The following is a 72089-nucleotide window of genomic DNA, read 5'->3' as shown; positions in this document are numbered from 1 at the left end:
CATGTATCCAAGATACAACCGGGCATCCGGCCCCCCTCATTCTGGGCATCTCGCATCCCAACTAGCATCACGAGGAACCTCCGGGCATGTATCCAAGATACAACCGGACATCCGGCATTTACACTCCTTGGCCGGGCATCTCGCACCCAAATCCTGGCATCGCGAGGCATTCCCTTCGGGCAAAGACCTCCGACAGGGCTTCCGGAATTATGTACCGACATACCACCAGGCCTCCCCTGGAATTACGTACCGTATACCACCGGGCATCCCGACACTCCCTGGGCATTATCATCCGCCACAACAATCTCCTCATTTAACATTATTCATGTTCACCAATTTCGGTCTCAATTTAGCATGGCATATGATGCAATGGCAACCAACAATCATGTTCAACATTGAATTCACAAATGCATCTCAATGCATACATCAAGACCTCATTACACATACTACATGGTGCAATTATTTATAAAATAAAATTCATGGAATTTATGCCAATTAAAATAATCCATTTATCATGCCCTTTTTCATTTATTTAAATTCCAGCTTTTGTTATTTTAAAAAAAAAATATTAAATTTAATATCTATAAATTCCCAAAGATTATAAAAATTAAGGCAAGTGACAAACAAGCCAATAGAATAATAATTACATGCAAAATACATGGCCAAATAGAATTTCACACAATTTCGCAATTTCCACAAAATGGCATGTCATTTTCGGATGAAACCAGAATGCACAGTTTTTGAAGAAATTCGATTAAAATATCCATACGACCTCCAAAATTTACGAAATTTTACCGAGTCATATTCAAGACATTTTCGTACATCTTTCATGGAGACTTCCAAGCCAGATTCTTTTTAGATTATTTTCTACAGTCTCACGAAGCTTCTGGATCCAACACCGAATCGTCCAGAACATGCTTCTCCGAAATACTGAGTTTTTACCTACCTATTCTTTTTCGTTTCCTCTGAAATTTTATTATGGTCTTCATCAAGATGTCCTCTACAAGTTTCATGAAGAGATCTAAGTCAGCTAACCAGATTATAGTCGTCTTTTAAGTCCATGAAGTCTCGGGTGTCCTGTAATACATCTCCAGAATTTCCGTCTTCAAGATCTAGTCGATTTACTAGGCTATACTTGTTCATTTCACTTCAAATTTGAGTATATTGTATTTTAAGATGTCCCCTACAACTTTCATGAAGAGATCGAAGAAAGATTATTAGCACAAATCAACATGCAACCACAAATCCATCAAGATGTCAGTGAAATCGTTCCAGATCTGAGGTCTCCGTAAGACGAGAGTTTAACCTCTTAAATCTCTATCATTTTCCACAAAATTTTAGCATGTTGTAGTTTAAGATGTAAGCTACAACTTTAATGAATATATCGAAGCCAAAATCTAACTCCAAACATACATGCAAGCTCACACAACATTCTGACTCAAACCGTTCGAGCGAAAACAGTCACACCACTTCAAGAACAAGTCATCCATACTTCGGTTTACCTCACCTAATCACCCAAAATCGACACTATATCCACCATACATACAAAAAACGCACATGAAAGAGCAGCTAGAGGACTCCAACTTGCCTCTAGACCACACGAACAGCGGCACACGGCAGCGATCACGGCGGCATGCGGCGGCGACGGGCGAGCTCCTTCTCTCGGCTCCCCATCTCTCTCGCCACTCCCTCTCTCTCACAACCTCCTCTCTCTCCCTTTGGCCGAATCCTCCACCAGCCACTCTCTCTCTCTCCCTCTCTCTCTCTCTCTCTCTCTCTTTCTCTCTCTCTCTTCCTTTTTGGTGGCTTTTATATTGCATGTATCCCCTCTTTGCATGGGGAACAAGTGTAATTGTGGAGGAAGACAAGTGTCCACCATGCTTCACCTCCTTCATGCCACTTGTCCGGTTACATGCAAGGCTGATGGGCCTTCTTCTTGGGCCAATCTTGGGCCAGCAAATGGGCTGGTCGACAGCCCCTCCTTGGCTCCAATGGGCCGACCATTTGGCCCTCCAAAATCCATACTCTTGGGCCTAAGGCCCAACCTAATTAAACCCACAATTTCCCTTTCAATTATTCATCTTTAATTCTTTCTTTTAAGAATTTAATTACTAAATTCCACATGGCCAAAATATTGAAATCATAATTCCATAAATTCCAATTTATAAAACACATGGCCAATGATAGGATTTTCTTTCCTATCGAATAATTATCCATTAAAAGCTTGGCCATAAATCTTATTGCAAATTATGGATTAAATGGTCATAACTTGATGGTACTTCCATAACCTATTCATAGACCTAAATGTGACTAGAGGTTGCCATGAATTTTGGGATGCCACAATTCTCCCCTCCTTAGAGAATTTCATCCTCGAAATTAGACATTTCCTATGTCTCTTGAAATAAGTGAGAGTACCTTTCTCTCATCTCATTTACACTCTCCCATGTGGCTTCTTCCACATCATGATATCGCCATAATATGTTAACCAAAGGAATTCTCTTGGTCCTGGGAATTTGTTCCTTTCGATCCAGCACTTGCACAGGCTCTTCAATGTACCTCACTTTCTCAGCTATTTTGATGGCTTCATGATCGAGTATGCAACTAGGGTCGGGTTGATACTTCTTCTAAAGTTAAGGATGCAAGCTCTTGACATATCTTAATTTATCTCAACATCATAAACAATTTTTAAAACAATAACCACATCTGAAATTTCTTTTGAACGCTTGAAAATCTTCCTTCATGAAATCAAAGAATACAAACTGAGGTTTTCAAAAGCATTCAACAACAATAGCAAGCTTTGAAATCATATGTCATTTCCATGTCAAAACATTTTCAAATCATCAATGTGGAAAATCCTTTGAGTTCTTAAAAATTCCACTTCATGATATCAAATAATGCAAAACAGGGATTTCAAAGACATAGCGGTATAACAATAATAGTCTTTGAAAATAGGTAAATCTCATATCGTTGAAACCAATTCACAAATTCAAAGCATGACACCAATTCCATAAAATCCATGATCACGTTTAAATTACAAATGTTTTTCGAAATCCACGTGTAAAGCCTTGAGTCGCACTTGCATCACGGCGCGAAATAAAATACTTTATCAAAACCCTTAGTAAAATTTAAATCGATACGTTGGCAAAATTCCAATCTCAATCCCAACTCCAATGGGTTGGAAATGTTTTCTATAAAAAGTTCAGAATTCTTTGAAATAGAAAACATTTCTTAAAACATTTGGGCACGGTGTCACAGTACTCATAAATTTTGATGAAATTCAAGAGATTTTCTAAAATAGTTCGCAATCAAAATCTGCTTTTCGATTGAAGTTCAAAACTTGGGATGTACAGGTGGTAATTTTATCCAAAAACCATAAGCATTTCTTGAAGTATTGAAAATCATAGTTCAGCAAGTCGATAATATTGGTCCTGTCGTAAAGATTTTTGAAACTAAAAACTTTGAAATACCAAAATCCTAAGCCTTTCTTGAAATACCGAAATCAACGCATCGGCGAGTCATCAAACTCAGTCCCGACCTTAAGATTTTCAAAGTAATTTACATGCAAAATCTTAGAACTTTGAAAACATCCAAACTCAAGTGTTTCCAATCTAATTGCACTACATCAGACAACAATGGCGATGCATTATATAGGTTAGTAGACTTTCACTTGCTGGCATGTTAAACGCTAGGAAACGTGTTTAGCTAAGTCCGCCTTCATGCTATTCCACCAAAACTGTTGGTGTAATCTCTATACCTTTGTCACCACCAATTCAAACCTAGAACCATCAAAATCAACACCACCAATAACTCATTTGGTTCAGTCCAACAAAGACATTCACTATGCATTCACTGCAACATAAATTCAAGCCTAAAATATAATACCATTCATTTGGTTCAAATATCGATAGTCCACCAAGACTCATTCAATTCAAAAATCGACAATCCACCAAGATAAGAACTTGTCTAGTTTCCACCGAATATATCTCAGATCTCATCCTAAATGATCATCACTTAGACTAATCACTCACCAAATCCACAATTTGAACTTCCACCATTCCACCTTGGAAAGACTATAACCACAATTGATCATCCACTAATTCCACCAAATCCTTTCAAACTGAGATCACCACCTAAAATTAAAAGTCGACCACCATCGATTAAACCTATTATTCCGACATATAAACCTCAACTAATTCCATGTCTCATATGACCACTCAAACTCATGGCTTCCAAGATCAATCTATACATACTAAATGTCTCCATGTAATGCATCAAGACTTCCAATAAGATCCTCTAATAAGAAGTCACTACTTAGCTCAAATGATCATAACTTAATCCTCAAATTCATAACTCACTCTCTATAATTCACTTCTTAAACCTCGCTTGCAGCACTACGCTTAGATGCTACGCACGTCTTCAGGTCCTCATCAGGATATCATCAAATGAAGACAATCACAATTTATCCAAATAAGGCTTAATTATCTTATTCATTAAACCCTTGAATGTAGCTAAGGCATTCGTCAATCCAAATAGCATAACTAGGAACTCATAGTGTCCATAGCGAGCCCTAGATGCGGTCTTAGGAATGTCTTCTTTCTTTATCCTTAACTGGTATCCTGATCTCAAGTCAATTAAAGACCAAACTTCCTTGCAGTTGGTCGAATACGTCATCAATTCTAGATGAGGGATACTTATTCTTAACTGTCACCTGATTCAATTGTCTATAATAAATGCATCGACTTGTCCTTCTTTCTTACGAACAAGAGTTCTACAAGCTTAACCATGCTTCCGCTGCGCCACTCTAATAGACTTATCCCATTCTTAGCCTCACGGTTTTATCCTTAGCGCATGAGTAAGTACTATCTCAGGAGATCATTCATCCTAGTCCATTGCTTACGGAGCTAGTTCATTCCTATGATGACATCAAAGTAATACATAACTATCACTATCAAGTCCATTTCCAGATCTCATTCCACTAGGGTTATGTCACACATCTCACATACTAACGTAGATAACAACATATCTTTCAGCGATGCAGAAATACGAAGAGGCATATCTAGAGATTTGTTCCTACTCCTCACAATCATCTATATTTTTCGGACACAAATGAATGCGTGTCACTCACATCAAATAACGCATATACCTTCTTATCCCTCTATCGAAATCATACCTGAGATAACACTTTAGGAAGCTCCTGCTTCCTCTTGAGTGACTGCATACACCCTTCCTTATGGTGGTGGCCTCTGTGGGTTCCTTAGTAAATTTGGTCCACCAGTACTTTGTTGTACTTGTCGCACCGAGCTGACATTCGGCTGCGACCTTCCTTGTGGACAATCTTTCTTAAAGTGACCTCTCTGCCCACAGCCAAAACATTTCAATCGATCATTACAGGGTCCTGGTCCATGTTGTCCACCACATCTCTGACAAATATTACCCTGGTAGGGTACTCTTCCTAGAATCGGGCCACTTCTGACCTTTCTAGAATTCCCAAAATTACTCCTCTTCTTAGATCCCCAGGGCCGACTTTGACCAGGATAAGGTCTCTTACCCTTTTGAATACCACTAAAGGCTATCTGTCTCTTAGATTCCGATTGCTCTCTCACTAACTCTTGCTCCACCAACCGTGCCCTTTCATATATTTCATTATAATCTCTTATATTCAGAGGCACACGTTGTTTCCTGATATCAGTCCTTAGCCCTTTTAGAAATCTCTTTGCCTTTTCCTCTCGATCCTCACCTAATCTAGGAGCATACCTAGACAATTCAGAAAATTTTGCCTCATACTGGTCTACTGTCAGCTCCTTCTGTTCCAACTGAACAAATTCAGTGATCTTCCTATCCTTGGCACAATCAGAAAAATGCTTCCTATTGAAAGCTCTAACAAACTCATCCCAATTCAAATCAGTACCTGGTGGAAAGATTGTATCCTTCGAAGCTCTCCACCAAAACTTTGCATTTCCCTCCAACTGGTACTCTGCTAAAACTATTTTCTCAGCATCACTACAGTCCAACAACCGGAAAATCCGTTCCATTCCATCAATCCAATGTTCCGCCTCCTCAGGACTTCCCATTCCACTAAACTTAAGTGGTTTCAACTTCAGAAATTGTTCCACCAGTCCCTGAGGGCGACGTTCCACTCCAGGTTGTTGCTGCGCTTGCCTTTCCATCAGATTTCCAATATTAGCCAATGCCTGCAGGATGTCTTCCATTCGGGGTTCAACCCTCGATGGATGAGCACTTCCAGCTCATACCATGACTTTCCTGCAATTTCCAAGCATTTGCCTCAAGAATAATTTGCAACTCGATGTCACTAGTCAGATCACTAATTAAGGTTATTTACTAAAGTCACATAAGTAACATAGAATGTTACTGACACACAAAAGCAACATCACACTAGTTACCAGGGATATACGAGTGAATACCCATCACCCGTTGTTCAAAGTTAGTCAACTACTCTTAGTTAGTATCCTATGGTGTGCATCTTTCTATCCTCATTTCCATTTGAGGCTCCTTATCACTCCAAATAGACCATCGCTCTGATACCAATACAGGGATGTGGCACCCCTCGACGGCCCCCGATTCGATTAGGGTCACCACAGATCGCTTACCATTCACTTTTCCTAATAACATGTCACTCTAATACCATTTCAATTGCAGCGGGTCCATACAACCTGGGGGTTTACATATTTTAAATCGGTCCCTTGCGCAATTCATATAACGGAAGCATAACCAACAACTCCATTCCCTACATTCAGAAAACGATGCACACTAACTAAACATTTTATATAAGTCAAAGCCGTACACTTTTATTTACATAACTTGATGGACATCATTAGTCGATACATCAAAATGCCATAGTCTTTCTATACTTGGCTATATTTCAAAAGATGACCGACGTCTCTTCTAACAGTCGTATACTTTAGAGTCCATCGATTAGTGTCGGCGTCCAAAAGTTCCCTCCTTTGCTATCCTCCTTCTTACGGTCATATCCAACCGCTCAATCCATCTACTAATCTAAAATGTTGGTCCCCAAAATGGGTGAGTACAACCACTCAGCAGGTAAAGGAATCCAATAACCACTCATTGCATCATACAAGTCATACATGCATTGCAGGCATTACTTACCTTGAAGCCATGCATATACTATCATGCATCATCACCACAGTCATAGCACATACATGTGTATCATCATGTCATACTCATATCATCGTCATCATGACATTTTTATATTACACATGTCATCATCATCATATACATTACACCATCATACCATACACATGTCATCCCATCATCATGGCATCATCATATCACACATGTCATCATCATCATGACATCATCATATCGCACATGTCATCATCATCATGACATCATCATCATCATATCATGCATATCACCATGCCATATCATATATCATCATTGTATCATGCATATCATCATGCCATATCATCATCATCATATCATGCATATCATCATGCATATTTCAATTTCAATTTCTCAATCTCATCTTTTCATATTGGACCGCCACATTTCTCTTTCCCGGGACCAATGTTTGCATCCCACATTCATCACTCACGCCCAATCCTGGCATCGCGAGAACCATCCGAACATGTATCCAAGATACAACCGGGCATCCGGCCCCCCTCATTCTGGGCATCTCGCATCCCAACTAGCATCACGAGGAACCTCCGGGCATGTATCCAAGATACAACCGGACATCCGGCATTTACACTCCTTGGCCGGGCATCTCGCACCCAAATCCTGGCATCGCGAGGCATTCCCTTCGGGCAAAGACCTCCGACAGGGCTTCCGGAATTATGTACCGACATACCACCAGGCCTCCCCTGGAATTACGTACCGTATACCACCGGGCATCCCGACACTCCCTGGGCATTATCATCCGCCACAACAATCTCCTCATTTAACATTATTCATGTTCACCAATTTCGGTCTCAATTTAGCATGGCATATGATGCAATGGCAACCAACAATCATGTTCAACATTGAATTCACAAATGCATCTCAATGCATACATCAAGACCTCATTACACATACTACATGGTGCAATTATTTATAAAATAAAATTCATGGAATTTATGCCAATTAAAATAATCCATTTATCATGCCCTTTTTCATTTATTTAAATTCCAGCTTTTGTTATTTTAAAAAAAAAATATTAAATTTAATATCTATAAATTCCCAAAGATTATAAAAATTAAGGCAAGTGACAAACAAGCCAATAGAATAATAATTACATGCAAAATACATGGCCAAATAGAATTTCACACAATTTCGCAATTTCCACAAAATGGCATGTCATTTTCGGATGAAACCAGAATGCACAGTTTTTGAAGAAATTCGATTAAAATATCCATACGACCTCCAAAATTTACGAAATTTTACCGAGTCATATTCAAGACATTTTCGTACATCTTTCATGGAGACTTCCAAGCCAGATTCTTTTTAGATTATTTTCTACAGTCTCACGAAGCTTCTGGATCCAACACCGAATCGTCCAGAACATGCTTCTCCGAAATACTGAGTTTTTACCTACCTATTCTTTTTCGTTTCCTCTGAAATTTTATTATGGTCTTCATCAAGATGTCCTCTACAAGTTTCATGAAGAGATCTAAGTCAGCTAACCAGATTATAGTCGTCTTTTAAGTCCATGAAGTCTCGGGTGTCCTGTAATACATCTCCAGAATTTCCGTCTTCAAGATCTAGTCGATTTACTAGGCTATACTTGTTCATTTCACTTCAAATTTGAGTATATTGTATTTTAAGATGTCCCCTACAACTTTCATGAAGAGATCGAAGAAAGATTATTAGCACAAATCAACATGCAACCACAAATCCATCAAGATGTCAGTGAAATCGTTCCAGATCTGAGGTCTCCGTAAGACGAGAGTTTAACCTCTTAAATCTCTATCATTTTCCACAAAATTTTAGCATGTTGTAGTTTAAGATGTAAGCTACAACTTTAATGAATATATCGAAGCCAAAATCTAACTCCAAACATACATGCAAGCTCACACAACATTCTGACTCAAACCGTTCGAGCGAAAACAGTCACACCACTTCAAGAACAAGTCATCCATACTTCGGTTTACCTCACCTAATCACCCAAAATCGACACTATATCCACCATACATACAAAAAACGCACATGAAAGAGCAGCTAGAGGACTCCAACTTGCCTCTAGACCACACGAACAGCGGCACACGGCAGCGATCACGGCGGCATGCGGCGGCGACGGGCGAGCTCCTTCTCTCGGCTCCCCATCTCTCTCGCCACTCCCTCTCTCTCACAACCTCCTCTCTCTCCCTTTGGCCGAATCCTCCACCAGCCACTCTCTCTCTCTCCCTCTCTCTCTCTCTCTCTCTCTCTTTCTCTCTCTCTCTTCCTTTTTGGTGGCTTTTATATTGCATGTATCCCCTCTTTGCATGGGGAACAAGTGTAATTGTGGAGGAAGACAAGTGTCCACCATGCTTCACCTCCTTCATGCCACTTGTCCGGTTACATGCAAGGCTGATGGGCCTTCTTCTTGGGCCAATCTTGGGCCAGCAAATGGGCTGGTCGACAGCCCCTCCTTGGCTCCAATGGGCCGACCATTTGGCCCTCCAAAATCCATACTCTTGGGCCTAAGGCCCAACCTAATTAAACCCACAATTTCCCTTTCAATTATTCATCTTTAATTCTTTCTTTTAAGAATTTAATTACTAAATTCCACATGGCCAAAATATTGAAATCATAATTCCATAAATTCCAATTTATAAAACACATGGCCAATGATAGGATTTTCTTTCCTATCGAATAATTATCCATTAAAAGCTTGGCCATAAATCTTATTGCAAATTATGGATTAAATGGTCATAACTTGATGGTACTTCCATAACCTATTCATAGACCTAAATGTGACTAGAGGTTGCCATGAATTTTGGGATGCCACAATTCTCCCCTCCTTAGAGAATTTCATCCTCGAAATTAGACATTTCCTATGTCTCTTGAAATAAGTGAGAGTACCTTTCTCTCATCTCATTTACACTCTCCCATGTGGCTTCTTCCACATCATGATATCGCCATAATATGTTAACCAAAGGAATTCTCTTGGTCCTGGGAATTTGTTCCTTTCGATCCAGCACTTGCACAGGCTCTTCAATGTACCTCACTTTCTCAGCTATTTTGATGGCTTCATGATCGAGTATGCAACTAGGGTCGGGTTGATACTTCTTCTAAAGTTAAGGATGCAAGCTCTTGACATATCTTAATTTATCTCAACATCATAAACAATTTTTAAAACAATAACCACATCTGAAATTTCTTTTGAACGCTTGAAAATCTTCCTTCATGAAATCAAAGAATACAAACTGAGGTTTTCAAAAGCATTCAACAACAATAGCAAGCTTTGAAATCATATGTCATTTCCATGTCAAAACATTTTCAAATCATCAATGTGGAAAATCCTTTGAGTTCTTAAAAATTCCACTTCATGATATCAAATAATGCAAAACAGGGATTTCAAAGACATAGCGGTATAACAATAATAGTCTTTGAAAATAGGTAAATCTCATATCGTTGAAACCAATTCACAAATTCAAAGCATGACACCAATTCCATAAAATCCATGATCACGTTTAAATTACAAATGTTTTTCGAAATCCACGTGTAAAGCCTTGAGTCGCACTTGCATCACGGCGCGAAATAAAATACTTTATCAAAACCCTTAGTAAAATTTAAATCGATACGTTGGCAAAATTCCAATCTCAATCCCAACTCCAATGGGTTGGAAATGTTTTCTATAAAAAGTTCAGAATTCTTTGAAATAGAAAACATTTCTTAAAACATTTGGGCACGGTGTCACAGTACTCATAAATTTTGATGAAATTCAAGAGATTTTCTAAAATAGTTCGCAATCAAAATCTGCTTTTCGATTGAAGTTCAAAACTTGGGATGTACAGGTGATAATTTTATCCAAAAACCATAAGCATTTCTTGAAGTATTGAAAATCATAGTTCAGCAAGTCGATAATATTGGTCCTGTCGTAAAGATTTTTGAAACTAAAAACTTTGAAATACCAAAATCCTAAGCCTTTCTTGAAATACCGAAATCAACGCATCGGCGAGTCATCAAACTCAGTCCCGACCTTAAGATTTTCAAAGTAATTTACATGCAAAATCTTAGAACTTTGAAAACATCCAAACTCAAGTGTTTCCAATCTAATTGCACTACATCAGACAACAATGGCGATGCATTATATAGGTTAGTAGACTTTCACTTGCTGGCATGTTAAACGCTAGGAAACGTGTTTAGCTAAGTCCGCCTTCATGCTATTCCACCAAAACTGTTGGTGTAATCTCTATACCTTTGTCACCACCAATTCAAACCTAGAACCATCAAAATCAACACCACCAATAACTCATTTGGTTCAGTCCAACAAAGACATTCACTATGCATTCACTGCAACATAAATTCAAGCCTAAAATATAATACCATTCATTTGGTTCAAATATCGATAGTCCACCAAGACTCATTCAATTCAAAAATCGACAATCCACCAAGATAAGAACTTGTCTAGTTTCCACCGAATATATCTCAGATCTCATCCTAAATGATCATCACTTAGACTAATCACTCACCAAATCCACAATTTGAACTTCCACCATTCCACCTTGGAAAGACTATAACCACAATTGATCATCCACTAATTCCACCAAATCCTTTCAAACTGAGATCACCACCTAAAATTAAAAGTCGACCACCATCGATTAAACCTATTATTCCGACATATAAACCTCAACTAATTCCATGTCTCATATGACCACTCAAACTCATGGCTTCCAAGATCAATCTATACATACTAAATGTCTCCATGTAATGCATCAAGACTTCCAATAAGATCCTCTAATAAGAAGTCACTACTTAGCTCAAATGATCATAACTTAATCCTCAAATTCATAACTCACTCTCTATAATTCACTTCTTAAACCTCGCTTGCAGCACTACGCTTAGATGCTACGCACGTCTTCAGGTCCTCATCAGGATATCATCAAATGAAGACAATCACAATTTATCCAAATAAGGCTTAATTATCTTATTCATTAAACCCTTGAATGTAGCTAAGGCATTCGTCAATCCAAATAGCATAACTAGGAACTCATAGTGTCCATAGCGAGCCCTAGATGCGGTCTTAGGAATGTCTTCTTTCTTTATCCTTAACTGGTATCCTGATCTCAAGTCAATTAAAGACCAAACTTCCTTGCAGTTGGTCGAATACGTCATCAATTCTAGATGAGGGATACTTATTCTTAACTGTCACCTGATTCAATTGTCTATAATAAATGCATCGACTTGTCCTTCTTTCTTACGAACAAGAGTTCTACAAGCTTAACCATGCTTCCGCTGCGCCACTCTAATAGACTTATCCCATTCTTAGCCTCACGGTTTTATCCTTAGCGCATGAGTAAGTACTATCTCAGGAGATCATTCATCCTAGTCCATTGCTTACGGAGCTAGTTCATTCCTATGATGACATCAAAGTAATACATAACTATCACTATCAAGTCCATTTCCAGATCTCATTCCACTAGGGTTATGTCACACATCTCACATACTAACGTAGATAACAACATATCTTTCAGCGATGCAGAAATACGAAGAGGCATATCTAGAGATTTGTTCCTACTCCTCACAATCATCTATATTTTTCGGACACAAATGAATGCGTGTCACTCACATCAAATAACGCATATACCTTCTTATCCCTCTATCGAAATCATACCTGAGATAACACTTTAGGAAGCTCCTGCTTCCTCTTGAGTGACTGCATACACCCTTCCTTATGGTGGTGGCCTCTGTGGGTTCCTTAGTAAATTTGGTCCACCAGTACTTTGTTGTACTTGTCGCACCGAGCTGACATTCGGCTGCGACCTTCCTTGTGGACAATCTTTCTTAAAGTGACCTCTCTGCCCACAGCCAAAACATTTCAATCGATCATTACAGGGTCCTGGTCCATGTTGTCCACCACATCTCTGACAAATATTACCCTGGTAGGGTACTCTTCCTAGAATCGGGCCACTTCTGACCTTTCTAGAATTCCCAAAATTACTCCTCTTCTTAGATCCCCAGGGCCGACTTTGACCAGGATAAGGTCTCTTACCCTTTTGAATACCACTAAAGGCTATCTGTCTCTTAGATTCCGATTGCTCTCTCACTAACTCTTGCTCCACCAACCGTGCCCTTTCATATATTTCATTATAATCTCTTATATTCAGAGGCACACGTTGTTTCCTGATATCAGTCCTTAGCCCTTTTAGAAATCTCTTTGCCTTTTCCTCTCGATCCTCACCTAATCTAGGAGCATACCTAGACAATTCAGAAAATTTTGCCTCATACTGGTCTACTGTCAGCTCCTTCTGTTCCAACTGAACAAATTCAGTGATCTTCCTATCCTTGGCACAATCAGAAAAATGCTTCCTATTGAAAGCTCTAACAAACTCATCCCAATTCAAATCAGTACCTGGTGGAAAGATTGTATCCTTCGAAGCTCTCCACCAAAACTTTGCATTTCCCTCCAACTGGTACTCTGCTAAAACTATTTTCTCAGCATCACTACAGTCCAACAACCGGAAAATCCGTTCCATTCCATCAATCCAATGTTCCGCCTCCTCAGGACTTCCCATTCCACTAAACTTAAGTGGTTTCAACTTCAGAAATTGTTCCACCAGTCCCTGAGGGCGACGTTCCACTCCAGGTTGTTGCTGCGCTTGCCTTTCCATCAGATTTCCAATATTAGCCAATGCCTGCAGGATGTCTTCCATTCGGGGTTCAACCCTCGATGGATGAGCACTTCCAGCTCATACCATGACTTTCCTGCAATTTCCAAGCATTTGCCTCAAGAATAATTTGCAACTCGATGTCACTAGTCAGATCACTAATTAAGGTTATTTACTAAAGTCACATAAGTAACATAGAATGTTACTGACACACAAAAGCAACATCACACTAGTTACCAGGGATATACGAGTGAATACCCATCACCCGTTGTTCAAAGTTAGTCAACTACTCTTAGTTAGTATCCTATGGTGTGCATCTTTCTATCCTCATTTCCATTTGAGGCTCCTTATCACTCCAAATAGACCATCGCTCTGATACCAATACAGGGATGTGGCACCCCTCGACGGCCCCCGATTCGATTAGGGTCACCACAGATCGCTTACCATTCACTTTTCCTAATAACATGTCACTCTAATACCATTTCAATTGCAGCGGGTCCATACAACCTGGGGGTTTACATATTTTAAATCGGTCCCTTGCGCAATTCATATAACGGAAGCATAACCAACAACTCCATTCCCTACATTCAGAAAACGATGCACACTAACTAAACATTTTATATAAGTCAAAGCCGTACACTTTTATTTACATAACTTGATGGACATCATTAGTCGATACATCAAAATGCCATAGTCTTTCTATACTTGGCTATATTTCAAAAGATGACCGACGTCTCTTCTAACAGTCGTATACTTTAGAGTCCATCGATTAGTGTCGGCGTCCAAAAGTTCCCTCCTTTGCTATCCTCCTTCTTACGGTCATATCCAACCGCTCAATCCATCTACTAATCTAAAATGTTGGTCCCCAAAATGGGTGAGTACAACCACTCAGCAGGTAAAGGAATCCAATAACCACTCATTGCATCATACAAGTCATACATGCATTGCAGGCATTACTTACCTTGAAGCCATGCATATACTATCATGCATCATCACCACAGTCATAGCACATACATGTGTATCATCATGTCATACTCATATCATCGTCATCATGACATTTTTATATTACACATGTCATCATCATCATATACATTACACCATCATACCATACACATGTCATCATCATCATGGCATCATCATATCACACATGTCATCATCATCATGACATCATCATATCGCACATGTCATCATCATCATGACATCATCATCATCATATCATGCATATCACCATGCCATATCATATATCATCATTGTATCATGCATATCATCATGCCATATCATCATCATCATATCATGCATATCATCATGCATATTTCAATTTCAATTTCTCAATCTCATCTTTTCATATTGGACCGCCACATTTCTCTTTCCCGGGACCAATGTTTGCATCCCACATTCATCACTCACGCCCAATCCTGGCATCGCGAGAACCATCCGAACATGTATCCAAGATACAACCGGGCATCCGGCCCCCCTCATTCTGGGCATCTCGCATCCCAACTAGCATCACGAGGAACCTCCGGGCATGTATCCAAGATACAACCGGACATCCGGCATTTACACTCCTTGGCCGGGCATCTCGCACCCAAATCCTGGCATCGCGAGGCATTCCCTTCGGGCAAAGACCTCCGACAGGGCTTCCGGAATTATGTACCGACATACCACCAGGCCTCCCCTGGAATTACGTACCGTATACCACCGGGCATCCCGACACTCCCTGGGCATTATCATCCGCCACAACAATCTCCTCATTTAACATTATTCATGTTCACCAATTTCGGTCTCAATTTAGCATGGCATATGATGCAATGGCAACCAACAATCATGTTCAACATTGAATTCACAAATGCATCTCAATGCATACATCAAGACCTCATTACACATACTACATGGTGCAATTATTTATAAAATAAAATTCATGGAATTTATGCCAATTAAAATAATCCATTTATCATGCCCTTTTTCATTTATTTAAATTCCAGCTTTTGTTATTTTAAAAAAAAAAATATTAAATTTAATATCTATAAATTCCCAAAGATTATAAAAATTAAGGCAAGTGACAAACAAGCCAATAGAATAATAATTACATGCAAAATACATGGCCAAATAGAATTTCACACAATTTCGCAATTTCCACAAAATGGCATGTCATTTTCGGATGAAACCAGAATGCACAGTTTTTGAAGAAATTCGATTAAAATATCCATACGACCTCCAAAATTTACGAAATTTTACCGAGTCATATTCAAGACATTTTCGTACATCTTTCATGGAGACTTCCAAGCCAGATTCTTTTTAGATTATTTTCTACAGTCTCACGAAGCTTCTGGATCCAACACCGAATCGTCCAGAACATGCTTCTCCGAAATACTGAGTTTTTACCTACCTATTCTTTTTCGTTTCCTCTGAAATTTTATTATGGTCTTCATCAAGATGTCCTCTACAAGTTTCATGAAGAGATCTAAGTCAGCTAACCAGATTATAGTCGTCTTTTAAGTCCATGAAGTCTCGGGTGTCCTGTAATACATCTCCAGAATTTCCGTCTTCAAGATCTAGTCGATTTACTAGGCTATACTTGTTCATTTCACTTCAAATTTGAGTATATTGTATTTTAAGATGTCCCCTACAACTTTCATGAAGAGATCGAAGAAAGATTATTAGCACAAATCAACATGCAACCACAAATCCATCAAGATGTCAGTGAAATCGTTCCAGATCTGAGGTCTCCGTAAGACGAGAGTTTAACCTCTTAAATCTCTATCATTTTCCACAAAATTTTAGCATGTTGTAGTTTAAGATGTAAGCTACAACTTTAATGAATATATCGAAGCCAAAATCTAACTCCAAACATACATGCAAGCTCACACAACATTCTGACTCAAACCGTTCGAGCGAAAACAGTCACACCACTTCAAGAACAAGTCATCCATACTTCGGTTTACCTCACCTAATCACCCAAAATCGACACTATATCCACCATACATACAAAAAACGCACATGAAAGAGCAGCTAGAGGACTCCAACTTGCCTCTAGACCACACGAACAGCGGCACACGGCAGCGATCACGGCGGCATGCGGCGGCGACGGGCGAGCTCCTTCTCTCGGCTCCCCTTCTCTCTCGCCACTCCCTCTCTCTCACAACCTCCTCTCTCTCCCTTTGGCCGAATCCTCCACCAGCCACTCTCTCTCTCTCCCTCTCTCTCTCTCTCTCTCTCTTTCTCTCTCTCTCTTCCTTTTTGGTGGCTTTTATATTGCATGTATCCCCTCTTTGCATGGGGAACAAGTGTAATTGTGGAGGAAGACAAGTGTCCACCATGCTTCACCTCCTTCATGCCACTTGTCCGGTTACATGCAAGGCTGATGGGCCTTCTTCTTGGGCCAATCTTGGGCCAGCAAATGGGCTGGTCGACAGCCCCTCCTTGGCTCCAATGGGCCGACCATTTGGCCCTCCAAAATCCATACTCTTGGGCCTAAGGCCCAACCTAATTAAACCCACAATTTCCCTTTCAATTATTCATCTTTAATTCTTTCGTTTAAGAATTTAATTACTAAATTCCACATGGCCAAAATCTTGAAATCATAATTCCATAAATTCCAATTTATAAAACACATGGCCAATGATAGGATTTTCTTTCCTATCAAATAATTATCCATTAAAAGCTTGGCCATAAATCTTATTGCAAATTATGGATTAAATGGTCATAACTTGATGGTACTTCCATCACCTATTCATAGACCTAAATGTGACTAGAGGTTGCCATGAATTTTGGGATGCCACAAATTTGCCTTCTTTGTCTATCTGTGGCTATAGTGTGCTGTGGTTTTGCTGGTTGTTCATTATCACTAACTTCAGGAACTACAACCTCATCTGCAGTCTCGATTTATGTTACCTTTGAGGTCTTTGAATTCTCAACGTGAAGCTCCACCTCACTAATGACATCATGATATGTCTGCTCTGCTGGTTGTGTCTTAGAACTCATCTGTTGAAGCATTACAGTCTCATCGAAGATCACATCAGCACCAGGTGACCTGGGGTCGGTGCATCATAGTAGGTAGCCTTTCACCCCATGTGCATAACCCAGAAATATGCATTTCTTTGCCATCGGCTCAAGCTTACCATTACTCGCATGAGTATACGCAGGACATTCAAATATATGTAATTCGGAGTAATCAATAGGTTTCTCGGACCATACTTCCTCAGGAGTCTTCCACTCGATAGCAGATGGTGGAGATTGATTAACCAGGTAACATGCCATGTTCACTGCTTCGGTCCAAAATTCCTCACCAAGTCTTGCATGCGAAAGTTTGCATCGTGCTCGCTTAAGCAAAGTTTTGTTCTTCCGTTCTACCACGTCATTCTGTTGTGGTGTCCTGAGTACTGTGCGGTATCTCACAATACCTTATTTCTCACAGAACTCGGTAAAATTTTTACCACAAAACTCCATGCCATTATCAGTTCTTAGGCACTTGATTTGTTTATCTGACTGCTTCTTAATTAATGTCTTAAATTTCTTGAATCGATCAAACACATCATATTTGTGTTTTAGAAAATATACCCATACATTTCTCGAATAATCGTCGATAAATGTTAGCATATATCAGGCATCTCCTTTTGTAGGAATCGAAGATGGGCCCCAAACGTCTAAATGAATATATTCAACTGGTCGTTTGGTCGAATGATTAGCTGTAATAAACTTAACTCAGTGCTACTTCCTAAAAATGCGGTGCTCACATAAGTCCAACTTTCCTATCTTTTGATCCTTCAACAACCCTCTTTCACTCAACATCGTCATACCTGCCCCGTTCATGTGCCCTAATCGCATATGCCATAACTGAGTCAAGTTAAAGTTCGACTCACCTAATGAAACTGCAGTGGTTTTGGTCATGGTCAGTTGATAGAGAGCATTCACTTTCTTCCATTTCATGATTGTCATGGCACCTCAAGAGATCTTTAGTACTCCACCTTCAGCAGTGTACCTACACCCGATGTCATCGAGTGTCTCCAGAGAAATAAGGTTCTTTTTTAGCTCTAGTACATGTCTCACATCTGCTAATGTGTGCATCACTCCATCGTGCATCCGAATATGAATTGTCCCTATCCTCACAGTCTTACAGACTGCGTTATTCTTCAAAAGAACTCCACCACCATTTGCAGTCTGGTAAGTAGTAAACCAGTTCTTATGAGGTGTCATATGATAAGAGCATTTCGAATCTAGCACCCATTCGTCTCCTGATGAAGTAGTAGTCACACATAAAACAGCTTCTGCATCACTATTGCTCCCCTCGGCGACGTTCACCACACTGCTTGTAGCATTCTGTCTATCACCTTTATTCTTCCGCTTTGGATAATTTCTCATGATGTGCCATTTCTCATGACACTCAAAGAACTTCACATGTCCCTTGGACTTTCATAGCGTGATTTCGATATGTTTTCACCTCTGCTGCTACTAGGCCCTCGATATTATTTTATGCCCCGAATCGTCAGTGCTTGCACTACTCCTTGTGCCAGACCACTATCTTGCAACTTTCTCTGCCACTCCTTAGAGAATAAGGCGGACTTTATTTCTTCTGAGGTAATTGTAGTACGCACTTGCAACAGTGAATTAGTAAAGTGCTCCCATAACTCTGGTAGAGAGGCTAACAATTTCATGCTATGTTTTTCATCATCAAATATCTTACCGACGTTCTTCAGATCCATCATGAGTTTATTAAATTCATCTAGATGAGTTCTGATAGACGTACATTCAGTATATCTAAATTGAAACATCCTCTCAACATGTACAAGTGATTGTTCAAACCTTTCTTCACATAGAGTGCCTGAAATTTTGCCCATAATGCTACGACATCCTTCTCCTCAGCAACCTCTATTAAAACTTCATCCGACAAATTTAACAGAATTGTGCTCTTTACTCTTTCCATTAACTCTACCCTCTCAGAGGCTTTCATTATGATCAATAACTCATCTTCACCATCCAGTGCCTTGACCAAACCTTGGGTTGGCAATAATGTCTACATCTTAATGCTCTAAAACCCAAAGTTGTTATTCCCGTTAAACTTCTCAATTTCAGATTTTCTCTCAGACATAATTACAATAACAGAATTTCCAGATAATAATTCGACAAGCAAAAGCTCAAAATCATAATCAAGAAATTCAATCCCAAGTTCTGATACCAATTGTTGGAATATAATATGTGGAAATGACAACATCTTGCAATTTACATCAACGCAAAATTACCAGAAAAATAAACGAGAAATAATAAGGATATTAGAGATTTACGTGGTTCAGTCTGAGTATCGGTATCTACGTTCACGAGGAGAGCCAATAGCAAATAATCTATTATAATTGGAGAATCAGAGTTTACAATCGTTCACACGCTCGAGTGTTTCTCATACCTAGATTTAATCTTAAACCCAAAGGCTACGTTTGGTCATCCGGATTTTTAATTAGGATATGACTAGATATGATAGGGTATGAAATCCTGGGATTTTTTCATATCCGGTCCATCGTTTGGTGAATCATAGTATTAAAGTCGGATATATTCACATCATATCATGTACATTTTTTTGATATAAATGGCATATCATTATAAATGAACCTAAATGTTCATAAACGGAGATGGTAAAAATCTCTCGTAACATTATTCCTTAATTTATTTTTATTTTTATTTATTTTTTATATTATTTTCTTTATTATTTATTTTTTCCCCATTCATCATTCTTTAATAAAATTTTATCAAATAGTAAACTGTACTAACATACCTAAAATACAAAAATACCTAAAATATATAATAAATATAAATATTTAATTTATAGATTGAATGTTTATTATAAGATAGAATTAAAGTTGAATATATAAATTAAAATAAGATTAATTTAAAATAGATTTCTATTTTTTTCATTTTTAATTTCTTAAATTAGAATTCAAATATTATTTATATTGAAATATAATTTCAATTTTGTTAATTTAATAAGTTTGTTATTCGAGAAAAATAACTTTCCTATTATGGACATTAGAAATCCTATCAATCTTTATCCCATCTCCCTCATGGAATTATTTTATCCTGCTTATATCCCCTTATATCGGACTTTATTCTGTCCTGAGCGAGTACCAAACGTATGATAGAATAAATCATATCATATACTGAATTTTATCCTGACTGCCAAACGCAGCCAAAGTGTTTATAAATAAACAACTCACTTGGACATAAATTCACTGCGCAAATCACCACGCGTCCAAGCTCAAAATAGAAACACTCTACGTACGCCAAAATCAGGAAATCCGGCGTTTGTCTTTGGTCCACATATGTAAGTCTTCACGTTCCTTTTCAACGCTTCACATGGCTTCAAAAACTTGTGTCTCCTCTCTCAAGCGGATCGTGGACGTGTAGAGGGCTTCACGTTCCTTTTTGCTTTTATATTGTGTGCCCAAAGTCAAGACTTTAACTTTGGGCCCAACGTAGATAACCTTATTCTGCAGATAAAGAAGAAACTTTGCTCCTTTTTTCATTCTAGTTTATTTCCTCTTTTGTAGACCTTCATGGAGTCCAACGATTTTCCTTCCGTTAACTGAAGACATCCAAGACCCAAAAAGAATTTTGAATTTCTTCTCTTGTGCATAATCTTGAATATTATCTTTATCAGAAAAATATCTTCACAATCATATAATAAAATTTTTATCCAAACGGATCGCATTTTGCAAAAACTCAAACTCGAGACATAATTTAACAGGGCCAACATGGAGGAGAGGGTGTGTGTTGGAGAAATCTTTCCAGAAGATTTTGAAGCTGACAAAACATTTCTATCAGTCTAGTCTTGATATCATTGGCTTAAAGTCTCAAGACTTTGTAATCTCAAGACTCAAGACTCAAGACTCAAGACTCAAGACTCAAGACTCAAGATTATTCTCACTGACAGTCTTTCTAATCCAGTGGTGTAGGATATCCGAAGCCGAAGTATATGGTTGGGGATTTGATCCAATCCTCTGGAATAGATCCCTTGGTTGGATAATCATTTCGGATTCTTTGATTCTTATCTAAGATCAATTGAAGATCTGATGGTCGACGAAACATTCTTGGAATGTTCTATTCTTGGAAACCAAAATCCTGATTGTATGGGCGAACAGGATTGATGGGCTATCATCAGATTCCTTAAATAGCTCGGATGATCTTCTTAATTGATTCCGTCCAACGGGTAGATTGGAGGAATTCCTTTGGTAAGTGCCAACGGCTATGATGGCATAAAGGAGTATAAAAGGAAGACGTTCTAGTTGTTTTAAGTGTGTGATCGATAGATAAATTCCAGAGTCTGAAGAACCTTGATTGTTAGTCGAGACAGTTCGAGCGAAATTGTATACACAGAGAGTGTTTGTACTTGGTGATACCTTGAGCGAGTGTAGTAGATCATCTACATCGAGAAATCAAGGAAGATCAACACTGTAACATCTCTTTGTTCATAGTGGAATCCAGCCAATCGGCTGTCAGTGCAGAAGAGTGGACGTAGGCTTGAATCAAGCCGAACCACTATAAACCTTGTGTTTAATTTTCTCTTCCCTTTACTCAGTCTTACGATTGATTTTTTAATCCTTCATCTGTCTAAGTATTGCGCAAACTGCAAGAAAATTTTCATAAACCTATTCACCCCCCTCTAGGTACTCGTACTAGTATTTTCAATTGGTATCAGAGCCTGTGTTCTTACTTTATTTGAAGTGTTTTACTTTAGAGTAAAAGATCCATGGCTAGTATGCTAGCACCAGGGCTGGTGGAAGGGCAAAGCAATACAAGACCACCCTACTTTGATGGAAAGGATTACAACATCTGGAAAAACAAGATGAAAGCTTTTCTACGATCAAAGGATCCTCTGGAATGGGATGTGGTGGAAAGAGGAATTACTCCTACTGCTGCATCAGCATCCGAAAGAGGGAGAGAAACTGTTGAACCCAGCGGAATGTCTCAAGAAGAGATAAACAAGAGACAAGCACTCGATGCAAAAGCAATTTACTCTTTATATTGTGCTTTATCACCAACTGAATATAACAGAATATCTTCTTGTGATACAGCAAAAGAAGTCTGGGACAGATTACATATCACTTATGAAGGGACAGACCGAGTGAAGGAGACCAGAATCAACATTCTCCTTGGTCAATATGAAGCCTTCAAAATGAAACAAGGAGAATCTATAACTGACATGTTTAGCCGTTTTACAGATATTGTCAATGGCCTTGAGAATCAAGGACAGAAAATTTCTGATCCTATGAAGGTGAACAAGCTACTGCGTGGACTCTCCAAGGATTGGAATCATATAAAGACTTCAATAAGAGAGACGCAAAGAATTATGCCATTATCTGTAGACGAGCTGATTGGAACTCTTCAGTCTTATGAAGTGGAACGAATCAATGAAGACGAAGATCCAAGAGGTAAGAAATCCATTGCATTAAAATCTAACGATGATTCTGATGATACAGACTCTGAAGAAGATCTGGATGATGAGGAGCTTGCTCTTATGATTAGAAGGTTCAGAAAGTTGAATAGAAAAGGAAGAAGGTTCAACTCAAGGAAACAAAGTCTTCAGAAACAGCAAACCAAGTTTGTTGATAATGAGGAACCAAACAAAGATGTAGTTTGCTTCGAATGTAAGAAAAATGGACACATCAGACCAAATTGTCCTCTCCTGAAGAAGAAAAGAGGAAAAGCTGAAAAATCTCGAAAAGCCCTCAAAGCCGAAACTTGGAGCGATACAGAGTGTGAAGAAAGTGATGAGGAATATGCCAACCTATGTCTGATGGCACAATCAGACTTAGACTCTGGATCAGACTCAGACAGTGAATGTGAGGTAAGTGATTATAAAATTCCTGTCAAAGTCTCTAAATACATTGATGAACTATGTTTTAGTCTTAAGACTTCTCTAAAAAGGATTTCCGAACTGAAAAAGGAAAACTTAGTTTTAAAACAAAAGGAAAATATTTTAGAAGAAAAAGTGAAAAGTTTAGACTTGAATTTTTCAACTCTTAAGGAGAATGAAGATAAACTTTCAAAAGAAAATGCTTTCTTAAAAACTGACTTATCAAATATTTCAAAGAAATTTTCAATAGGGTCTGAAAAACTTGAAAAAGTTCTTTCAGTCCAAAGACCTTACTTTAACAAGTCTGGTTTGGGTATGACAGCAGAAACAATTCCTTTAATTGATTTTCCAAAAGTAAAAGAAAGAATTAAGAAAAGACCAACAAAGGAGACTTACAAAAATCATTTCAAGAAAGTCTTTGTAAAGTCTGTAGGTCGAAGTGCTCTAAGGTGTTCAAAGTGTAACAGTCATGATCATTTTGAAAAAGAATGTCCTATGGTTTGGAAGCCTGTTAAGAAAGTATGGCCTAGTAATGCTTATTCTACTAACGCCAGAGGACCCAAGAAAATTTGGGTACCAAAGAAAGCGTGAGACTCTTCTTTGAATGCATGTCTCTGTCAAAAAGAAAGTGAAGTGGTATCTTGACAGCGGATGTTCAAGACACATGACAGGAGACTCAAATTGCTTCATAAAGATTGTTCAAGTGAATGGTGGAAAAGTTTCATTTGGTGGAAACAGCAAAGGAAGCATTGTGGGTTTTGGAACTGTGAAAATTGGAAATCTCACAATAAGCAATGTCTCTCTAGTGGAAGGACTCAACTACAATCTTCTAAGCATTAGCCAATTGTGTGATACTGGTTTCAAGATCTCCTTTCAAGAAGGCACGTGTTCTGGAATTAGCAAAGACTCAACTCAGTCTTTCATGGGTCGAAGACATGGAAATATCTACCTTCTTGATGTAAAACCAAATGAAGCACAATGCCTAATCTCAATTCAAGATGAAGCAGTCTTATGGCACAGAAAGCTTGGCCATGTCAATATGAAACAATTAGCCAAAATCTCATCAAAGAAGCTTGTTCGAGGTCTACCTAAATTGCCATACCAAAAGTCTGATTCATGCACTCCATGCATTCTGGGAAAGCAGGTAAGAAATTCATTTAAGCAAATAAACCATGTTTCTACTAATCATGTACTACAGTTACTTCATATGGATCTCTTCGGACCAACCAGAACCCAAAGCATTGGAGGTAAGAAATATTGCCTAGTAATTGTGGATGATTACTCCCGTTTTACTTGGGTATATTTTCTTTCAAGTAAGTCAGAAACCTTTTCGTATTTTGAAAAATTTGCCAAAAAGGTTCAAAATGAAAAAGGATGTGCAATTTCAAGCATAAGAACAGATCATGGAAGTGAATTTGAAAATAAAGATTTTACGAAATTTTGTGATAAATCTGGTTTTAATCATATGTTTTCCTCTCCATATACTCCATAGCAAAACGGAGTTGTGGAAAGAAAGAATAGATCTCTTCAAGAAATGGCTAGAACACTTTTAATTGAAAGCAAAATTTCTTCACGATTTTGGGCTGAAGCTGTTTCAACAGCATGCTATGTTATAAATAGAGTCTTTTTAAGACCTATTTTGGAGAAAACCCCCTATGAATTGTTCAAAGGTAAAGAGCCTATTGTTTCATACTTTCATGTGTTTGGTTGCAAATGCTTTATTTTGAAAAATGCAAATGATAGAGTTGGTAAGTTTGAAGAAAGATCAGATGAAGGCATCTTCCTTGGATATTCTACATCAAGCAAAGCCTACAGAGTCTACAACAAGAAAAGCCAGTTAGTGGAGGAATCAACGAATGTTAAATTCCAAGACTCAATGCAAGATGAATCCAGCCAGACTCAGTATGAAGAGTCTGAACCTACTCCAGACCTTCCAATGCTTACAACTCAAGAAGCATCTCAGTCTCTGGAAGTCCAACATCAAGAAGCACATGAAGATTCAAACAAAGAAAGAGATCATCAACTAGAAAGAACAACCAGTAACTGGAAGCATAAATCCAATCATCCTAAAGATCTCATTATTGGCGAAATCAATGAAGGAATCCGCACCAGATCAAAAAGGCATGAAGAATCTAGTGCTGTGGCTCTCATTTTTGAAATCGAACCAAAAAGCATAGAAGAAGCTTTATCTGATGAAAGTTGGATCGAAGCTATGCAAGAAGAACTCAGACAATTCAACATCAATGATGTCTGGGAATTGACATCTAAACCAAAAGGTAAAACTGTTATTGGAACCAAATGGGTATTCAGGAACAAGATGAATGAAGAAGGAAAAGTCTACGAAACAAAGCAAGACTCGTGGCCAAAGGATATACGCAAGAAGAAGGAATAGACTATGATGAGACTTACGCTCCAGTAGCAAGGTTAGAAGCTATTCGTCTATTACTTGCGTTTGCTTGTTATAAAAATTTCAGGTTATTCCAAATGGACGTCAAAAGTGCATTCCTAAATGGATTCATCCATGAGGAAGTCTATGTGGAACAACCACCTGGGTTTGAAGACCCAAAGAAGCTAGACTCAGTCTTTAGACTGAAAAAGGCCTTGTATGGTTTAAAGCAAGCACCTCGAGCATGATACGACAGACTAAGTAAATTCTTATTACATAATGGTTTTGTCAAAGGTAAAGTAGATACTACTTTGTTTATCAAAAAGGAAAGCAAAAGCTTTTTACTTGTTCAAATATATGTGGACGATATTATTTTTGGATCATCTAATGAAAGTCTATGCAAGAAATTTTCTAAGACTATGCAGGATGAGTTTGAAATGAGTATGATGGGAGAATTAACATTCTTTCTTGGACTCCAAGTTAAACAAATGAAGGAAGGAACTTTTATTCATCAAGAAAAATATGCGAATGACCTTGTCAAAAGGTTTGGATTGGAAAAGTGCAAAAAGACCGACATACCAATGTCATGTTCTCAGAAGATAGACAAGGATGAAGAAGGGAAGAAAGTAGATCAAAAGCTGTACAGGAGCATGATCGGCTCACTTCTTTATCTTACTGCTTCTAGACCTGATATTTTGTTGAGTGTTTGCATTTGTGCTAGGTTTCAATCAGATCCCAGAGAATCCCATCTTAGTGCGGTAAAACGTGTTATCAAATACGTTGCCACATCTTCAAGCATCGGTCTCTGGTATCCCAAGAAGGGAGACTTTAATCTTCTAGGATACTCAGATGCAGATCTGGCCGGTTGCAGAGTCGATAGAAAAAGCACCTCTGGAACTTGTCAAATACTTGGAAACAGGACAGTGTCTTGGTTTTCAAGGAAGCAAAGCACTGTATCTCTCTCAACGACAGAAGCAGAGTATGTAGCTCTTGGAAGCTGCTGTTCGCAAATTCTCTCGATAAAACAACAGCTACAAGACTTTGGGATTGAAGACTCATGCACAGAAATCAGATGTGATAACACCAGTGCGATCAATCTCACCAAAAATCCAATCCTTCATTCAAGAGCAAAGCATATTGAGATTCGACATCACTTCATTAGAGATCATATTCAAAATGGAGAAATCTCGATTCAATTTGTTGATTCAAAGAGTCAACTAGCGGATATATTCACAAAGCCTTTGGAGAAAAATCAATTCAACCTTATCCGTTCAAGACTCAACATTTTGAAGCCTGAAGAAGTTAAAGTCTAGAGACTCTCCAACTCTAAGACTCTAATCTTTCAGACTTTAAATCCTCAGACTCAGACACTCGTGGCTATAGACTGTAAGTTGTATTTCATCTAAGAGGTACAAATTTTCGTTTAACTCGAAAAGGTACGATCTTTCGTTCAGTTATTCTATAATCCGCATGAAATTTGAAGTCTTATCTGCTTAAAGGAATAATTTTGGCAGTTATTAATTTTGAAAATAATTGATCGTTTACTTTCCTTGCACCGATTGAACTTCCCTTTTCAAAACTGAGTTATATATATATATATATATATATATATATATATATATATATATATACAGTTTTTCTTTTCTCCAATCTTCAAAACCCTAAAAGGCACTCTCCTCCCGATACTGTTTCTACTGCTTGTTCGTCTTCGAGAAAGTGGTCATTTTTCTTGGGAAAGCAAGTGAAGGAATCTTCCAGCGACAAAGAAAGATGTCTTCTTCGAGGAAATCATCAAGAATCGCAAGCAGGGGACCACAAAGAATGGAGAAGGGACCGACTCACTTCGATCTCACTGAGGAAGAAGACTTAACAAGTCAGCGACAAAGTCCGATTCGCTCTCATCCACGTCATTCAACGCCTCCTGCCCCACAAGGTGCAAGTCATCCTCAGGAAGAAGAGATAATCGAGGATGCTGACCCAGTAAGAGTCCAAAAGCCCTCCTTTATGTATAAACTTTATCGTGCGTTGAAAAGCACAGGTACTTCATTGAAATATATAGATGACTTCCTAAAGGACAAAAATTATGGGAATGAGTATCGTTTTCTGAAGAAAATGGAGGAATTGGGAATTGCCCCGAAAGGAACAGCAGAGGAAGCACTTGCGAACATTCCAAGTGATCCTCTTATGCCAGGACAAAATTTAATTGAAGGGAACGATGATGACAGAATGTTCCTTGAATTTCAACCGAAAATGGGCGTGGCAGCAAATGTGAAAGGAAATCAGATGGATTTGTTCAAATCCAAGGATCAAGAAAAAGTGTATTCCAGGCTGATGAAAAGAGGGGTGATAAACCCTAGAAGTGTCGATTTTGACTTCCTGGACGCCATCAACATAAACTTAAGAGAAAAGTTGAATTTGTTTCAACTTGAGAATTTTTGCTCTGACTCAACAGACGGGTATGCTCATCTGACCGCTTATTTCTATTCAAATCTTAGCTTTCTGGATGCAAATAGAATATCATTTAGTGTACTAGACAAAGTCTACGTGGTAGATGTGAATATGTTGGCTGATATAGTTGGAGTTGAACGAGGACGTTATCTACCAATCAAAGTCTCACCTGCTCGTATTACTCTGGAACTTGTCAAAGATAGGGACGCAGAGAAAAAAGTTACCTATTCCAGAATGAATGCCATCAACATTGTGCTTCATAAGATTGTAATCAATTGTCTTAGACCAAAGTCTACGTCAAAGACTATTGTGTCTCATTCTGAAGCAAAGTTGATGTACGCAATCAACTCAGGACGGAAGTTCTCTCTCCCGCACACTATTCTCTTCCATATGTACAGAGCAATGTCGAAAGACAAAGGACAATTGCCTTATCCTGGTCTGGTGACCAAGATCTTCAGACACATGAATATTGAACCGCCTCAAACACTTTGTGTTCAACCGTGTGATAAGATGGTGATAGGTTTGAAGATGTTATCGAAGATGCGTCTGAAAGATCTTTCCAAGGCAATGGAGAAATTCAGAGTGAAATCTCCTGTTCAGTCTGCTTCAAAGAGAAAAGGAAAGGAGGCCATTGGAGCCCCATCGAAAAAGAAGAAAAGATCTCTCATATTGGAGGATGAAGATGAAGAGGCTGAAGATCCTACTATTCCTGCTCTGACAAGAACAAGACGTTCTGTGTCTCAGCCTACAGAATTTCAGAAGAAACAGAGAGAAGAAGAAGAGCAAACCAAGAGCAGAGAAGAAGAAGAGCAGAGAGAGAAAGAGAAAGAAGATGAAGAAGAGAAAGAAAAGTCTGCTGCTGAATCTGGAGAGAAGGGAAATCTAGAGCATGATCATCACTCTTCCCCTTTGGATGTACTAGAGACAGGGGGAGTTGGCGAGCATAAAAAGTCTACACCTCATGCTGCAGATAGTGAAGGTCCAAGACAATCTCCAGAAGACCCAGAAGAATTTCAGGTTTCTCAATTGCCTGAAGAAGGTGATACATCAACACCAAATCTGCAAGACTATATAGAAGCGCCATCGTATACATTTACTCCATCTGAAAAAGCTGATGCAAATACTCAGACAGACAATACTGCAGATTTTCATCGTATCATGGATATTCTTCTGGAAATGCGTGGCCAAATATATGCTCTGGAATGTGAAATTCAAGTCATGAAGAATGCTGGACAAGCATCTTCAGTAAACCTGGAGGACAAGATGAAAGACCTTGCTCTGCAAATTCAAGCCAATGCCAAAGGAGAGGAGGTAGCTCATCTAAGGGAGGACTTGAAGAGGCTAGAAGGCGTAGTCCAGTCAATGGGAGAATTCCAGATCGTGCGCATTCCCAAGCAGACATGACTCCTTTCTCACCCTCTTTTTAAATGATGACAAAAAGGGGGAGAACCAATTTGAACAAACATTATTTTAAAACCTTGACTATTTTGATTTTTGTGGTTATGTTTTTGAGTATGACTTGAGAACTTGAACTTGGGTGTGAGACTGAATGGCTGTGGATTTTGATGCTTGACTGGTTGCATTTATATTAAGTATTGTTATATGGTATTACTCATGAAAGACTAACCAATTTTGCTGTGGATGCAGAGTCTGGTTGTTTATTAATCTTTATGAGTTAGCCATATTGCTTGAGAAATATTTTTGCAGGTCAAAGTTGTTCAAATCTACAAGAAAATTTTGTCACCATCAAAAATGGGGAGATTGTTGGAGAAATCTTTCCAGAAGATTTTGAAGCTGACAAAACATTTCTATCAGTCTAGTCTTGATATCATTGGCTTAAAGTCTCAAGACTTTGTAATCTCAAGACTCAAGACTCAAGACTCAAGACTCAAGACTCAAGATTATTCTCACTGACAGTCTTTCTAATCCAGTGGCGTAGGATATCCGAAGCCGAAGTATATGGTTGGGGATTTGATCCAATCCTCTGGAATAGATCCCTTGGTTGGATAATCATTTCGGATTCTTTGATTCTTATCTAAGATCAATTGAAGATCTGATGGTCGACGAAACATTCTTGGAATGTTCTATTCTTGGAAACCAAAATCCTGATTGTATGGGCGAACATGATTGATGGGCTATCATCAGATTCCTTAAATAGCTCGGATGATCTTCTTAATTGATTCCGTCCAACGGGTAGATTGGAGGAATTCCTTTGGTAAGTGCCAACGGCTATGATGGCATAAAGGAGTATAAAAGGAAGACGTTCTAGTTGTTTTAAGTGTGTGATCGATAGATAAATTCCAGAGTCTGAAGAACCTTGATTGTTAGTCGAGACAGTTCGAGCGAAATTGTATACACAGAGAGTGTTTGTACTTGGTGATACCTTGAGCGAGTGTAGTAGATCATCTACATCGAGAAATCAAGGAAGATCAACACTGTAACATCTCTTTGTTCATAGTGGAATCCAGCCAATCGGCTGTCAGTGCAGAAGAGTGGACGTAGGCTTGAATCAAGCCGAACCACTATAAACCTTGTGTTTAATTTTCTCTTCCCTTTACTCAGTCTTACGATTGATTTTTTAATCCTTCATCTGTCTAAGTATTGCGCAAACTGCAAGAAAATTTTCATAAACCTATTCACCCCCCTCTAGGTACTCGTACTAGTATTTTCAATGTGCAATATGATCCGATTGAGCCTATCAAACAAGGCCCTTCAATATGTGGCGGAAATCAAATCCGCTTAAGATGTATGGCTCAAACTAGAAAGCATCTACATTACGACAAGCTCTATCACAATGTTGATTCGGCCCTTCATCGTGGCCAGATGAAGTGGGGTCCTTCCATCTTCATCATGGACAAGGCATGCAAGCGGGTCCAATGGTAACAATTCCCTCGCTATTTCTGCGTATTTTTTTGTAGACGCCAAGTGAAGAGGCGTACATCCTTGCAAAAGTAAAGTGCTTAGCTATGAAGCATTCTAATTGTTGGAATATAATACGCCGAAAACGACAGGATCTTGCAATTTATGTCAACGCGAAATCACAAAAAAAATAAACGAGAAATAATAAGGACACTAGAAATTTACGTAGTTCGGTCCGAGTATTGGTACCTACGTTCGTGGGGAGAGCCAGCAGCGAATAATCCACTATAATCGGAGAATCAGAGTTTACAATCGTTCACACGCTTGAGTGTTTCGCACACCTAAATTTAACCCCAAACCCAAAGTGTTTATAAATAAACAACTCACTTAGACATAAACTCACGGCACAAAATTATCGCGCGTTCAAGCTCGAAAAAAAAAAAAAACACATGGCTCTCTTCAGCTTGACATGTGCGGCTTGCGGCTCCTAATCTTTTCTCTGTGTGCGGCTCGTGGCTTCTCGCAACACACCCAATAAAGAACCCACGTTAGGGTTTAATATGTGTGCCCAACGAGTCAACTTTTGACTTGGGCCCACCACCATTTAATTTACTTCAACGTGGAAGTGGGACGCTGCAGAGAGAAAAACCACTTTCTTTCTTTCGTAGCCTTTTTATATTTGCCCAAAAGTCAAAGTCTTGACTTTTGGGCCCCATAAGCATAATTACTTTCAGCTTTTGCTGGCCCCTTTTATTTATTCTATCTTTATTTCCTCTTTTGTAATCCTTCGTCGAGTCCAACGAAGTTTCTTCTACTTGAGAAATATTTATCAACAAAATTCAGCTTAACAAATCGTTATCCGAATTCAAACTTGAGACATTAATTTAACAATTCTCCACCTTAGTTCGATGTTTGAAGTCAAGTTATAGTGCTCATCTTCCATGCTACTTTCCCAACGAGCACTTACTCTCTACATATGCCAATAGAGCTTAAGCAAATCTTGAGCTTTGTCAAAGGAACAGACTTAGTCATCATGTCTACCAGGTTATCTGCTATAGCAATCTTTTTGACAATAACATTACAATTTGCTAAGACATCTTGGATAAAGTGGTACTTGATGTTGATATGCTTCGTTCGCTCATGATAAACTGGATTATATACCAAATATATTGCACCTTGGTTATCATAGTGTATATCAACATTTTTTTGTTCTAACCCATAGTCTAAGAGCAAACTTTGTAAACATATCGCCTCCTTCGCTACAAAGGTTAATACCATGTATTCTGCCTCAGTCGAAGACAAGGCAATGTGATCTTGTAAGAGCTCCACCTCACTAACGATATCATGATTTGTCTTCTTTATTGGTTGTGTCTCAAAACTCTTCTGTTGAAGCATTACAGTCTTGTCAAAGATCACATCTATGCTAATTTGAAAACTGGGTGATCTAGGATTGGTGCACCACGGTTAGTAGCCTTTCACCCCATGTGCATAACCCAGAAATATGCATTTCTTTGCCCTCAGCTCATGCTTACCATCACTTGCATGAGCATACATAGAACATCCGAATATATGTAATCCGAAATAATTAATAGGTTTCCTTAATCATACTTCTTCAGGAGTCTTCCACTCGATAGTAGATTATGGAGATCGATTAATTAGATAACATGCCATGTTTACCGCTTCAACCCAAACTTCATTGCCAAGTCCTACATGTGAAAGCATGCATCGAGCTCGCTCAAGCAAAGTTCCGTTCTTCCATTCTGTCACACCATTCTGCTGTGGTGTCCCAGGTACTGTGCGGTGTCTCACAATACCTTCTTTTTCGCAGAACTCAGTAAAATATTTACCATAGAATTCTATGTCATTATCTGTTCTCAGGCACTTGATTTGTTTATCTAACTGCTACTTAACCAATGCGTTAAATTTCTTGAACCAATTGAACACATCATATTTGTGCTTCATAAAGTATACCCATACAGTCCTCGAATAGTCATCGATAAATGTCAGCATATTTTGGGCACCTCTTTTCGAAGGAACCGAAGATGAGCCCTAGACGTCTGAATGGATATATTCAACTGGTCGTTTGGTCGAATGAATAACTATAATAAACTTAACTTGGTGCTGCTTCCCAAAGATGCAGTGCTCACATAAGTCCAGCTTCCCTGTCTTTTGACCCTTCAACAATCCCTTGTCACTCAGCATTGTCATACCTGCCTCACTCATATGCCCTAAACACATATGCCATAATTGAGTCAAGTTAGAGTCTGACTCACTTGATGAAATTGTAACGGTTCTGGTCATGGTCTCTCCCAGTAGATGATAGAGAGTATTCACTTTCTTTTCCTTCATCACTATCATGGTACCTTGAGAGATCTTCAGTACTCCACCTTCAGTGGTGTACCTACACCCGATGTCATCGAGTGTCTCCAGAGAAATAAGGTTCTTCTTGAGCTCTAGTATATGCCTCACATCTGTCAATGTGCCCACCACCCCATTGTGCATCCGGATCCGAATCGTCCCTATCCCCATAGCCTTACAAAGTGCGTTATTCCCCAAAAGAACTCTACCACAATCTGCATTTTGGTAAGTAGTAAACTAGTTCTTATAAAGCGTTATATGATCAGAACACCCCGAATCTAGCACTCATTTGTCTCTTGACGAAGTAGTAGTCACACATAAAACAGTTTATGCATCACTATTGCTCCCCTTAGCAACGTTTGTTGCACTACTTGTGGCATTCTGCCTATCAACTTTATTTCTCCACTTTGGACAATCTCTTATGATGTGCCCCTCCTCATGATACTCAAAGCACTTAACGTATCCCTTGATTTCGATCTTCTTTTACCTTTGCTGCTATTAGGCTCTCGATGATGTTCTTTACCTCGAATCGTCAATGCTTGCACCACTCCTTATGCCAGACCATCATCTCGCAACTTTCTTTGCCACTCCTTAGAAAATAAGACGGACTTTATCTCTTCTCAGGTAATTGTAGTACGCCCTTACAACAGTGAATTTGTAAAGTGCTCCCATGACTCTGGTAAAGAGACTAACAGCATCATGCCCTATTCTTCATCATCAAGTATCTTACCGACGTTCTTCAGATCTATCATGAGTTTATTAAATTTATCTAGGTTGGTTCTGGTAGATGTATCTTTAGTATATTTAAACTGAAACATCTTCTTCAATGTGTACAAGCGATTGTTCAACCTTTCTTCACATAGAGTGCTTGAAGTTTTGTTCATAATGCTATGGCATCCTTCTCCTCAGTAACCTCTATTAAAATCTCATTTGACAAATTTAACAGAATTATACTCTTTACTCTTTCCATTAGCTCTATCATCTCAGAGGCTTTCATTATAATAAGCAACTCATCTTCACCATCTAATGCCTTGGCCAAACCTTGAGTTGTCAATAACGCCCGCATTTTGATACTCCATAACACAAAGTTGTTACTCTCGTTAAACTTCTCAATTTCAGATTTCCTTTTAGACATAATTACAATAACATAATTTCCAGATAATAATCAGACAAACAAAAGCTCCAAATCACAATCAAGAAATTCGATCAAAGGTCTAATACCAATTGTTAGAATATAATATGTAGAAAACGATAAGATCTTACAATTTACGTCAACGCAAAATCACTAGAGAAATAAACGATAAATAATAAGGACACTAGAAATTTACGTGGTTCGATCCGAGTATCGGTACCTACATCAACGGGGAGAACCAGCAACAAATAATCAATTATAATTGGAGAATCAGAGTTTACAATCGTTCATATGCTCGAGTATTTCCTACACCTAGATTTAACTAAAAACTCAAAGTGTTTATAAACAAATAACTCACTTGGACATAAACTCACGACACAAAATTACTGCGTGCTCAAGCTCGAAAAAAAAAATGCACGCGACTCTCTTCAGCTTGACATGTGCAGCTTGTGGCTCCTAATCTTTTCTTTGTGTGTGGCTTGTGGCTTCTCACGGCACACCCAATAAAGAACCCACGTTAGGGTTTAATATGTGTGCCCAACGAGTCAACTTTTGACCTAGGCCCACACCTTTTAATTTACTTCAACGTGGAAGTGGGACGTTGCATAGAGAAAAACCACTTTCTTTCTTTCTTTCGTAGCCTTTTTATATTTGCCCAGTCTTGAGTTTTGGGCCCCACGAGCATAACAACTTTCGGCTTCTACAGGGCTCTTTTTTTTAGTCTATCTTTATTTCCTCTTTTGTAATCCTTCATCGAGTCCAACAAAGTTTCTTCTACTTGGAAAATCTTTATCAACAAAATTCGATTTAACAAATTGTTATCCGAATTCAAACTCAAAGCATTAATTATATATATATATATATATATATATATATATATCCCCCGGCTCTGATACCATATCGTCTTCAGGATCTGGGGTATTATATAAAGGATAAGAAATAACGTAGAGTGATTTCAATATATATAGAAAATTATTAAGAGATTTGTGATTTAAATCTAAACGTCTATGTTTGTTTGGATTGGTTAATATGTGGAAAAATTCTATAGGTTCTATATCTCTAATATAATCGTAAAAATCTGCTAGTTGTGTGAAGTTATCTAATATGAAGTATAATAATTCATGAGTGATAATAATAATAAATAAGAAACAAATCAGGTGAAGAAATGAAATATAGATGAAGACTAAGCTAATTATGATTTCAATCATAAAATAATATGAAACATAGTTGAAAGTAATTAGAATAACAATGTGATCTCATGTAGGGGAGGTGCACTCGATTAGAGATTCCACTGACATGCGTGAACAGTAATTAAAATAACAATGTGATATTACGCAGGGGTGGTAGTTTGCACTCAAATAGAGATCCCACTAATATCGTGATAAAGAAAAATGTAACCTTATGCAAGGATGGTAGTCCACACGCGAGTGGAGACCCTACTCGAAGCAAAAGTAAAAGAAAGCTAATAATATAAAGTGATAATGCCAATCGAAACTTGGTTGATATTATTCCAAATGAAGATGAGGATTGAAAGAGGGAATTCAAGCCTGAGCTTGTCAATCTAAATGAAGATGAGGATCAAAAGAGGGAATCTGAGCTCAAGATTGGGAATTTGATTATATACAAAATGATGCTCGGAATCGGTATAAATAGTAAAAGAAATGACGACGATAACACGTGCATGCACATAATCATATCCGGATCATCGAGTATGGTGGGGTTCGCTTTGAGTGCATGCAGCCAACTGCCATAATGATTATTCCTTAATTGGACAGTAATAATGTAGCAAGACGTGATCAAGGGAGCTAGAGATTAGAAGAGGGTGATTTTGGTTTTCCTTTCTTGTTAGGGATTAGACAATTATACAGGTGTTCGGATATGGATGAAAGCACAATTATCGTCCGTCCCCACCACAAAACACCTATAAATTACAATTAGGTAGGTTTACCGGCTATTTTGCTCTAGAAGAATTGACCCGTGAATTCGTGCTCCCCATGATAAATTTGATTTTGCTCTTGATTTTAATTAATTGCTCTAGGAATTTGTTAGACGTCCTCCTCCTGTCAGATCAAATCTGCATTGGATATGGCAGGACTGCGATTAATTGGTAGAGAGATCTGCATAGCCAAAAATGCAAAAAAAATTGGAGACGTTCATAGATTAGATTAGTAGATTAATAATTGCCGCGAGGTCTTATGCTTTTAATTTTTATTTGCACTTACACCATCAAAAGAGAGAGCGCGTTCTTCAAAGTTGAAAATGCAATACATGGAAAGAAAATTTAAATGTGCTTATTGATAGGAATGAATTAACTTGATGCAAAATGAGTGGAATTTGGAATTCGTGAGAAATTTATTGGGATGATTTCTTAAAAGTGTTACAAAAGCTATACTGACGGTGAAGGTCTTTTCGTTTCATGTTAGGTGAAGACAAATATATATTTTTAAATGATTGATATATTGCTTGGACTAATTATTTAATAAAAAAATATTTCACTTATTGATGATGATTTATAACTTAATTTTTTATTTGTGGACTATGAAAATATTTTCCACCCATGTATTTTTATAAGTAACCATTCTTAGGAAAACATTTTCCAAACCTAAATGGGCTTTTCACGGTGCAAAAGGACTCGAGTCTTATAACTTTCATTTCTTTTATTTGACTCTTAAAACTCACGTACAAATGCAGTCGTGAGATTTCATGAGCCCCATCTGTTTTCATAAGACGAGATTTCGTACTTGGCATTTGTTTATCAGGTGTTCCATCCCACGTGACCGTTAAGATGCACGCGGAAATTATTTTGAAGACGCGTGGCTCTGAGATGGCACCGAGCTCTCTCTCTCTCTCTAACCGAAAAGGATCAAAATCAAGGATTCAAGTGTATTTCATTCTGTTTTTAATCATATAAGACATAGTATAATAGCACAGCAAGATTATAAATTTTTCTACGATTCGAATCGATAGATAAGATAAAACAAAACTGCTATTGAGTGGTGTCATACCAGGCACGATATATCACCCTAAATTACTGCAACTTAGCACCGCATAAAATCCGAAACAAGTTGCAATTACGCCCTTCTAAGTAGGGGTGTGCATGGTCCGGGTGGGCGGTTCCCGACCTAGAACCGAGAACCGCCCGCTAAGGACTAGTTCCAAAAAATTGGAATCGGGATCTACCCGTTTGTTGCATGAATCCACACGGGAACCAGACCGCCGGTCCGGTCCGGTTCCCGGGTGGATCCATGGAACCGATCTTGACGCGAAACAATTTTGGTTTTCAACATAGAACGATTACGTGACATCAAAGCAAGCCAAAGAAAGAAAAACCAAATTTAAGTACGTGGAGATGCGGACGGTGGGAGAAGTAAACGCAGCAAATTTACAAATACGGTACAGGCGGTTCCCGGGTATTTTGCAATACCCCTAGAAGGGAGTGAGATGAGATCTAGGGTTTCTTTTAGTATTTTTTTTTAAATATTAAAAAGGTTTCGGTCCGGTCTGGGCGGGCAGGCGGGCGGATCCACTCATGGAACCAGGAACCGGATCGGTACCCACCAATTCTCATAAATTGGAACCGGGAACCGGACCGGTTCCCTCAAGAACCGCCGGTTCCGGGCGGTTCCGGTCGGTCCGGGCGGTTTCCGGATATTTTGCACACCCCTACTTCTAAGTCCAAAGTGGAAACGGGGCTGGTGAGAGATTTGATGTTTCCTGCCCCCTTTTTCCACATTCCATCTTCTCTGTTTTGGCTAATCTTGCTGCTTTCGGTGGACAGGATTCTCCACAAAAGGGACAACAGTTGCCGCACGGGAAGATTAATTACTTCCACCGTACAGGCTCTCGATCGCGATTCTCTTAAGCACGTTCGTGAAAAATGGCACGGCATGTGACCATGGATTTCTACTATATCTTCCAAGAATCTCTATTTTTACTAAGAATCTTGTTGTTGGATTAAATTCTAACGAATCCTTTGTGAATTTATAAGAAACTCTTAATTTTTTTCTTTTTTAACTAAAATAAAAATTAGAATTCAATTCTAATTTGAAGACAAGCATAGAATAGATTATCATACGTATATTTCTATATTACATGTAGAAAGATAAAGAAGAATAAGTCTCAATTATTTAATTTGTTCGCAACTTTCTCAAATGCGTCCTTTTCTCAAACTCCGCTTCTTTTCTTCTTTGTTTTTTTTGCCTTCTTTGCTTCTTTTCGTGGCTTTTCTTGAATACCCTTTCCGCCTACCGACTAATTGAAACGGAAAAGGAAATATAAATTAATCAAATTATTTAAAGTGGAGATTAAAGGTCAGTTTATTTATTTATTTAATTATTTTACGGATCAAGCCAAAAAGTATCATTGGGAACATATCCAATTCTCAACCCTCCCCGTATAATGGTTTTTTAATTTATTTATTTAAATTATTCTCTTTAGTTTTTGTTATGAAATATATGAATGAATATTCATTATATTCATCTTATCTAATGTACCTATTATGGTATATTTGTATCTTACATTCTAAGTACATCTCCCTATTCAATGAATATTTATCTCCCCATCTAATCTATGTATTATTCAATATAATAACATTAATGATAAGTGCATCATTGTTTTCTTATAAATAAGAGTTTAATTTTTTGTTATAGTAGTGATATAGTGAAGAAAAGGAAAATAAATAGTAAAAATAAAATTTTCTCCTCTTGCTTTCTTTATGATCTTTGATGTCTGGTTTTCTCTACTATCTTTCATGTTTATATGCTTTCTATACTTAATCTCTCTCTATTATTTCTATTACATATTTGCAACGCAATATTTTACAATGCGTTGTCTTTATTAATCAACTTATACTACATCTTCTCTGATCAATTCTTTATTTTTTTTCTTTTTCTTGGCCTGAAACCAATTTCAATCTTAAAAGTGTCCTACTCTTGAAGTGGTGATGGTTATTAGGAAATCCTTCTAATTAATTTAAGGATTTATTTTTGTAAGAATTATGGCAGATATTGAAAATACCAAATTCCACATCCTGGAAGTGAGTGGAAATAATTATCTATCTTGATGCATTGACATGGAAATGCATCTCCAATGGCAAGGTTTTCGCTAATGCAATTACATGAGACGGAATCTCAAATGCAAAGGATAAAGGAAATGCACTGATTTTCATTCGTCGTCATTTGCATGAGCCGGCAGACGCAATATTTATTTGTTCGAGACCCTCAGACCCACCCTGCGGAAGAGGTTGAATGAAATGTATGATCATACCAAGACTGTTATCCTCCCTCAAACACAATATGACTGGCAAAATTTCAGACTGCAAGATTTTAAATCAGTGTTTGACTATAACTCTGCTTTATTTGATATTGTTTCTCAGCTTGAGTTATGTTGTATCAAGCTCGCTAATGCGGAACTGTTAGAGAAAACTTTTTCCATCTTTCATGTTCCGAATATTGTATTGCAACAGTAATACCGGCAGTGTCAATTTGCCGTATACTCTGAATTAATTTCCATGCTCTTCACTGCTGAGCAAACTAATGAATTTTTGCTTAAAATCATGGTCTTAGATATGCTGTCTCAAAAGCATTGCTTGAAGCACATGCTAACTCTGAGAAAAATACTGGCCATTCTAAGAGTTATAAGCGTAGACAAGAACATAATCTTAGAAGGGATGACATTAAATTTAACTGTCATAGGAAATCTAACTTTGATCCGAATCGTGATAAAGAAAATAAGCCAAAGAAGGTGACTAATGAAAATATTTGCTATCGTTATGGCATGACTGGGTACTGGTCACGTACTTGTCGTATGCCAAAGCACTTTATAGATCTATACCAGGCATCTTTAAAAAATATGGGCAAGCGCGGTGAATCTTGCGTCATTGAAATTAATTTTACTGCCATAATCACTATTGAGGCCAACAATATCTCTGTGGTGAGACTCCTCTTGCTCTTGAAATAGCAAATGCATCCCTGGATGTCTCTCATTTTTTTGAGAACCTTTGATTACTTTAATGAGGCATCAAATTAATGGATGATAACTTGGACTTTCGAATTTTATGATTCTAATAATTTCTTTTCTAGTTCCTTTCCTTTAAATGTATTACCTTTCATTGTTCTCTAATATGGTTATGTAATGAAATGCTTATGAACCTTATATAATATTTATTATTTGAAATTTTATTTGACTCTATAATTAATATGCAAATTTTATGATACTTGATACCTGAAGTTATCAACATAAATGCATATGGAAAATACTAAGAAAAAGGAAGATGTTTGTTTGCTTGATAGTACATAAACACATACCATATTTCGTAGTAGACACTTTTTTCTCGGGTATGACATTGCGTAAGGCACATATCCATACAATATCAGGTTTTGTTCTGATTATTGATGGTGTTAGGAATGCCACAATTGTTTTGCCAAATGGCACCATCCTGCATATCACGGATGTTATTCTAAGCAGTAGATCAAAAAGGAATATCCTCATCTTCAAAGATGTACGCCGTAACGGATACCATATTGAAATTATTCATGAGCAAGATAAGGAATATATTAGTGTCATCTCCTATAAAATGGGCTTGAAGACCATCCATGAGAAGCTAGAAGATTCTTATATAGGTTTGTATTGTGTCATGATTAAGGCCATTGAAACCTACGCCACCATATCTTGGAGATTGGTAATTCTTGATAAGTTTGGATTGTGGCATGCTCGCCTTAGTCACACTGGGGCTTCAATGATGCGTAGAATAATTTAGAATACAAAATGACACTCTTTAAATAATACAATGGTATTGTTATCCAAAGATTATAATTGTGAAGCTTGTTCACAAGAAAAACTCATTACCAAGCTTTCTATAACAAATGTTAATCTTGAATCTACTTTATTTCTGCAAAGAATTCAGGGTGACATTTGTGGACTAATACAACCACTAAGTGGACTGTTTTAATATTTTATGGTACTAGTGGATACATCCTATAGATGGTCCCATGTTTTCCTATGATTTATGCGCAATGTCACATTTGCACGCTTACTTGTGCAGATTATAAAGCTTCGGACACAATTCTTGATTATCCAATTAAAAAGCATAAGGATGGATAATGCTGGTAAATTTACATCAAAGAGTTTTGATACTTATTGTGCTTCACTCGGAATTGAGGTCGAGCATCCGGTCGCATATGTTCATACTCAAAATGAATTGATAGAATCATTGATTAAACATATCTAAATCATTACCCGCACTCTATTATTGAGAACAAATCTTAACGATACAACATGGGGTCATGCAATTTTTGCATGCGGCGGCCCTAATAAGATTGCGCCCCACTGCTAGTCTTTTACAATCTCCCACTTCAAATGATTCTTGGTTATGGACCAAATATTTAACTTTTACGCACTTTTGGTTGTGCAGTACAGGTGCCTGTAACATCACTAAAAAGGACGAAATGGGTTCCCAATGCGTTTGGGCATTTATGTTGGGTTTAATTCACTGTCCATCATTATGTTCTTGGAACCAACTACTGGTAATCTTTTTATTGCCAGATTCGTAGATTGTCATTTCGATGAGACTATATTTCTATCAATTGGGACACCTATAACTTTCATGACTGCAAAGTGGAAACCGGTTAAGGTTTTCTCCTCAAATGAGAAAAAATTATCTCAATTAGACCTAAGAACTCCTGAGTGTGAAAACGAGGTGCAATGCATGATCCATTTATAAGCTATGGCCAATAGATTTCCAGACGCATTTGATGATGCTAATAAGGTTATAGAGTCTCATATTCTAGTTGTAAATGTTCCAATTAGGATAGCTGTTCTTGAAAGACTAGCTAAAATGGATCAAAATCTCCACACTTGAAGCATGATAGATCTATAGAATCAAAAGATACTGTTCCTCAAAAACGAAGGGGAAAGAATCAGGAATTCGCTCTAGAAGAGCCTAGTGTTGTGCTTACTCCCAAAGAACTTATTGTCCCTGAAGAGGCGCAAACTCATGAAAACAACACAAACTCTAGGAACACTGAGAATTTTATTACATATTGTAATGAGATTTGAGATTGAAATGAAATCATCATTGATGATGCTTTTGCATTCTCAGTTGCTCATAAAATTATAGATGATGATTGTGAGCTGCAATCTATTATTGAATGTCGTCAAAGCAAGATTGGTCTAAGTGGGAAGAATCAATTAGGGCTGAATTAGCTTCTCTAGCTAAACGAGGAGTTTTGGACCCGTAACTCAAATCCCCAATAATGTAAAGCTCGTTGGATATAAATGGGTATTTTTTTGGAAATGAAATGAGAAAAACAAGGTTGTTAGTAGACCAATTAAATGGGTGGGTCGAGTTAGGTTTGGGTCGGGTCATAAATGGTTCGACCCAAATGGACCCATTTAATCTATTTATGACCCACTTATTGTGGTGCAAAATTTTTGACCCATACCTGACTCAACCTATACTGGACCCATACCCGATCCATTTAACTAAATTTAAGAAATTATATATATATATATATATATATATATATATATATATATAAGAATGGTATTGCTAAAATATTTTTATACATCACAAATTTAATGGACATTTTTTATAATTTTTAAAATAATTATTTTAAAAAATCGATTTTTAATTATTTTTATTTTTTAAATTAAAATTAAATTTAAAATTATTTTTATTTTTAAGAATATAATTTTTTTTTTTTTGTTCTTCTTCTCTTTGGTCGGCCGCTAGCCACGACGATAGCTGGCGACTGGCCATAGGAGAGCTCGAGGCTCGCCCGATGCCGGAGAGCTCGAGGCTTGCCTGGTCAATCGCTGGCCATCGCCATGCCGGCCACCAGAAGGAGAAAGAAGAAAGAAAAAAAAGGAAAGAAAAAGAAAAGAAAATTAAAATAAAAAATAATTATAATTTCGATTTTATAAAAAAATAATATTTTTGTAAATTTAAAGAGGGAAGAGAGAGATTGTGAGATTTTGGTTGAAAATAGTTCTAAATCTAACCCATTTAAGACCCACTTAAGACTCACTTATTTTAATTCTTTAATTGTTAAATCCATTTAATTACTTTTTGTAAAAAAATAAGTGACCAATATGACTCATTTATGATTTAAATGGGTCATATATGGATCTAAGACCCATTTTGCCACCTCTGGTTGTCAGGTATAAAACCCGACTGATTGCCTAAGAATTTTCCTAAAGATCTAAGATTGATTATGACGAGACATATTCACATGTGATAGATATGATTATTGTCGCAATCTAACCTCGGGTAAACCACTTAGGGTTTGACTAATGGGCTGCTAAGCTTAAATTTAGCTCGGACTCTCTCAAGCCTATACTAATTCGCGACTTAGGTTTAGGTATTTAGCATGTAAAAGATTATTAATTACGAGTCGTCACGAATCTATTTTTGGTAGGTCAATTAGAAATCCAAGCAAAGTAACAGGAGATGTACTTTACTCAGCCAATCGGCTTCCACCGGGGGTCTTCTTAGAGCACTCAGTTTCTTTGATAGGGGTTTCCTAAAGTACTCCATTTCTTTGGCGGGGCTTTCTTGGTGGAGAGTGATGGGGGGATTTTAGGTGATCTTGAGGTGGTGGTCTGGCAGGTCATTCTTGGTGGTGGGTCAAGAACTGGATCATAGTAATATGGGACTGATTGGATGTCTATGGAGAGTGAAGCTCTTGAGCTTTGAAGGGATGTCTCACTTTCAAGAACTCTTGAGCCTTTGGGAACCTGCTCAGGAATGTCTAGTGTTGTGTGTTGGAGAAAACTTCATTGAGTGTTTTGAAATTGACAAAACGTTTCCATCAGTCTAGTCTAAAGACTTGCAGACTCTTCTATCAAAGTCTGAAGACCTTCGGACTACCAGACTCAAGACTCAAAGTCTATCCTTATTGATAGTTTCTAGATCGTCGAAGAAGGCTTATCCGAAACGGAGTATTTCATTAAGGATTTGATTCTGTCAACTAAAGAAGATCTCTTGGCTGGATATAGCATGTCAGAATCCATTATTCAAATTAAGATTGATTCAAGGATTTTGGATCCGTTGATTGGTGAAGTATACTTGGAAGGTTCTACTTATGGAAACCTAAATCCTGATTGTATGGGCGAGCAGGATTGGTGGGCTATCGTCATGTTCCTTAAATAGCTCGAAATCTTCCTAATTGATTTTGTCCAACGGGTAGATTGGAAGAATTCCTTTGGTAAGTGCTAACGGGTGTGATGGCATGAAGGAGTATATAAGGAAGACGTTCCAGTTGTTCGAGTGTGTGCGCGATAGAAGAATTCCAAAGTCTGAAGCTCCTTGTTCTTAGTCAATTAAATTGTTGAGCGAAATCTTGTACGCAAGAGAGAGTCTATATCTTTGAGAGACCTTGAGGAAGTGTAGCAGAGTCTCTACACTGTGGAATCAAGGAAGAGCTTTACTGTAATAACTCTTTTGTCTCATAGTGAAATCCAGCCGGTGGGCTGTCAGTGCGGAAGAGTGGACGTAGGCTTGGATTAAGCCGAACCACTATAAACCCTGTGTTCTTATTCTCTTCTCTATGCTCTTTTACTTTGATCGTAACTCGATTTGTTTACAAAAGTCTAATTTCCTTGTCATAATCTATTGCTGATTTAAGTTGCACACTTCACTAGGGGAAATTTATTTTTACATCTATTCACCCCCCTCTAGGTGCTCGTACTAGCTTTCACACTGTGAGGCCATTTGAGTTTGGTGTGTTCACCTTGAGTCCTGGATTGTAAGCAAGAACTTTTATCATCTGCACACAAATTTTTGGGGATAAATTCCCCAGTCCAAGATTACTGAAGTCCATGTTGCTAGTCTCAAGACTGATCCTGGGAAGAGAAAGGTCTGGGAAGTTCAAACCAGCAACCATCTGGTTCCCGTTGGTTGCTTGCTAATGGAATGGGAAAGAGCAATAAGCATCCGTTTCTGATGTCGAAGATTGCTTCTTCTATATCTACTGCCCCAGCAACAACTAAGGCACATCCTGGTGACACATTGTGGAGCATCTCATCCCGTGTTCATGGAACTGGTGCTAAATGGAAGGAATTGGCGGCTCTTAACCCACACATACGCAACCCCAATATTATTCTCCCAAACAAAACCGTCAGGTTGCGTTAAGTTGGGGGTGCGAAATAGAACTTCTTGAAAGAGGGTTGTGTTGGGAATAACGGATCCTCGAAAAATGGATTCGACACTAAATCGAACCCCTAAAGCAATGCGGAAGACGAAACCCGGGAAAAAACACGTATAACCGATCGTAAAGCACATCACGGATTTGAGCGTACCTTGTTAGCCACATATTAGACACCAATGCCGAAGATCGAGGAAGAAATTCTGATCTGGTGATGTCAATTTGCCTTGAAAGGGAAACGGTGTCGCCTTAAGCGTTTGGAGGGAAAGAGAGAGTGAGGAACGTACGTTAAAATGGCCAAAGGGTGCGTTCTCTCTCTCTCTCTCATCCCTTTTATACGTTCCCTTATCAACGGGCCCTAATTCCGTGGCCGGGCTTTTAGGCCCAACATGGGCGGACGGGCCTTAAGCCCATCTCATATAAAACCATCATCTCCCACTCGCACATGGTGGGCTGAACAGAATTCTCTTTACCTCTCTTCAACATTCATACCGGTGAATAATCCGTGCGACCAGCATACTTTGAGAGCTCGTTGCCATACATCTGTTAGGAATATATAGCAACTCATAATGGGCATCACACTCCGAGTAGATTTAGTATGCAGTACCCTAGATTGATCGATCACATTTATATCTCTCTTGATCTCTTTTAAACAATGATATATATATATATATATATATATATTGTATTCACAATTATGATTATCCCAAAGATAGTCATAATTGGTTAACCAGTGAATACAAAACTACAATGTGATTCTCCAAATCCGATATTCCTCTTCCCTTCAAACTCTCAATTTCAGTTCAGCTTGCTTTTCTAGAAATGTCCCATTAGATCGAATCAACTCATGACCATTGGCAACATCCTAAGATAGCAAACACTAAATAGAAATCTTGAGAATAAGTAAGAGTCATGAGGGGACTAAAAAATTGAGGAACTCTTTTCCTCAAGAGTCTCACACGACATAAAAGTTGAGATCAAACTTTTGCCACTCTTATTGGTCGTCTCATGCATACGTAGTATGAAATACGTATTACGGTATTAACTCCTTTCCCATGGAGCGTATGTCTACACGTTTCAATACCGTACAGATGATAGTTCAGACATACCCAATGTCTAATTTGAGTTCACATATCTACTCATTTACAAAATTCATCAGAACTCACATCTGGCATCTTAGACAGATAAAGTAAAATATGTGGGGTATTTTACTTTCGGACATAGTAAATATTATGTCATCATCTTAACACTCAGTTAAGGCGGCATACGTATTTTAAGCTTGAACTCTCGATTATCACCTAGATAATAAGCTTAAAAACAATCTCATCTCTATTTATCACACAGTAAATAGAGGCGATTACCCGTATGAGTGGGCTAATCTTTTATCTATCCGACATACTTTCTCAACTTAAAGTAATGCACTAAGCATTAAGATGCATAAAGATCAAACACAGATTCATAGGCATTAATGATGAAAAACACAAATTCATCAAATGTGAACACTTAGGGAAATTACAATATTTGGTACATCAGCCTCTACGCAATCCTAGAGATTTTACATGGCCACAAAACACATCTCTAGGTTTTGGCTTTGTCATAGGATCTGCTGCCATTCTATGCGTAACATGTACTGTAAGTTCACATCTTTTCATGCAATCATATTCTTGACAAAATTATACTTGGTATCTATATGTTTGGTCTTGCCATGATATTTTGGATCTTTGGTGTACGCTTTTGCTGCTTGGCTATCGCAGTTAATCAACAATAAATCTGCAGCACTTCCAATAACACCTAAATGATCCAATAATCTCTTAAGCCAAACATTTTCTTTTATTGCTGCTGATAATACCACAAACTTAGTTTCCATCGTGGACAAGGCTATACACTTTTGTTTCTTATTGCTCCAACATATGGTGCCATTATTCGGTAAGAAAACAAACCCAGAGGTAGATTTTCTTTCATCTAAATCTACTCTCCAATCAGCATCAGAATAGCTTTTGAGTTGCAGATCATTTCCATAATAACTTAACGTATAATCAGCAGTCCCCTTTAGATACCTTAGTATTCTCTTAACAGCTTTCCAACGTGCTTGACCCGGGTTGGATTGGTATCTACTCACCATTCCAAACGCATAACATATGTCAGGTCTTGTACACATCATAGCGTACATCAAGCTCCCAATAGCACTAGCATAAGGAACTTGTTTCATTTGTTCCTTCTCTTGTGGAGTCCTTGGACACAGTCTATGGCTCAATCATTCACCTTTTGCAATAGGAGTGTCTATGGGTTTACAATCCCATATCCTTCAATTCAAAGTTGGAAGACAACCGACTTTTGACAGTATTGACAAGCTCCATATTGCTTCTGGCAATTGGCATATCATCAACATATAATGATATGATCACAAATTGATCCTTGGATCTTTTGATATATATACAATGATATTCATCTATCATTGTAAAAATCATATGCCATTATGGCATTATGAAATCGTATATATACCATTGTCTTGACGACTGCTTAAGGTCATATATTGACTTCAAAAGTCGACATACCTTTTCTTCTTGGCCTTTCACTATGAAATCAACAGGTTGTTCCATATATGTTCCTTCCTCTAATTCTCCATTGAGGAAAGCAGTCTTTACATCCATTTGATGTAACTCAAGATCCATACTAGCCACTATTGCTATAATAATGCGAATCGAGGTAAATCTCACTACATGAGAAAACGTATCTTCATAATTAATTCCTTCCTATTGATCATACCCCTTCGCCACAAGGTGGGCCTTATGCTTTTCTATCGAGCCATTAGCCTTTCGCTTTATTTTGAGAACCCACTTGTTTCCAATAGCTCTGCGTCCTTTTGGAAGATCAACCAGTTCCTAGACTTGGTTTGATTTCATTGACTCAATTTCCTCTTCCATTGCATGAATCCATTTTTCCTTATTAGGGCAATTTAGAGCCTCATTAATATTTCTTGGCTCATCCTCATCTTGTGGAGCAACCATAAAAGTTTCCCTTTCAATGTCAAAACTTCGACGGGGAATACTTTAGCAACTTGTTCGCTGTATGAGAGATTGTACACTTAGCACATCATTCCCCATAATGCTCCCACTAGGATTAGATAATGATGACATCGTCTCATCATATGGTTGTAATCGAGAATGAGTTGAATTCAATTCATCACTTCTCATATTACTCCCACTTGGACGAACTCCACTAATATCATTATCTTGATCCAAGGTTTCAAATAGGAAGTAATCTTCCCCTATTTCACCCTTCTTAGGAAATTCATCCATTAAGAATGTGACATCCCGTGATTCAAATTCAGTTATACTCCCACTTTCCTGCTCACCTATGAACACATACCCTTTTGAGTGTTCGGAGTATCTCATTAAAATACTCTACTTTCCTTTAGGACCCAATTTCCCAAACTTGTGAGAGGACTCATGAGTATAGGCAGCACAAGCCCATGGCTTAAGAAAACTTAAGTCCGGTTTTCTACCTGTCCATAACTCATATGGAGTGGAACTAACTGATTTGGAAGACACCCGGTTAAGTATATAGGCATCAGTTAACAACGCATCACTCAAAAAAGTAATATGTAAGTTAGCATGCGCCATCATGGACCTAACCATTTCCAGTAGGGTTCTGTTTCTTCTCTCTACAACACCATTTTGTTGAGGAGTATATGGAATAGACAATTGTATTTCTATTCATTTTCATCACATTTTTTTCTGAACCCATCAGATAAATATTCTCGACCTCGATCGAATCTTAATGCTTTTATTTTCTTGTCTAATTAATTTTCTTCCAAGTTCATAAACATTTTGAAACAACTTAATGCTTCAGATTTATGAGAAATCAAATTGACATATCTGAATCGAGTATAATCATTTATAATCGAGTATAAATGTAGATGAAATAAACAGTCTCATGCCTTCCTCTCACATTCATTGAACCACAGACGTCAGAATGGATTAAATGTAGATGAAATTCAGCTCTTTTATCTTTTCCAAATGGTTTCCTTGTCGTTTTCCCAACTAGGCAATGCTCACATATGGGCAAATCGACTTTTTCAATGTTGCCCAACAAGCCCTCTTTGGCTAGTCTATTCATACATTATTGGCCAATATGACCAAGTCTAGCATGCCACACATTCACATCATTAGCATATGAAGTAGAAGACGTGAAACAATGGAATAACAAACATTGACATCACCACAGTTAACATTTAGTACAATAAAACCATCCAGAAAGTGACAACAACCATAGTAGTTTGTATCCAAATACAAATCTACACCGCTATTACGGAAGTTCACACTAAAACCAAGCTTAACCAACATCAAAACAGACACTTAAAATTCGACGAATCTCCAGAGCATATAGAACATCATGTAGGAACAAGGTGCGTCCACCACGCATGTTCAATTGGCAGGTGCCAATCCCTTTAACTTCATTTCTGGAGTTTTTTCCTACATAGATCCACTTAGTTCCAGTTGGTACTCGTCGGAATTCCACGAAGGATCCTCTATCCTTCGCTAAATCGTTTGTTGCTCCTGAATCTACACTCCACAAAGGATTGGATTCAGCTAATAATGCATATCTTGACACATAAGCAAAGTTCTTAAATGTACAAGAGGTGTTAACTTCCTTTGGCTCACGACAGTCGCGAGCATAGTGACCCTTCTTGTCACAATTGTAACACCTCACCATTGACATTTTCTTCACTTGAGGACCTTTTCCTCTCTTGTGTTGGTTAACTCTTGATCTCTTGCAATAAGGACTTGATCCTTTGCATTCCCACATATTGAACGAATCAATATGTTTGCGCTTAGAGCTCAAAGCCCTTTCTGAGCTAGAACCAGCATCGCAAATATCTATTTTCGGCTCACATGCCGTCAAGCGGTCCTCTACCAACTCAAGGTGGCGCACAACATCCTCAAGATCTTTCATAACATGGTCAAGAGCTTCTAGTGCTTCTTGCTTTTCCAGCACATATTGAATCTTCATATTCAATATTTCACAATTGTTGCCATTCACATCAGCAATTACGTTCTTAGTTGCTGAATCCATAAATCTGAACACATCAGACATATATGCACGAATAATTAATGCCTATCATTTATGCATCCACTTTGCACAGACCCATTATATCAATGAATAATTTCAAGTAAGGTTTAAGAATCAAAAGGTCACTACGTTTCCAATCATCCTCCAAAAATCCTAACTTAAAACTATTATTAATATAATTTTCTTATGCAAAATAAATTCAATGAAATTACAAAAACTTCTATGAACTACCCACAGCTAACTACCCACAACAATCAGCAATAACAGAAAGCAACAGATAATTGACATCCAATAAAATAATAAGGCTTTCAACTAATACAACAATCCATTACACTAAGTAATATATCCAAAAAGAAATATCAACATAGAAAGAGATATTCAACACTAAAAAACATCTCAAACTAATCTAAGAAATAAATAGGGAAAGTTCCTTTTAATCTATCAGTCAAAGTATCTGAGAAAACTGAAGGCACATTTGCCAACCATGGAAAAACTTTTGGAGAGCTTTCATGTCGCTACCAAGGCGCATTTACTCTACGCCATGTGGCACTCAATCTAAGGGTTGAAGTTTTGGCCAACTCAATCCTATAGTACTCTCTTACAAAAGCTTCCACTAGCCTCCTATAATCCGGGACCACGTTGACCTCCCATAGCCGATCTAACACTGCTTGCCATTCAGGTGGAAGAGTGTTCATCAAAGCCGGCACCTTCTCAAAATCCGGCATAAGATAATCATTCCAGATGATTTCCTGTATTATCTGATTGACCCTGACCATGTGTGATACTAAATCACCATCAAGCCATTGATAATCAGCTAACTCTTTCATCAGCCTTTTAAGTCTAGCTCTTCCTTCGTCCGTTCTCAGGATTGCAGGTATCCGTATATAACGCATCATAGTTCCTGCAACAAATGCAGAACCAAAAAATGGATCACTTATAATCCACAATAAACAAAATGGAAAATACATAATTTTCCATGATCCATACAACAAATGAAAAATAAAAAATGGATTACCTCTAACCCACACGGACATAATTGAAAAAGAAACATTTTTTTTTTCGGGTCAACGGTCGTCGGTCAACGGTCAACGGTTAGGTCGTCGGTCGTCGGACCGGTCGGGTCGGTTGGGCCGGGTTGGACGGAACCGACCGCACGTGCCGTGTGCGTGCGCGGGATGACGTCACGCAAACATTAGCCAGCACATGCCGCGCACGCGCCAAGCGTCCGCGAGTCGGGTCGGGTCGGGTCGCCGGCTGGTGACCGCCCGGTCAACCGGCGTCGGCGCTGACGTCATCGATGACGTAATCCTAGCGGTTACCGACCGTTGGGTGACGTCATGCTGACGTCAACACGCGTCGGTTTGCCGACCGGCGCGTGCCGTTTTGCCGGCCGGCGACGAGCACATGCCGGTTCGCCGATCGGCACGTGTGTCGCACACGCTGGGCGAGCCAGAGCTTCCGGGTGCGTCGCGCCCACGCGTAGCGCCTTCTGGCCGCGCTTGTGGGCGCGTGCGGCGTCTCCTGGCGGCGCACGACATGTTGCCAGACTCGCCTCGATGAGCCCTTCCACCCTATGCCTTAAGAAATCGATTTCAAGTCACAGAAACTCAAAAAAATGGACGAACAGCGCTTGGGTGTCGGGATTTCTCGCCCCGATCCGTACGGCCGAAAATTTTCGCAAAAAATCAATCAAAAACATCAAACAGGTCGGGAAAACATGAACTATGGCTTTGATACCAATGTTGGGAATAACGGATCCCCGAAAAATGGATTCGACACTAAATCGAACCCCTAAAGCAATGCGGAAGACGAAGCCGGGAAAAACACGTATCACCGATCGTAAAGCACACCACGGATTCGAGCGTACTTTGTTAGCCACAGATTAGACACCAATGCCGAAGATTGAGGAAGAAATTCTGATATGATAATGTCAATTTGCCTTGAAAGGGAAACGGCGTCGCCTTAAGCGTTTGGAGGGAAAGAGAGAGCGAGGAACGTACGTTAAAATGGCCAAAGGGTGCGTTCTCTCTCTCTCATCCCTTTTATACGTTCCCTTATCAACGGGCCCTAATTCCGTGGGCTGGGCTTTTAGGCCCAACATGGGCGGATGGGCCTTAAGCCCATCTCATATAAAACCATCAGCTTGTTTTGCCAAGCTGGGTTGAGTGAAGTTATGAGCTGCGTTAGTTGTGGGCTTGCTGATTGAAACCACACATTGAAGTCGTCTAAGACGGTACTGGCTCCTGCCTTTGAGAGCTCTCTTACCTTCCCAATTGTTATGGACTGATTATCACCAGTCTAAGGTACAAACGATCTGTCTATGCAATTGTTTTCATCTCTCTGTTCTTCCATCCCCTGTAATCAGTTTGCATATGCGCAGTAATTTTCTGTGTTTTGTGTGGGATGATACGCTACTAATCCTTTGTCTTCTGATTAGGAACAACAGATTGGTCCATGAGATTTTAGGTTGCATTTCTGCCTTGTCCCTCCTCTACCTGTCTATATAAAGAAGAAAAGATCGTTTGGCAAGTAGTCATAATATCAGAGCTGGAATGTTGTTTTGGAAGAAGCACACGTTCTGGTATGTGAACATTACATATGAAACTAGCGCTGCTATGATTCTGACCTTTGACAGAGGATCAGCTTGCACGGCCTGCGAATAATAATGGAGTGTTTTCTGTGAAGTCTGTGTATCACTTCCTTAAAATTTGGCAGGGAAGATAGTGTAGGAAGTTCATGTAAATGGTGTGACTGCATTATGGTTTGGTGCCATGAGGTTGAAATTAATCAGACAGAGAGGCTCACTAGCTTTGATCAGATGGCTTTTGGACATCTATCAGCATTGGAGAAGAATTTTTTTTTTTTTTTTTGTTCAAACATTGGAGAAGAATATGAAGGAAGCATAAAAGAAGTGCGGATGCTTTTGAGGAAGGTGGGTTCGGTTGTTTGGTGTGATTGGAAAGAGAATGGTGAAGCTGTGTGAGACAAATCATAGAATGGCCCAATGTTGCTTTTACCTACTAATTTGCGGCATACATAGGAGTAGATCAGATTACTTTGTGGCCAGGCCTTCCCATTCTCTTTAGAAAGATTCGGCTACATGGGCGGGACATCTCTGATGAGGAGAGCTCGAGAATAATGCAAGATGGACTCTGCGTTTGGTTTGGTAGTCACATTAAATCGTTTGCACAAGTAGCGGTACTCAGAATGATCTTATGACATAGGGATTAAGTTAGAAAGAACATAGGCATCAAGAATATGCAGTAATCCTTTGTCCCACCAGATGAATACACTAGATCTTGATATTGCCCCTAGATCTGCACCAACTCACATGCCCTGATATCCACTTCTTGAGCTTTTGCGGATCTTTCACATTCCGGAAGACGAAGCAAGGAATCGAACAGTGTGAACTAGAAAAACAATGGCTACAATGCCGAGCCAAACAAACAAGGAGTACATAACCACTGTAATCGACCCCCCATCCTCGGAGTACCATTCCTCTGTGAACGGGCTCACATGTTTAGGTTCCCTGTGTACGAACGAGATGGCCATCATGGATTCGAGGTAAGTCATTGCCATGAAAGTGATAATCACCCACATTGTGCCCGTCAGAACCCTCATCAAAACCTTCTTCCCCAAGGGCAAGCCACTCATGAGCAAGAAGATCGTGCTAAGGGATGCAAGAAAAGAGACGGTGTTGCATAGCCAGAACAATGGGTAACCCTCTGGATCGTTTGCAGCCAGTATCGATGTTCCTGCGTAGTATAAGATGGTGCCTTTGTCGTCTTTCTGATCGTTGTCCCACAGGCCGCAGGGAGGGCTAAGGCCGGCTTGGTAAGCCATGGCTGCGATCGTAGTGACAATTATCTATTGTGACGTGAAAGGAAGTTTTAAAATTGCGAATGAAGAAAGTGTTTCACCTATATTTGAAAATATGAAGATCATCGAGTCAAAGTTAGTCATTTCAACAAATACACAAATTCAATTGATGGCTTTTCCTATATTTATCGAAATACAAGGAAATTGTGGCGAGCTCTCTATGTAAATAGAGGTCATGGATTAAATTATGAAAAAACTAAGTGTATGAATATACGCATATATGAAGAAAAAAATGTAGATATTTCGAAGTTTGAACGTCTTTTTATAATGGTTGCTGTTGTTGTTAGAAGGAAAATCAAAATCTAATAACTAAATGTGTGGAAAATAAAACACACTTATATTCTCGCTGTTGGCAAGGCTCACCCTCGTCGGGCCGCAGGCAAGGCTCGCATCACCTGGCCATGGGCAAGGCCGAGCTCGCCCAACTAAGGCGAGGCTGAGCCTCACCCAGCGACCGAGGAGGCTCGATTGGCAAGGCTCGGCCTTGCCATGGGCTGGTGACACTCTCAAGAGGTTGCCGGCCCTCGTTTGGCCGATTGTAGACAAGAAGAAGAAGGAGAAAAAGAAAAGGAAAAAAGAAAAGAAAAAAAGAGGAAACTATAAAAAAATTATTAAAAAATTAAAAGAAATTTTAAATCACAAAAGAACTTAAAGTCTTATCAAACGCCTCTATTATGAGAATAGAAATTTTGGATAGTTACAAAATGCCTTTAAAAACTGTCTAGGGAACAAAATAAAATAAAAATCATTTTTAAGCATAAATTGTTCCCGGGAAAATAATGGTTACCAAATAGACCCCGAGTCATTGAGAATATTTGGAGAAGACAAAAGATTGAGTTTTTTTAGAAATCCTCTTTACTTTATGTAATAGTATAGATATTTAAAGAAAATCACCCAACTACTTCACATTTAGATTAAGTACCTTTACTTTCTTAAATATTCATCAACTTGCCTTTGTCTCTTCTCACTATTGGATTTCTTATATTACCCTCTGTTTTTAAAAAAAAATAAATCATAAGCCATCTATTATTGTAACTACTGATCTTCTTTTTGTACATAGCTTTTTAATTATGAGCAATTTAGTACATATGTAGAAAACATTTTTAAGAAAGCATAACTATTTATTTTAAGCGATACAAATGATTATTTTTAGGAATTTTTTTTTGAATCATCCATTTTTCATGAAACAAATAGAGATTTTAAATTAACTAGCTCTGAGCTATGATGTTAATTGCAATAACATAACCGACCTGATCTAAGTTTTCAGCAAATGCTACTCCAAGACATCTAGCTAAAGCATTACCATCAGAGAATCACGCTTCTTCTTGATCCATTTCTTGTGTTTGTCTCCCTTCTGCTTCTTGATTTTACTAGAGAAAGATGGTGGCGGAACCGCCTCTACTAGAGGAGTATTGGTGGAGGGAAGCGCTGCAGATGCTAGGTCAACTACAATAGTTGAATTCTCCTCATTTTTGTTATCAACAACTGCTTGGTGAGTTGTCGATGCAGGGAATCTTATGGCTCTTAGAGCTCCGGCATGTACTAACAGTTCTCTCAATTCAATGACTTTGAAATCCTTTGGAAAATATTCCACTATATCCAGAGCAGAGAAGCCATTTCTATTCACTGTGTTCATATCCACTTCGCTTCTTTGAAGCAGATATTTCACTGTCTGCACAAAAAGATGAGCTTCTTATCTATTATAAAAGAAACGACAAACAAAGATATCTCCTGTAAGTTACTTCAATCGATAAATTCACTGAAGTTTGAATGCAGAAAGCTTGAGTCTATAGAAAAATGAGAATGAGTCAGATTTTATTTGCACAAAATGTTCAATTGGAATGCGATATTTGAGGTCGTCACAATTTTGAAGCAATTCGAAGCAAAAAGGGTTACCTCTATTTGCTTGTTTGTTGCAGTCAAATGCAAAATGGTATTACCCTCATCATCCTGAGCTTTCACCAAATCACCATCTCTTACCGTCTCCACCAGGACTTTCAGAGCCTCCAAATGATTATGACTCACTCCCAGATGGAGAGCGGTTTGGCCGTGGCTCAGCCTGTGCTCAGCCGTCTCCGGTCTCGCCTTCACTGGCTCTATCACGATGTTGCTTCGGCCCTTCATCATGGCTAGATGAAGTGGGGTCCACCCATCTTCGTCATGGACAAAGCATGCAAGGGGGTCTGATTGTAACAATTCCCTCGCTATTTTGACGTATCCGTTCGCAAATGCCCAATGAAGAGGCGTACGTCCTTGCAAAAGTGAAGTGCTTAGCTATGGAGCATTCTTATTGAGGGACACATTCATATGATTTATATATATCGCATTTTCGAATTAAATAGACCAAGATACTCAAATTCACTGGTGTCTGTAAGATCTTTCAAGCTGAATTAACCTGGAAATCTATGACTTGATTTCTGTTAGAATTTTGTTAATTTCCTTGAGATATATGATGGGTTTGATTTCTTGTAGATCATAAAAACTAGAAAACAAAATGCTATATTACATGTGCAAAATCTAATTTGACAAGCAAGATAGTCTGATCTATGTAGAGATATTTCATGGAAATATAGTTTATAAATTACTTTTTACACATGGCTAAAAGCCTAAAACTTGCAAAAATTTAATCAAAAGAGTTGCGATTCCACCGATTATCTGGTTTGTGAGGATGACCGGGTTCAGTTTGATCTGACAAAAGGATATCAAACAACCACAATCAAGGTTTTCACTTCGACATACCTGCAAGTCCAACTCCATAGCCAAATCCCTTTTATGAGACAAAAGAACCTTGGCAAAATGTACATGACCATGCATACAGGCCACATGCAATGGTGTCTCGTCAAAGCAAGTGACAGGAGCCCGAGCCAGGATGAGTCCGCCTTCTTGCAGCAACTGAGTTAACGACTCGACGCACCCACCAAGTGACGCTTCATAGAGCCTCCTCTCTCGGTGGCTTCTTTCAAGTGCTGAGGAAGCTTGTTGATGCGATGGCGGGGACGGGGACCTCCTTCTCGGGCTTGTGATCGACGGCATTGTTCCCAGCTTGTGGGTGAACTCGAAATCACTCGGGTTGATCATTTGATGTGATTTTACTCCTCTAATAAGTGGTGTTACTGTAATATGCAGTTTTTTTTTTTTTGAACTACTACTGTAATATGCAGTTGAAAGTGAAAAAAGTCGGATGACAATCCAGAAGCTTCATGCGTAGTTGACTTGTTGGCTTCCTGTTCCTGGGTTATTGATCTGTAATCTTAGCCGTTGGTTTGTGCTACGCGGATCACCGTACTCATTATTTAACGGCTGCGATGCAAGAAATGCCGACAAGCTACGAGAAAATATTGCTTACTCTCGAAGGATCAAGCCACTTGTGCTCTGATCCATTCACGGGTCGACACCTGTCTAGCGGCAGATGCTCTCTCTGGGTTGGAGCTGGCAGAAAAAAGAACGGATCAATGGGTAATAAATGCGCAACACTCCCGCTTAAAATTTCTCCCTCCTCACTTGAATTTTCTTGGTTTTATCTCTTTCTCCCCGTGGAAGAGCAGACAGGGATTGAGCTGCATTTCCTTCTGAGCGCATCCCACCCGCTCCGCCTCCACCTCCCCCAAAAGCCTCACTGGTCATCTACCTCTGACACGTTGCCTCCTCCAAGAGCCCCGCCAGTCACAGTTGGTTCCTGACCCCCTTTGCCTTCGACTGTTTCCAATGTGGAGATCGAGCATAAGGTTTGTGCTTGCGTTGGTCTCTCGGCAACTTCCGGGCCTCCATCCGATTGCCTCCCTTCGATGAACTTATCATCAACTCCGACTCCGAGCCTCCGCCGCTGCCGCCGCCGATGGCGTCCTCCGTCTTTGGCATTTGCTTGTCCTCCCCCTCCCTCAGGCTAAAGACGCTGCCGGCCTCCGCCAGGAGGGAGGCGGTCTCGGTCTCGTTCCTGAGCGGTGCCAGGCTCCCCGCCGTCGACTGGGTGTTGTCCCTGTCGTTGGCTTGATTGGTCGCGAGGGAGATCTCGGTGGACCTAGGCGGGGCCGATGGCGCGGAGAAGAAGGAGAGGTGCGGGCTAGAGGGCTGGAGAAGGATTCCCGCTCGCTGTGGACGAGGTACGTGGACGGGCTACACCAGCACCGAAGCTAGGACTTTTCCTTGGACATGAGACGAATCGGGTTCACGGACAAGTTCATGGAGGAGATAGAGCCTCGGTTCCAGGCTGCGTTCAAGGTGATGGAGGAGCTGGGGAAGGGCGCGATCGTGAACTTGGCCTAGAGGAGGGTCGCATGGTCGGGCACTACTGGTTGACGAAGTCGGAACTCACACCGGCCCGGTTCCTGAAGGCACAGATTGAGAGCACGCTTGACGCCGTCTGCAATTTCGCTGCCGACGTGGTCAGCGGTAAGTCAATTCTAGAATTCCGATCGTTGTTGCTCTCTGTGTGATAAGAGAGTCTGTAGTTCCCTGCGTTTTTTTTTTTACTTGGGAATTGGTTTGTTGTTGTAGATGGCTGTGTCAGTTTTTTGGTAAATGCTAGCATTGTCTTAGTCGCTCGAGGAAGTGCGAGCCAAGGATAAATTGAATTGGTTTCTGGTCAAAGAGATGGAGAGCTCGTTTACGTATTATTCTTGGATATGTTGGGAATAGAGCACAGCCCTTTTGGCTTGAGTTCAGAAAGTGAGCCAGAATCTCCACGAGAGCGTCTTTTGAGGCAGTTTGAGAGGGAAGCTCTAGCTGGTGGTGGTTGTTCTTTATTTGGTTTTGATGTAGGTGATGAGGACTTTGCTGAACAAGGCAACGACGCTGCTAATGTGCCTGGCTGGGGGAATACATCTGAGGATTTTGAACTTCAGTCACTAATTCAAGCTGCCGAAGAAGAGCATCTGATGGCAAACTATGTTAACAAAACAAAAGCAAAAATGTTGGAAGACCTCGACACAGAAGCTTTGATGCGTGAATATGGTTTGAATGAGAAGTCTTTTCAGTCTTCTCCACCTAGCCATTCTGGTGGGTTTGGCAGTCCAATTCATCTTCCTCCTGAAGAACTCGTGGAGCTACCGCCTCTTGGAGAGGGGTTAGGGCCATATCTCCAGACGAAAAATGGAGGCTTTTTGCGGTCAATGAATCCCTCACTTTTCAAGAACGCCAAAAGCGGCGGGAGCTTGGTTATGCAGGCTTCTAGTCCAGTTGTAGTACCTGCGGAAATGGGCTCTAGTATCATGGAAATATTGCAGGGTCTGGCTTCTGTTGGAATTGAGAAGCTCTCCATGCAGGCAAACGAGTTAATGCCCTTGGAAGATATAACTGGAAAGACAATGCAACAAGTCCGCATGGGAAGCCTCACCTTCTCTTGAAGGAGTTGAAAGGTTTGTGGCAACTTTTTTTTAGCAATCTTGTCTTTTATATATATTTTTAAAATATACTAACTCTACAAAATTTCGACCGTGGTTCAGGCAATGTCTATTGAACGACAGTTTAGCAGTGGGGCAAGACTTGACTTCCCGGCAAATCAGAAACACAGAAGCATCATACAATTCTAGGTCTAGTAAGTACAATCAAAATGCAGCTGGCAATGATGTTGGCTCTGAATATGTATCTTTAGAGGATCTGCTCCTTTGGCTATGGATAAGATTGAAGCACTGTCAATTGAGGGGTTGAGGATACACTCTGCATGTCAGACGAGGATGCACCTTCAAATATCAGTGCACAATCAATTGGAGATGTTTCGACTCTATGGGGCAAGGGCGAGGATATCAGCGGGTCACTGGGTCTTGAGGGAACAGGTGGGTTGCAGCTGTTGGATCTAAAGGAAAGTAGCGATGACAAAGATGAAGGGTTGATGCGCCTATCTCTAAGTCTTGATGAATGGAGGAGGTTGGACTCTGGTGAACTTGATGATGAAGGTCATATTAGTGAGCGAACTTCTTAAATTCTTGCTGCGCATCATGCCAACTCCTTGGACTGGATACGTGGAGGGTCAAAAGGGGATAGAAGGCGTGGTCAAAAGGGGATAAAAGGCGTGGTAAAGGCTCTGGTAGGAAGTGTGGTCTTTTGGGAAATAATTTCACAGTTGCACTGATGGTGCAACTACGGGATCCTTTGTGGAATTATGAACCAGTTGGTGCACCAATGCTTGCACTAATTCAGGTCGAGAGAGTGTTCGTTCCACTGAAGCCAAGGATTTACCTCAAGGTATCTGAAGTAAAATATGAGGATGAAGAGGATGAGTCAGCCGAGTCCAAAAAGAAGGAAGAAATTAAGGAGGGGACAGAAGAAAAGAAATCTGAGGTGGAAGAAATTCCCCAGTATAAGATTTCTGAAGTACATGTTGCTGGTCTTAAGACTGATCCTGGGAAGAGAAACGTCTGGGGAAGCTCAAACCAGCAACAATCTGGTTCCCGTTGGTTGCTCGCTAATGGAATGGGAAGAGCAATAAGCATCCGTTCCTGAAGTCGAAGACTGCTTCTTCTAAATCTACTGCCGCAGCAACAACTAAGGCACAGCCTGGCGACACATTGTGGAGCATCTCATCCCGTGTTCATGGAACTGGTGCTAAATGGAAGGAATTGACGGCTCTTAACCCACACATACGCAACCCCAATATTATTCTCCCAAATGAAACCGTCACGTTGCGTTAAGTTGAGGGGTGTGAAACGGAACTTCTTGAAAGAGGCTTGGTTTGCCAGACTGGGTTGAGTGAAGTTTATGAGCTGCGTTAGTTACGGGCTTGCTGATCGAAACCACACATTGTGGTTGTCTAAGACAGATGAAAGTACTGGCTCCTGCCTTTGAGAACTCTCCTACTTTCCCAATTGTTATGGACTGATGTCACCAGTCTAAGGTACAAAAGATCCGCCTATGCAATTGTTTTCATCTCTCTGTTCTTCCATCCCCCGTAATCAGTTTGCATATGAACAGTAATTTTTTGTGTTTTGTTTGGGATGATACGCTACCAATCCTTTGTCTTGTGATTAGGAACAACAGATCAGTCCATGAGATTTTAGGTTCCATTTCTACCTTGTCCCTCCTCTACTTGTCTATATAAAGAAGAAAAGATCCTTTGGCAAGCGGTTATAATATCAGAGCTTGAATGTTTGTTTTAGAAGAAGCACACGTTCTGGTATGTGAACATCACATATGAAACTAGCGCTGCTTCGATTCCGATCTTTGAGGGAGATCAGCTTGCACGGCCTGCAAATAATAATGGAGTGTTTTCTGTGAAATCTGTCTATCGCTTCCTTAAAATTAGGCAGGCAAAGATAGTGTAAGAAGTTCATGTAAATGGTGTGACTGCATTGTGGTTTGGTGCCATGGGGTTGAAATTGATCAGACAGAGAGGCTCACTAGCTTTGATCAGATGGCTTTTGGACATCTATCAGCAATGTAGAAGAATATGAAGGAAGCATAAAAGAAGTGCGGATGCTTTTGAGGAAGGTGGGTTCGGTTGTTTGGTGTGATTGGAAAGAGAATGGTGAAGCTGTGTGAGACAAATTATAGAATGTCCCAATGTTGCTTTTACCTACTAATTTGCGGCATACATAGGAGTAGATCAGATTACTTTGTGGCCAGGCCTTCCCATTCTCTTTAGAAAGATTCGGCTACGTGGGCGAGACATCTCTGATGAGGAGAGCTCGAGAATAATGCGAGGTGGACTCTGCATTTGGTTTAGTAGTCGCATTAAATCGTTTGCACAAGTAGCGGTACTCAGAATGATCTTATGACATAGGGATTGAGTTAGAAAGAACACAGGCATCAAGACTATGCAGTAATGCTTTGTCCCACCAGATGAATACACTAGATCTTGATATTGCCCCTAGATCTGCACCAACTCACACACGCTAATATCCACTTCTTGAGCTTTTGCGAATCTTTCTTCACATACCGGAGGACGATCGCGAGGAATCGAACGGTGTGAACTACACAAACAATGGCTACAATGCCAAGCCAAACGATTGAGGAGTATGTAATCACCCAGATCGTCCCCTATTTTCGGAGTACCAAACCTCTGTGGTCGGGCTCCCATGTTCAGGATCCCTCTGTACGTACGAGATGGCCGTCATGGAATAGAGGTAAGTCAGCGCCATGAAAGTGATGGTCACCCACATTGTGGCCGTCAGAATCCACATCAGAACCTTCTTCCCCAAGGGCAAGCCACTCATGAGCAACAAGATCGTGCTAAGGGATGCAAGAAAAGAGACGGTGTTGTATATCCAGAACGCTGCGTAACCCTCTGGAAGGTTTGCAGCCATTATCGATGTTCCTGCGTAGTATAAGATGGTGCCGTTGTTGTCTTTCTGATCGTTGTCCCACAGGCCGCAGGGAGGGCTAAGGCCGGCTTGGTAAGCCATGGCTGCGATCACGGTGGCAATTATCTGTCGTGACGTGAAAGAAAGTTTTAAAATTGCGAATGAAGAAATGGTGTTTCACCTATATTTGAAATATGAAGCAAGTGAAAGCTAGTCATTTCAACAAATACACAGATTCAATTGATGGCTTTTCCTATATTTATCGAAAAACAAGAAAATTGTGGCGACCTCTCTACAGAAATAGAGATCATGGATTAAATTATGAAAAAACTAAGTCTATGAATATACACATATGTGAGAAAAAAAAAATGAAGATATTTCGAAATTTGAATGTCTTTTTATAAAGGTTGCTATTGTTGTTAGAAAGAACATCAAAATCTAATAACTAAACATGTGGAAAATAAAAACACATTTATTTCCCCACCACTAGCGAGGCTCCCATCGCTCGGCTGTGGGTGAGGTCGAGCCTGGCCGGGGAGGCTCGGGCAGCGAGGCTCGGCCTTGCCAGGGGCCGGCGATGCTCCGACAAGGTTGCCGGCCCTTGTTTGGCCGGTTGCCGGCAAGAGGAAGAAGGATAAAAAGAAAAGGAAAAAGAGAAAAATATTAAAAAAAATTATTAAAAATTAAAAAGAGATTCTAAATCACAAAAGAATTTAAAGTCTTACCAAATGCATTTCTATTTAGAAAATATAAATTTTGGATAGTAACCAAATGCCTTTAAGTACTATCTAGGAAACAAAATATAAAAAAAAAAAAAAAATCATTTTTAAGTAGAAATTGTTCCTAAAAATAGAATGGTTACCAAACATGCCTCAACGACTTGGAGAAGATAAAAGATTCAGTCTTTTAAAAATCTTCTTTACTTTATGTCTTAGTATAGATATTTAAAGAAAATCACCCAACTGCTTCACGGTCAGATTTTCTTAAGTACAATTACTTTCTTAAGTATTCATCAACTTGTTTCATCCTTCTCACTACTAGATTTCTTATATTACCCTCTATTTTTTTCCCCTGTTTTTTCCTTCTTAAAATCATAAGCCATCTATTGTTGTAATTACTGATCTTCTTTCTGTACATAGCTATTTCATTATAAGCAATTTAGTACATATGTAGAAAACATTTTTAAGAAAGCATAACTATTTATTTTAAATGACACAAATGATCATTTTTAGGAAAATATTTTCTGAATCATCAATTTTTCATAAAACAAATAGAGAGTTTAAATTAACTAGCGGTGAGCTATGATGTTAATTGCAATAACATGACCAATCTGATCTAAGTTTTTAGCAAATGCTACTCCAAGACATCTAGCTAAAGCATTACCATCAGAGAATGGCGCTTCTTCTCGATCCATTCCTCGTGTTTGTCTTCCTTCTGCTTCCTTATATCACCCGAGGAAAGACTCTGGTGGAAACACATTTACCGGAGGAGTATTGGTGGAGGGAGGTGCTACAGATGCTAGGTCAACTACAACAGTTGAATTCTCCTCATTTATGTTATCAACAACTGCTTGGTGAGTTGTCAATGTAGCAAATCTTATGGCTCTCAGAGCTCTAGCATGTACTAAGAGTTCTCTCAATTCAATGACTTTGAAATCCTTTGGAAAATGTTCCACTATATCCAGAGCAGAGAAGCCATTTCTATTCACTGTGTTCACATCCACTTCACTTCTTTGAAGCAGATATTTCACTATCTGCACAAAAAGATGAGCTTCTTCTCAATTATAAAAGAAACAACAAACAAAGATATTTCCTGTAAGTTTCTTCAATCGATAAATCCACTATAGAAAAATGAGAATGAATCGGATTTTATCGTCACAAGATGTTCAATTGGAATGCGATATTTGACGTCATCACAAAATTGAAGCAATTCAAAGAAAAAAGGATTACCTCTATTTGCTTGTTTGCTGCGGCCAAATGCAAAATGGTATTACCCTCATCATCTTGAGCGTTCACCAAATCACCATCTCCCACCATCTCCACCAGGACTTTCAGAGTCTCCAAACGATTATGCCTCACTCCTAGATGGAGAGCGGTTTGGCCGTGGCTCAGCCTATGCTCGGCCACCTCCGGTCTTGCCTTCACTAGCTCTATCACGATGTTGATTCGGCCCTTCATTGTGGCTAGATGGAGTGGGGTCCTCCCATCTTCGTCATGGACAAGGCATGCAAGGGGGTCTGATTGTAACAATTCCCTCACTATTTCGACGTATCCGTTCGCAGACGCCAAGTGAAGAGGCATACGTCCCTGCAAAGTTAAAGTGCTTGACTATGGACCATTCTTATTGAGGGACACGTTCATGTGATTTATATATATTGTATTTTCAAATCAAATAGACCGAGCTGCTCAAATTCATTGGTGTCTGTAAGATCTTTCAGGTTGAATTAACCCGGAAACCCATGACGTGATTTCTGTCTGAATTTTGTTAATTTCCTTGAGACATATGATGGGTTTGATTTCTCACAGGTCATGAAAACTGGAAAACAAAATACTACATTACATGTACAAAATTTAATTTGACAAGCAAGATAGTCTGATATCAAACAATCACAACCAAGTTTTTCGCTTCGACATACCTGCGAGTCCAACTCCATAGCCAAATCCCTTTTATGAGCCAAAAGAGCCTTGGCAAATGGTACATGACCGAGGATGCAGGCCACATGCAATGGTGTCTCGTCGAAGCAAGTGACAGAAGCCCGAGCCAGGATGAGTCGGTCTTCTTGCAGCAACTGAGCTAACGACTCGACGCACCCGCCAAGTGACGCTTCATAGAGCCTCTTCTCTCGGCGCGTTCTTTCAGATGCTAAGGAAGCTTGCTGATGCAACGGCGCGGATGGCGACCTTCTTCTTGGGCTTGTGATTGATGGCATTGTTCGCAGCTTGTGGGTGAACTCGAAATTGCTCGGGTTAATGGCCTGAAGCTTTCGGTCCACACACGATCTCTCTTTTTCTTTCACTAGATTGCCTCGGAGTTGGAATGTCAAGGGTTGAGATTGTTAACTATATATAAGATGCTAGTCTTACATAGCATTTACATGCTGGAAAGAGCAAAGCAATGACAAAAACATGTGGGATTAAAGAATATTTTTGCGTGCTTTTACAATGTTGAAAAGTAAAGAGTGTGGAATAATACGATGATGCAACCCATATTCAACGCAAATTCAATGAACCAAGAAGATCAGTATGCATTTAAGATTGACGAGACTTTCATCGAAAAGTGCAAGAAATTTCGCTCGATTAGAGACTTGGAAAAGTTGATAAGGCCTCATCTTTGACGCTGCTAATGTTGTCTTGAATTCCAAGAAATTTCCATCAATTAGAGACTCAGAAAAGTTGACAAGGCCTTCTCTTTGACTCTGCTGATGTTGTCTTGAATTCCAAGAAATTTCCATTGATTAGAGACTCGGAAAAGTTGATTGGGAAGTCTAGGCAGGTTTGGCGCTTGTAGGCTATATGTTTCCAGATATATTTCCTAGATTTAGACCTATCTACAAGGGATTTCATGGGGAAATAGTCCAAATTCGATGTAACTAGAAAATGTCATGATACCCCTATATTTAGGGGATAATCACTAAAAATTTCTTGGTTAGTTTCAAAGTTGATAAGATCTTTAGGGTGAAACTCCTCTCTTATTGGGATTAGGGAAGTGGGGATATGATGATCTATTTATTTAGCATTTTATCTTGTATCTAATTACGCTAAAGAAAGGAGAAATCGTCTCTCTCTCCCGTGGATGTAGGTGGATTTTCGCCGAACCACGTAAATCTCTATGTTCTTGATTATTCTTGTTTTTCAACTTTTCATCTCATCTAGTTAGGGTGCTTTTCTGCACAACAATTGGTATTGAAGCAATCCAAGTTTTCCATTATAGTCTTACGACTTTTGACTAGATGGTTGGAAAAGGTTTGACCATTCAATTTGATATCGAATGATTCACCAGGAAGAATAATTTTACACTATGGCAAAGAAGAATGAAGGATCTGTTAGTTCAACCGAGTTTATCAAGGGAAGATTGAACAAGTTGGACACCATCACCGATGATGACTAGGCTTGTTGGAGTATAATACGCGGAAACGACAGGATCTTGCAATTTACGTCAATGCAAAATCATCAGAGAAATAAAAAAGAAATAATAAGTACACCAGAGATTTACGTGGTTCGGTCCGAGTATCGGTATCTACGTCCACGGGGAGAGCCGGCAGCAAATAATCGACTATAATCGAAGAATCAGAGTTTACAATCGCTCACATGCTTAAATGTTTCCCACACCTAGATTTAATCCAAAACCTAAAGTGTTTATAAATAAACAACTCACTTGGACATAAACTCACTACACAAATCATCACGCGTTCAAGCTCAAAACAAAAATGCTCTACGTACGCCAAAATCAGGAACTCCTACGTTCGTCTTTGGTCCACGTACGTAAGTCTTCACGTTCCTTTTCTAGGCTTCGTGGCTTCAAAAACTTGCGACTCCTCTCTCAAGTGGATCGTGGACATGGAGAGGGCTTCACATGGCTTCAAAAACTTGCGGCTCCTCTCTCAAGTGGATTGTGGATGTGGAGAGGGCTTCACGTTCCTTTTTGCTTATATATTGTGTGCCCAAAGTCAAGACTTTGACTTTGGGCCCCACGTAGATAACCTTATTTTGCAAATAAAGAAGAAACTTTGCTCCTTTTTTTTATTCTATTTTATTTCTTCTTTTGTAAACCTTCATGGAGTCCAACGAATCTACTTCTGTTAACTGAAGACATCCAAAACCCAAAAAGAATTTTAAATTTCTTTTCTTTTGTGTAATCTTGAATATTATCTTCATCATAAAAATATCTTAACGATCAAATAATAAAAATGTCATTTGAGCGGATCACGTTTTGCAAAAGCTCAAGCTCGATACATAATTTAAATATTCTCCACATTGGCTCGATGTTTAAAGTCAAGTTATAGTGCTCATCATCTATGCTGCTCTCCCAACACCCCGGTGGGAGCTCACTCTCCACAGACACCAATTAAGCTCGTTTGAATTTCGCCAAAGGAACAGATTTAGTCATCATGTCCGCCGAGTCATCTGCTGTAACAATCTTTTTAATAATAACATTACCCTTAGTTAAGATGTCTCGGATGAAGTGGTACCTGATGTTGATATACTTTGTTCACTCGTGATAAATTGTATTATATGCCAAATATATCATACCTTGGTTATCACAGTGTATATCCACACTTTTTTTGTGACCCAAAGTTCGAGAGCAAATTCCGTAACCATATCATCTCCTGCGCTACAAAGGTTAGTGACATGTACTCTGCCTCAGTCGAAGACAAGGCAATGTGATCCTGTAAGGACGCTTTCCAACTAATTGCACCACCTGTTAGTGTAAACACGTACCCTGCTAAATATCTATAATCATTTAAGTCACCGGCGTGATCCGAATCCACAAAACTAGTGGTCTCATTGCCATTGTTATCCCTCCCATACACTATACCCACGTCTGTTGTCCCATTCAAATATCTGAGGATCCACTTCACAGCTTCCTAATGAGATTTACCAGGACGCTTCATATAGCTACTAACCACACTCACAGCTTGTGAAATATGAGGCTTAGTGCACACCATAGCATACATAATATTACCCACGGCACTAGAAAAAGAAACACGGGACACATGCTCCTCCTCTTACTCCTTAGTTTGCGGTGATAATTAATTTGAAAGTTTAAAGTGCTTCGCCAAATATGTACTTATAGATTTTGCTGACTGCATATTAAAACGTGCCACAATCTTCTTAATATATTTATTCTGAAATAGATGTAAAACTCATGTAGTCCTGTCACGCAAAATCTCCATATCCAATATTTTCTTTGCAGCACCTAAAAAATAAACGAGAAATAATAAGGATACTAGAAATTTACGTAGTTCGATCTGAGTATTGGTACCTACATTCACGGGGAGAGCCAGCAGCGAATAATTCACTATAATCGGAGAATCAGAGTTTACAATCGCTCACACGCTCGAGTGTTTCCCAAACCTAAATTTAACCCCAAACCCAAAGTGTTTATAAATAAACAACTCACTTGGACATAAACTCATGACACAAAATTATCGCGCGTTCAAGCTCGAAAAAAAAAAAAAAAGCGCGTGGCTCTCTTTAGCTTGACGTGTGCGGCTTGCGGCTCCTAATCTTTTCTCTGTGTGCGGCTTGTGGCTTCTCGCAGCACACCTAATAAAGAACCCACGTTAGGGTTTAACATGTGTGCCCAACAAGTCGAATTTTGACTTGGGCCCACCACCATTTAATTTACTTCAACGTGGAAGTGGGACGCTGCGGAGAGAAAAACCGCTTTCTTTCTTTCGTAGCCTTTTTTTATATTTGCCCAAAAGTCAAAGTCTTGACTTTTGGGCCCCGTGAGCATAACAACTTTCTGCTTCTGCAGGCTCCTTTTCTTTATTCTATCTTTATTTGCTCTTTTTTAATCCTTTGTCGAGTCCAACGAAGTTTCTTCTACTTGGGAAATCTTTATCAACAAAATTCGGTTTAACAAATCGTTATTCGAATTCAAACTCGAGACATTAATTTAATAATTTTCTACCTTAGCTCGATGTTTGAAGTCAAGTTATAGTGCTCATCATCCATGCTGCTTTCCCAACGTCCCGACGGGCGCTTACTCTCCATAAACGCCAATGGAGCTTAAGCAGAGCTTGAGCTTCGCCAAAGGAACAGACTTAATCATCATGTTTGCCAAGTTATCTGCTATAGCAATCTTTTTGACAATAACATTACCCTTAGCTAAGACATCTCGAATGAAGTCGTACTTGATGTTAATGTGCTTCGTTCGCTAATGATAAACTGGATTATATGCCAAATATATTGCATCTTGGTTATCGCAGTGTATATCCACATTTTTCTGTTCTAACCCAAAGTCCAAGAGCAAACTTTGTAACTATATCGCCTCCTTTGCTACAAAGATTAATGCCATGTATTCTGCCTCAGTTGAAAACAAGGCAATGTGATCTTGTAAGGGCTCCACCTCACTAATGATATCATGATCTGTCTTTTCTACTGGTTATGTTTCAGAACTCCTCTGTTGAAGCATTACAGTCTCGTCAAAGATCACATCTATGCTAATTTGAAAATTGGGTGATCTAGGATCAGTGCACCATAGCTAGTAGCCTTTCACCCCATGTGTATAACCCAAAAATATGCACTTTTTTGCCCTCAGCTCACGCTTACCATCACTCGCATGAGCATACGTATGACATTCGAATATACGTAATCTGGAGTAATAAACAGGTTTTCCCGATCATACTTCATAAGGAGTCTTTCACTCGATAGTAGATGATAGAGATCGATTAACCAGGTAACATGCCATACTTACCGCTTCAGCCCAAACTTCCTTGCCAAGTCCTGCATGTGAAAGCATGCATCAAGCTCGCTCAAACAAAATTCTATTCTTCCATTCTGCCACGCCATTCTACTGTGGTGTCCCAAGTACTGTGTGGTGTCTCACAATATCTTCTTTTTCGCAGAACTCGGTAAAATATTTACCACATAACTCCATGCTATTATTGGTTCTTAGGCACTTGATTTGTTTATCTGACTGTTTCTCAACCAATGCGTTAAATTTCTTGAACCAATCAAACACATCATATTTGTGCTTCATAAAGTATACCCATACAGTCCTCGAATAGTCATCGATAAATGTCAGCATAAGTATATATTGGGCACCTTTTTTCGAAGGAACCGGAGATGGGCTCCAGACGTTTGAATGAATATATTCAACTGGTCGTTTAGTCGAATAAATAACTGTAGTAAACTTAACTCGGTGTTGCTTCCCAAAGATGCAGTATTCACATAAGTCCAACTTTCCTGTCTTTTGACCCTTCAACAATCCCTTGTCACTCAGCATTGTCATACCTGCCTTGCTCATATGCCCTAAACACATATATCATAATTGAGTCAAGTTAGAGTCTGACTCACCTGATGAAACTGTAGTGGTTCTGGTCACGGTCTCTCCTGGTAGATGATAAAAAGTATTCACTTTCTTTACCTTCATCACTGTCATGGCACCTCGAGAGATCTTCAGTACTCCACATTCAGTGGTGTACCTACACCCGATGTCATCGAGTGTCTCCAGAGAAATAAGGTTCTTCTTGAGCTTTGGTATATGCCTCACATCTGTCAATGTGCATACCACCCCATTATGCATCCGGATCTGAATTGTCCCTATTCCCACAGCCTTACAAACTGTGTTATTCCTCAAAAGAACTCTACCACAATCTGCAGTCTGGTAAGTAGTAAACCAGTTCTTATGAAGCGTCATATGATAAGAACACTCTGAATCTAACACCCATTTGTCTCCTGACAAAGTAGTAGTCACACATAAAATAGTTTCTGCATCACTATTGCTCCCCTTAGCAACGTTTGCTACACTACTTGTGGCATTCTGCCAATCAACTTTATTCCTCCGCTTTGGACAATCTCTTATGATGTGCCCCTTCTCATGACACTCAAAGCATTTCACGTGTCCCTTGATTTCGATCTTCTTTTACCTTTGCTACTATTAGGCCCTCGATAATGTTCTCTACTTGAATCGTCAGTGCTTGCACCACTCCTTGTGCCAGACCATCATCTCGTAGCGTTCTCTATCACTCATTAGAAAATAAGGCGGACTTTACCTCTTCTCAGGTAATTGTAGTATGCCCTTACAACAGTGAATTCGTAAAGTGCTCCCATGACTCTGGTAAAGAGGCTAACAACATCATGCCCCGTTCTTCATCATCAAGTATCTTACTGACGTTCTTCAGATCCATCATGAGTTTATTAAATTTATCTAGGTTGGTTCTGATAGATGTACCTTTAGTATATTTAAATTGAAACATATTCTTCAATATGTACAAGCGATTGTTCAAACCTTTCTTCACA

General features: G+C 39.2%; 7 protein-coding genes across 7 annotated transcripts; 2 read left to right on the top strand and 5 right to left on the bottom strand.

Annotated features, from left to right (window-relative positions):
* Positions 1–5228: 5228 nt before the first annotated feature.
* LOC139882886 (uncharacterized) lies at positions 5229–6209 on the bottom strand. Its single transcript, XM_071867140.1, has one exon. The coding sequence runs from the start codon at positions 6207–6209 to the stop codon at positions 5229–5231; it is 981 nt and encodes a 326-aa protein (XP_071723241.1).
* Positions 6210–12833: 6624 nt separating this feature from the next.
* On the bottom strand, positions 12834–13814 carry LOC139882885 (uncharacterized). Its single transcript, XM_071867139.1, has one exon. The coding sequence runs from the start codon at positions 13812–13814 to the stop codon at positions 12834–12836; it is 981 nt and encodes a 326-aa protein (XP_071723240.1).
* An 8686-nt stretch (positions 13815–22500) lies between these two features.
* LOC139882884 (uncharacterized) lies at positions 22501–24198 on the top strand. The gene has a single exon (XM_071867138.1). The coding sequence runs from the start codon at positions 22501–22503 to the stop codon at positions 24196–24198; it is 1698 nt and encodes a 565-aa protein (XP_071723239.1).
* Positions 24199–47582: 23384 nt separating this feature from the next.
* On the bottom strand, positions 47583–48143 carry LOC139882883 (secreted RxLR effector protein 161-like). The gene has a single exon (XM_071867136.1). It carries the CDS (start codon positions 48141–48143, stop codon positions 47583–47585), a length of 561 nt encoding a protein of 186 aa, XP_071723237.1.
* A 6233-nt stretch (positions 48144–54376) lies between these two features.
* LOC139882882 (uncharacterized) lies at positions 54377–57919 on the bottom strand. The gene is made up of 6 exons (XM_071867135.1): positions 57626–57919; positions 57500–57574; positions 56783–57160; positions 56629–56673; positions 56190–56558; positions 54377–54874 (listed from the first exon to the last, which is right to left on the bottom strand). Exons 1-6 carry the CDS (start codon positions 57917–57919, stop codon positions 54377–54379), a joined length of 1659 nt encoding a protein of 552 aa, XP_071723236.1.
* A 281-nt stretch (positions 57920–58200) lies between these two features.
* On the top strand, positions 58201–61512 carry LOC139882881 (protein PLASTID MOVEMENT IMPAIRED 1-RELATED 1-like). The gene is given in 9 exon segments (XM_071867134.1): positions 58201–58554; positions 58769–58986; positions 59475–60201; positions 60203–60240; positions 60328–60479; positions 60482–60541; positions 60544–60872; positions 60875–61292; positions 61295–61512. Coding segments are annotated over 9 exon segments (2514 nt in total).
* A 1329-nt stretch (positions 61513–62841) lies between these two features.
* LOC139882880 (uncharacterized) lies at positions 62842–66049 on the bottom strand. Its single transcript, XM_071867133.1, has 5 exons — positions 65756–66049; positions 65070–65426; positions 64634–64873; positions 64504–64584; positions 62842–63246 (listed from the first exon to the last, which is right to left on the bottom strand). The coding sequence occupies exons 1-5, from the start codon at positions 66047–66049 to the stop codon at positions 62842–62844; spliced, it is 1377 nt and encodes a 458-aa protein (XP_071723234.1).
* Positions 66050–72089: the final 6040 nt, after the last annotated feature.

Source organism: Rutidosis leptorrhynchoides, unplaced genomic scaffold (genome assembly GCF_046630445.1).
Source record: "Rutidosis leptorrhynchoides isolate AG116_Rl617_1_P2 unplaced genomic scaffold, CSIRO_AGI_Rlap_v1 contig322, whole genome shotgun sequence".
Taxonomy (NCBI): domain Eukaryota; kingdom Viridiplantae; phylum Streptophyta; class Magnoliopsida; order Asterales; family Asteraceae; genus Rutidosis; species Rutidosis leptorrhynchoides.
This window is presented reverse-complemented; position numbering and strand designations above follow the sequence as displayed.

Bases quoted from the DNA above. Each gene is read 5' to 3' on its own strand.
- LOC139882886 (XM_071867140.1), bottom strand. From the start codon at position 6,209: ATGGAAGACATCCTGCAGGCATTGGCTAATATTGGAAATCTGATGGAA.
- LOC139882885 (XM_071867139.1), bottom strand. From the start codon at position 13,814: ATGGAAGACATCCTGCAGGCATTGGCTAATATTGGAAATCTGATGGAA.
- LOC139882884 (XM_071867138.1), top strand. From the start codon at position 22,501: ATGGCTAGTATGCTAGCACCAGGGCTGGTGGAAGGGCAAAGCAATACA.
- LOC139882883 (XM_071867136.1), bottom strand. From the start codon at position 48,143: ATGAAACAAGTTCCTTATGCTAGTGCTATTGGGAGCTTGATGTACGCT.
- LOC139882882 (XM_071867135.1), bottom strand. From the start codon at position 57,919: ATGCCGTCGATCACAAGCCCGAGAAGGAGGTCCCCGTCCCCGCCATCG. The intron at 57,575-57,625 runs GTATGTCGAAGT...TCCTTTTGTCAG, and splicing joins CTATGGAGTTGGACTTGCAG to ATCAAACTGAACCCGGTCAT. The intron at 57,161-57,499 runs GTTTTAGGCTTT...AATGCTCCATAG, and splicing joins TTTTGATTAAATTTTTGCAA to CTAAGCACTTCACTTTTGCA.
- LOC139882880 (XM_071867133.1), bottom strand. From the start codon at position 66,049: ATGCCATCAATCACAAGCCCAAGAAGAAGGTCGCCATCCGCGCCGTTG. The intron at 65,427-65,755 runs GTATGTCGAAGC...TTAACTTTGCAG, and splicing joins CTATGGAGTTGGACTCGCAG to GGACGTATGCCTCTTCACTT. The intron at 63,247-64,503 runs GTAATGCTTTAG...ACGTCACGACAG, and splicing joins AGAAGCGCCATTCTCTGATG to ATAATTGCCACCGTGATCGC.